At 36.9% G+C, this 58,272-nt stretch overlaps 1 protein-coding gene across 1 annotated transcript; it reads right to left on the reverse strand.

The window, feature by feature from the left end:
• Window positions 1-1,746: 1,746 nt before the first annotated feature.
• On the reverse strand, window positions 1,747-56,971 carry ZC3H6 (zinc finger CCCH-type containing 6). Its single transcript, XM_081253764.1, has 12 exons — window positions 56,537-56,971; window positions 37,405-37,585; window positions 29,974-30,096; window positions 23,972-24,248; window positions 20,924-21,057; window positions 15,350-15,466; window positions 14,608-14,721; window positions 12,093-12,200; window positions 10,834-11,087; window positions 8,249-8,760; window positions 7,697-7,930; window positions 1,747-4,904 (listed from the first exon to the last, which is right to left on the reverse strand). The coding sequence occupies exons 1-12, from the start codon at window positions 56,566-56,568 to the stop codon at window positions 3,433-3,435; spliced, it is 3,558 nt and encodes a 1,185-aa protein (XP_081109890.1). The 5' UTR covers window positions 56,569-56,971; the 3' UTR covers window positions 1,747-3,432.
• Window positions 56,972-58,272: the final 1,301 nt, after the last annotated feature.

Consider the following 58,272-nt stretch of genomic DNA (forward strand, 5'->3'; position numbering starts at 1 on the left):
TACACAAAATGTTTAAGGAAATTGCCAACTTGATGGGTTAATATTCTCTGAAACAACTTCTCAGGCAATTCTACTGTGTCTCAAATGTGTATCATCTGAAACTTCATAGAACTGGTGCACCACACAACCCATATCATGTTATTTTGGAATCTGTACAACTTAATGCAAACCCAGTGGGAACATAACGATTATGTTTGTGAAAGTCATAAAGCAATTTTATATTTACAAATACTTAAAAATGATAATTACTTCGCTCCTTACATCAAATCTGTCAACAGTCAAAATTATACCCATTTCACAGAAAATGAACTAGACATTACGATAAAACACCTATAAATCAATTCAGAACAAGAATATGAATTCATTGTCATAAACCTCTAGCCCTCATAAGTTCTCCTTTCCTCCCTCTCTCTCTTCTAATTAATTCAGCAAGTAGCTTATACAAACACTCATACAGGATTTTTTTTTTTTTTTTTTACTAATCAACTATTCTTCTACTCTTAAAGTAAATATGACTAGCAAGGAAAACTACTAAACTCCTACCGCAAGTTAAAAGACAAACAAACCTAAGCAAACATCATTTCATAATTAGGCTATGGTTGCAACCTAATTCTGGGGTTTAGTGCATACGGCTGGGTAACACAGAGGGTCTGTACAGCAACAGACCTAACTGCTGAGGCAGAGTTTGAAATCACTCCAACATTTGGTTCATTTTCAAGATTCAGAATGAGGTCCTAACTAGGAAAGCTCCAGAGACAGGAGCTGGGAGCAAACTAAACAAGACATGGGAAAGTAGCTGCTCAATCTAAATTATGATCATCTGGGTATACTAATTCAACACCCTGATATATCCCACTCTATTCAACATCAAAGGGAACAGGTATAAAACTCTCACAAACCCGTATGAATAGTTAAGTTACATCTCAACCAATGAGTCTAGCAGACTCTTTAAAGACACAGTTATTTCTGTTATCTGTAAATGTTTGGCTTCTAAGAATAGGGACATAATGTACTTTTCAGTGTAATAGTGTAAATCAAATTAGATGCATCCTAAAAACACCAATTCACCTTACAAGGAGCTTGCTTATTAATTAGAGAGAATGGCTACTTATTAAATTTTGGTAAGAAAATGGGAAAAAAGAATATTAAGATAATCCAGGTTGATAGGATATAATAGAATATTCACTAAAGTTATCTCAATTAAAAAGCATTATAAATAAAAAATCATTATTTTAAACATAAATAAAACATTTTCATAAAAAATATATTGTTAAATTTGAAGGTAAGTTCAAACTTTCTTGTAAAATAGCCTCTAGGCCACTAGCTGATGTAATAGGGGCTCAAGAATACGAAGTAAATGAACTTACTTAGTAAGTATTAATGGTTTTTAAACCTTACTTTTAAATTAATCTTTTAATATCTCTCTTAGTAAAAAGGATCTTCTGTTAAGAATCTGGAAAAAAATTTGGATTCCATTTTGATCTTTAACAATCCAAATTATCTTTTTTTGTGTGATATTTTAAATGTAAACAGCATCACTTACAATAATTATAAAATCATGAATTAAAGATTTGCTAAAATTTTCAATTTAATTACTACAATTCAGCAATTTTACTGATTTTATCCTGATAAAGGAATATTATTCTTAGAAATATAAATGTGTCTATATATTTTTTTCTGTCAGTTTTATCCATTTTATTGACTTTTCGATTAACAATAAAGTTCGTTTGGATAGTATGTCAGAAAATTCTTTCTATAATGGCTTTAAACTGCCTTTTTTAACCCAAAAACATTATCCAGAACCATTTTAGGCTACAATGTAACCAAAGTATAAACAGTAGGAACTCACATTCCCTTGAACAACTATCCTTCCACTTAGAACACAATGAACTTCTTAGGTAGGCAGGCACAATTCTTGTTCACTTAACTGCAACCCCATTTAAGCACGGAATCAGAGCAAAAAAAGTAAAAAGTGAAGAAGGGAATAGAAAGGATATACATTAGTATTAAACCATATGCTATCTGAGTGTTAGGTTCCCACATAAATATTTTGCTGTATATTTTAAAAATCACTTCTCAAGGACTGATTTCCTCTACTTCCATTATCTTTTATAATGAAATACTCCTTTTCAAGTTACTTATTAGAGTTGTTACTAGCAAATACTGTCACATACCTCTAGTTCAAGATATTACTATATACACTTAGCCTGAAACTAAGTGTACTACTTAGTTTTAGTTATAAATAATGTATGTATAAAACAGGTAGGGTTGCCATTATTTATATACTGCAATAAATATACAAGAATGAGTACAAATTATTTTTCATAAAAATACAACCTCTAATCAATTCAGGAGGTTTCCAAACTATGAAGACATTGAATACATTAAAACACCAGGCAGTCTCCTCTGTTATAGAATGCCAGTCAGGTGAGATCTGAAAGAGATTTTTTATTGGTAGCCATATACAGTTGACTATACCATCTCTGTGTTTTGTCACTATTTAAGAAAAAATATAGAACCTGGACATTTAAAACATTATCAATGAAATAATCACCACAGACTCACTGGATCTTTTAAAATTTTGTTAAAAATTGCCAAAGTCATGATGAATACAATTATTGCAGCTACATCATTTGAAAAAGTAATATAAATTATGCTGCTAAAGACAAAAAACATCGAAACGCATAAACATCGTAATGTAACACAGCAGTAACTCATAACTATTAATATGAAAAATTAAATTTAAAAAGTTATGTTAGAGAACTCGGGAAGTTTTCACTTTAGCAAAACACTCTATTTATATATCTCCAACTTCTATGATACAGTATACCATAAAATACTTTTAAAAGGTACAACATTCAAATGCTTCATTTACACAAATAATATTGCCAGTACTAATAAAAGTGATGCCCTTAAACATGAACTGCTCTGCTAATTATGATTTTAAAAATGTTTTACTTCATTTTACATTTTAGCTAGCAGTTAGCATTACGTATTAATCAGTTCTGGGTTGACAAATAGGATCCTAGTCAAAATACTGTTTCTGAAAAGTAATGTACATTATATTGCTTGAAACTAATAACCATATAAAAGTGGTAATCATTTATCTAAACACTGATTATGAAAGACAACTGGCATATATTCAGGCAGAGTGTTGAGTTCATGGTGGTTTATTTACAATAAAAGTACTTTTACTGAAGCTAACATGATATATAGGTTTCTATGTCAATTACTACAGTCTCTTAAAATTATAAAAATATTATATAAAATACCACAGGCTTTAGAGGATATAACTTCATGTGGTTCTGATACTAGCAGCTGAAAAGTGTTTATAATTTAAAAATAAATAAACTATAGAGGTAAACCAGTTACAAAACAGCAGGGGACTGCAATAGTCACAAGAGTGAAAAGAACTGCTTAATTACACAATAGCTAACAAAACGGTGAAGCAGTTGGATCAAAAGTTTTAAAAACCTCTTTCAGAGATTTGTCATCTGTTGCTCTACGAGGATCATCATCTGGGGTGGGGCTCACCTGACCCGGCTGCTTTGACTGTCTTGGATCGCTGTACTGGGGTCTAATTAAGCCTGTTAATGCCTGAATCGGAAGACTGTGCACTGCTGGGACCTGAACGGTACCGGAACTCCCAAGAATATCTGCCTGTGGGTCAGCTGGCCCATCAACAGGCACGTCCACGTTTGGAGCGATTTTCTGTGGTAGGACCGCTTCTCCGGGAGGAGGCTCGTTTTTATCACTACTTTTTAAACCACCACTTTTTTTCTGGTTCTCTGCATTTTCTGTTGCTAGCTCTGATGTAGATGATGAACTATGCTCCCTAGGGTCATACAAACTAATAGCACTAAGGACTGAACCTGGAGTTCCCAGGGGAAGGCCAGCTGAAGATGAGAGTTTAGGGGCATATGGAGGCAAAGCCCCAGGACCAGAATTGCTAGATACTGCCCCTAAGGGCTGTGATGAACCAGAGTTTGATCTGGCTAAATGAGGGGCACCCTTTGATGTATGTGAATCCTTCATAACTGCTTGATGAGACTCTGTATTATGCAGTCTGTGAAGTCTAGGATCAAAATTTTTTTGCAGCCTAGGATCTCCTAATTTACTTCCTGAACTATGTAAGTCTCCAAATTGTTCCAGGTAGCCTTCTCTGTTTGCTGTGTTAAGTTTGGCTTTGGCTGCTAGTTTTGCATCAGTGGGCACTGTGCTCTGACGAAGATCACTTTTTGTATTCCATAACCTACTGAGCCTCTGATCAGCTATAAGTGGGGGCAGAGGTAAATTGATTGAAGATACTGGGTCGGGTTTAGGTAAAGGGACTGGAAGTAAGTCTTCTGGAGCCCACACGATGTGTTTTGCAAAGTTGGGTTTGGTTAGGGTAATATCCATTTTAATGTGACTAAACTGTCTCAGTTGTGACCTTGGATCCTGGAGCGTTATACCAGGGGAAGAATCCAAAGGTATTAAGAAAGCTTTCTCTCTCAGTTCTCTTTCTGTATCTTCATCGTCATCGTCTCCTCTTTTGTGTTTGACATTAGGGCCAGCATTTCCATGATGTAAATCAAACTTTGCTCCACCAACAGAAGAACCCACATGACCACTTCCATTCCCTCTTAATTTCCTGGGATCCCACGCAAGTCTAAGATCCGGTGGGGTGGACTCAGAAGATTTTCTAATGTCTTGCCTTGAGATAGTCCTAAGTCTAGGGTCAACAACTTGGCTTCCTTTATTTTTCTCTTTAGCAAGTCTTGGATCAGTCGGAGTGCTGAGTTCTGTGGAAGGTTGTTGTTGACTCCTTAAAGTTTCTGTTTGTTTCTGCAATGTTTTCAGTATTGACTTGACACTGCTTCCTTCCTCCTCTTCACTACTGGAATACCAGTTAACAGTATCATCTAAATGCAGACAAAAACTATGGTAAAGAATGACGCATTCATATTTGGCCCTAATTAAGATGAAAAAAACACACATACTATTTCTGAAATAAGTGTAGTCTAACTTCAAGAAAATGCATCATAGAAATGACAGAGTTTCAACGCTGGAACAAGATAAGATGTGGTATAACAATTAACAATTCAGTCACTATACTTTATAAAGAAAGAAGTATGATATTAGAACATGTGTAATGTCCTTCTAGTCAGAGAACAGTCTGAACCTTTCATTCCAACTAGTCAAAGGGAGCTCAGAAATGTGTGGTAAGATAGAGCTGGGGGAGAAGGGAAAACACTCTTGAAAAGGAATACCAAAATGTTTTGGCTCTCTTTAATTCAAGCAATCCCTTAAACTCCATTGCTCTGGATTTATCAGGATAACAAGGGAGAGCTATAAAAAATAATACCTGGAAAGAAAACAAAACACTAACAATGATGGTTAAGGGAGCAAAGGGAACCGAGCAAGTATGGGCTCAGGTGGGGACTTTTCACTCATACTATATTTTTAGATGTTTGACCTGTGTGAATATATTAATTATTCAAACATTAAATTAAAAACAACAAAGAAAACTAACAGCCTAAAATTTATATACTTTAACTTTACGAGAACACTTTGGGCCTTACTCTTAAAGCCTATGTAACCCTAGTGTATCAGGCACAATATTAAGATGCTTAACCATCAGAGGTCTTCTCTCTAGTAGAGAAGGGAATAAAACCTGATGCTTCAGGAGGGCGAGTCTCCTTCCTCTCCATTAAAACACACATAGGTTATCTCTGAATTGGCCATACATATATATGTGTATATATATATATATATATAGAATATCTTGGATCAATAGAATAGCATATATATTCTCACTTTTACCTCATCTCACTGCTCACTAATGTGTTTCCACAACATCGAACTTTAGTGTTACACACTTAGTTTGAACAGAACAGTGCTGACAAAACAAGCACTCGGTAAAGCAATTATACTCCAATAAAGATGTTAAAAAAAAAATACATAGAACAGATCCTCCCCTCACAGCCCTCAGAAGGAATCCACCCTGCCGACACCTAGATCTCAGACTTCTGGCCCCCAGAACTGTGAGACAATAAATATCTGTTGTTTAAGCCCAAACCAAAACCAAAACAACAACAACAACAAAAACAAGCACTCGTATTTAGGGTGGGGATGTGGCTTAAAATAGTATATATCAATATTATATCACAATGGCAAAAAGTTTTACTCATATCTCAGTGTCTGAAAAAACTACTTCTAGACACTGGATCCTTTTTTTTTTTTTCTTTGACTCTAGAGCTAGACTTGTGATTCACTTTCAGCTGTTGTAGTTATTTTAAATATTTCTGTATAGGTGTTTCACTCCTCATAGAATTTGGTACTTGATCCAGATAGGTAAGACAATCCAAATCTGATCCAAATAGGTAAGATGCCATTTTATTTTCACTTTCATATCAATATATTTTATAAGCAGTCTTAAATTCTTTCTGGAATAAGAATGAATATAGAGCAGAAAGAAAGTAGAACAGTAGAGAAAGGTCAGTGGAAAGCAGATATTAGATAGAAAATGATAGTTAAGAGGTTTCTATCAGCATTTTATCAAAGGACAAATAAAATTTATAAAGGCAATAAAATTTCTAACAATGAACAAAAACACAAAAAACCTAGCTGTTTAAGAAGTTTTCTGTATTCCAAGAAAACAAGCCTCATAAAACATTACCAATTTTATAGTATTATAGTATAAAATTTTATATCATGTTGAAAAGTTTTAATTTTCTTATTTATGAAAACATAAAGCTTTGTTACACTTTAAAGAAAGATTACCATTAAAATGGCTGCGTATTAAAATTAGCACCTAAAAGAGTACACATAATAAATTTTACAGGAATTAACTTATTAGAAATTCCTCATTTCCCTGTCATGCTAAATAAATGAAGAGTTAATAACACCTTTTTTGAAAACGTAACAATGTTTATATAACAGCTTGTAGCTACCTAGTGTTATCTAGTTTTACATAGTTATTCATAAATTTCATGTTTTTTTGGGGGGGGCTGCACCTAGAGGTATGCGAAACTTTCCAGACCAGGGATCAAACCCGTCTCCCCTGCAGTGTAAGTGCAGAGTCTTAACCACAGGACTGCCAGGGAAGCCCTAAATTTCATGTTTAAGAGTGGCCAAACGCATCAATTTTGTAATTCATAAGAAGAACTGGGTTATTTAAAGTTCTCTGCCCTTAACTGAGTTAACTAATTGCTGTACACTTATCAATATCAAAAATACTAAGGGAAACTTAGTGTCCCTACGTAGTCTTTTGCATTAAAAATAATATTCTTTAATAACATAGCAGAACCTGAAGCATACAGCCTCTGCCCATGAAAATCTAATAATCAAATAACTTTGAGCTTGAGTTAAGGTTAAAATTCCTGAACTGGAAGGTATCTTGTTCCTGTTCTATTTCTTTTCTTAAAAGAAAAGAAAAAAGAAAAAAGGCTTAATAGCAAGTCTGCTTGCCCAGGCCTCACACTCCAGCTTCAGATCTCTTTATTGCTTCAAATCAAACCCTTTGCAATTAACTACGAATGCATCAATGGCACTGGAAACTACAATCAGTCCCAAGAAGACAGGGGCTACGAGGTAAATTGGCAATAGAACCAATAGTTCACGGGAACTCATTTTTCAAATTTTAACTCTTCAAGACCATTTCAGGAACTGAGTGATCCAAATAGGTAAGATGCTACCATACCACCTGACACACCTTCTTCCTTGCTTGGTGCCCTCTGAGGTTGGGCGCTGCCTGGTTCTTCATCTTCTTGATACTTCTGAGTAAGTCTAACAAAAAGAGCTCTCTGCACTGCAGGGAGGAGACCTGGTGCAGGCAGGGGGCCATGGCCCGTCACATTACTGCTGCTGTCGGACCCACTCCCGCGGGTAGGTGAGTCTTGAACGATAGGAGGCTGATGCTGGGCAAATTCACCATGCCACGTCCCATCTACATACATAACACAGAAAGAGACCCTGATTTAGCATAAAACTCCACTAGACAAGTACCACTGTGAGTTGTAAGAAATTGAGTTACAATAATATCACATTTGATTATCAGATTATTATGTGATTGTAAGCACTTTTCAAGGTTATCTAAAGGTCTATTGTTACAAATATTTGGTTAAATTTAAATATTTTAATGTTTCAACTTCATCACATTTTACAGTGCTTTATTTAAAACATGCATTCTTTCCATGCTTTTAAAGAAAAATAGGACTCCAGATATTTTAAATTAGAAATGAGTTATTTCAAAAGGTAAGCTTACCACCAGAGTTATTGGGTGGCTGAAAATTATGTACAGCATGCTGTGAATAGTAATTATCATAAAACTCAGCTGGGTTTTGTAAGGACTCATAACTGGTATTGAGCTGCATTTCACCAGGACTTTGCAGGTGTGATGAACCTGGAGAACAGTGATTCTCTCTAGGTACTTTCATCATGTGTTCTGGAAAGCCAGGGCAATGGTAAGCGCCACTCATATTTGGTGGTGTCAAAGGTGTTTCCGGTTGAACAAGTACTCCCGCTTGACTGTGAGGGCCTACAATTCCAGGTGGACCAGGCGGCAAAGGTGGGCTCTGCGGCATTGGTAGACCAGGAGGTCCTGCACATGGATGATGTCCAGGGGAACCTGGGTGCATCACAGGACTATTGTGTCCCTGAGACATATTAGGTCCGGGACCTGGACTTGACCCAGAACTATACATATGTTGAGTATGTGGGCTGCTTTCCTGAAATTGTGGTCCTGGTGGTGAGGCACTGTTATAAAATGCTGGTGGCCTGTAGACAAAAGAATAATATTTCTTAGTTCAAAGAAAAGAGGCAAACAAGAATGTTACATTTCTAAATAGATATTGGTTGAATGTTTTACAGTATCAGAAGAGAAAACTTTTTTTTTTTTTTTTTTTTTTTGCGGTACGCGGGCCTCTCACCGTTGTGGCCTCTCCCGTTGCGGAGCACAGGCTCCGGACGCGCAGGCTCAGCAGCCATGGCTCACGGGCCCAGCTGCCCCGCGGCATATGGGATCTTCCCGGACCGGGGCATGAACCTGTGTCCCCTGCATCGGCAGGCGGACTCTCAACCACTGCGCCACCAGGGAAGCCCAGAAAACTATATTTTTAAGAAGCAATTTATTCCATATTATCTATAAGTAGAAACACCAACATATGTATCTTGCCTTCATTTTAGCACACAGTTTTCTAAATTGCTGCTTACTATCATCTGTTCTAAAACTTAATACTGATGTTTTGAAAAATATAGACAAATACAAAGATAAATAAGATTCATCTCTAATCCTATCACCCAGAGATAAAAGTTTTGATTGGTTCTCTTCTAATCCTTTTTCTAGGCGCACACACACCTTTTTATAACAAAATTAGAATTATACTATATAAATGTACTGCTTGTATTACAATTTCTAATTGGTTATTGCTTGATATAAAAACATTTTAGTTTTTGAATGTTGCTCTTCTTTCTGGGCATCTTACTAATTTAATTACAGTTGGGCCTCCATATCGGCAGGTTCTGCACCCACAGATTCAACCAACTGCAGATCTAAAATATTCAGAAGAAAAACATTGCAAAAAGTTCCGAAAGCAAAACTTGATTTGCTGTACTCCAGCAACTATTTACACAGTATCTAATTGTATTTACAACTATTTACATAACATTTGCATTGTATTAAGTATTATAGATAATACAGAGATTATTTAAAGTATACGGGAGTATATATGAAGGTTATACGCAAATACTTCACCATTTTAATATAAAGGACTTGAGCATCTGTGGATTTTGGTATCCATGGAGTTCCTGGAACCAATCCTCCTCAGACACCCAGGAACAACTGTACAACTTCTAATAGTTTTGTCAGTGATTCCTTTGGGTTCACTAAGGGAAAATGCCCAAATAATGAGTCTGCCCCACCATTTCTAATCATATCTATTATCATATTTATTATATCTTTCTCTTTTTGCATTGACTAGGATCTAATCTATAATATTTAGCCAAGCAGTGGACAGACTTGTCTTCTTCTTGACTTTAATAGAAATACTTATTTTTTTCTTTTTTTTGCGGTACGCGGGCCTCTCACTGTTGTGGCTTCTCCCGTTGCGGAGCACAGGCTTCGGACGCGCAGGCTCAGCGGCCATGGCTCATGGGTCCAGCCGCTCTGCAGCATGTGGGATCCTCCCAGACCGGGGCACGAACCCGCGTCCCCTGCATCCGCAGGCGGACTCCCAACCACTGCGCCACCAGGGAAGCCTTAGAAATACTTTTAATGGCTCATATTAACTGTGATATTTGCTACAGATTTCTTATTCCTCAATTGCTGAGATCTCATTGCTTCCCCGAGTCTTCAGGATTAAAAGAATAATCAACAATGGGACTTACAGCCCAGGTACACAGACCCTGGTGGATGGGAAACAGGACTGGAAAATGCAAACCTGGGTGCAGCCTTATCCAGAGGTTTTCCTCTAATAGTCCAAGGAATGACTTCTCTAAAAGAATGAATATGCTGGAGACATATCACCCACTATTTGAAGATGTTATCAATGACAGTGCTGCCTCATAACAAGGTGGTAGGAATGCCAGTTCCATCCACCTGGCAGTGCCCTTCAGGATTAGTGTGTGGAGAGGGTTCTGAAGCTGTGTTAAGGATTCTGTACAGAAAAGCACTGATGGCAGGCAGCAGAGGGTGGGGCAAAAAGGAAGTGGGAAGCAGCAGTTGGGGTGCATGCCAGATATCTGCTACCTCTACTTAAGTTTAATTATATGATTGACATGGAATACAAGTTAGTTTCTTAATAAGAATTTTTAGGGGGAAAATGCAGCCATTTTTTGAAAAATTTAACTTACTTCTTCCCAATTTTATGTGCTAAATCCACAGTAGGTTTTACAACTATTTCAAAGAGAGATGGAATTTTCTTGAAATCATCAGAGAGATCTGTCTGAAAATCATCTTCGGGATCAGAAAAGGGAAAATGCTCTGGTGGGGTTGGCAGAAGCCCAACTCCTGGAGGCGGTTTGGGAAGAGGAGTTATGCCACGCTTTCTAAGTTCTTCTAACTCTCTTTCGTCTTCATTTGTAGCTTCTTCTTCAGTATTCAACACCTAAAAATAATTGGCAAGGATTACTATTTCAAAACAAGCTTTCTTCCTCACATTTAAAACTGTGAAGACTTGAGTAAATTAATTTTGTTAATAGAAAAATACAATATTAAAGTTGAAATAGATCAGAGATAGCTAACTACTTTTTTATAAAGAATATGAGGTTCAAAGAGGTAAAGGATATTTCTTAAAGTAAATTAGCTTTTTTAGAGGTCAAATTTTGTGGTTACCAAGGTAGTGGGAGGAAGAACTGGATGAAAGTACTAAAAAGGTACGAACTTCGAGCTATAAGATAAATAAGTACTAGGGATGTAAAGTACAACATGGTAAATGTAATTAACAGTGCTGTATATTATATATAAAAGCTGTTAAGAGAGTAAAGCCCAAGAGTTTTCATCACAAGGAAAAAAATCTTTTCTACTTCTTTAATTTTGTATCTATATGAGATGATGGATGTTCACTAAACTTACTGTGATCATCATTTCAAGATGTATGTAAGTCAAATCATTATGTTGAACACCTTGAATTTATACAGTGCTGTATGCCAATTATATCTCAGTAAAACTGGAAAATAAATAAACTGCATTTGAACAGAAGCTCAAATGAGAGAAATAAAATTTATGAGGGACTGGTTGAAAAAATTAAGTTTTCTAATGGCAGAACAATGATAAGAACAAAAGATTCTGGGTTTTTTTAAGGTTAAGGCAATTATATTACTTACTATCATTAATAAGTAAAGGATACTATAATAGGTGCCACTATTGAGCATTTACTATTTACTAGGAGTGGTATGAAGTGTTTCATATACATCACATAATTTAATCTTTTAAGAACAAAAGATTCTTAATTCTTAGTCCAATATTCCTGCTTTTCTAACACATTACATTAATAGAATAAAACATAAACTAACAAGTCCTTGATCTCTCAGCAGAGTTTTATAAACTATGACTTACAAAACATGATTCAAGTCAAATGAATCTGTAATCAAGGTGCAAAAATATTACTCACTTTGTCCAAAAGTTTCTTTGTTTCTTTAGTCAGATCATCATGTGAAAATTTACAATTGTCTCCTTGGTAACATTTTGCTCCACTATGATAGAACTTGCATGGAAATTCATGTAAATAAAAATATTAAGGAATAGACCACGTAAAATCAAACTCTCATATTTTTATACCAAAAAACATAACTGCTGAATCAATGACTTTATTGCTATATATTGTACTAAATTTTCTATAATCACACAATTTATTTAATTTTTAATTTTAAGATTAAATATTTTAAATACATGGCAAAACATTCAAAAAATTTTAAGTCTCCTCTACTCTATTAAAACTAGAAAACATTTTTTAAGAGCTTAACTTTTTTATTTAAAAAAAACTTGACTGCACAAACTATATTACCTGTTATTTTTTTCTGTCAGTGATAGATGTTTATATCTTCTATCATAGCAGAGTTAGTAATGTGGGTGATTAACACAGACTTCCTTAGAAAGAGCTTCGGGTCAAGATTTCACAAATCATCTCCCAAATTACCATCATATAAATTATGCCAAAAGTTCTGTGCAAAATCTAGATGCTTTCACCACTGATCAAAAGAGTCATGTTAAAGTTTCAATAGTTTGTTGAGAGTACCATGATACTGAAATGTTAAGTATAAATGTTAAGCTTGGATAATTAGCTAATTCCATTAATATTCTTTTTTCTCAATAACCATTTTTTTAATTGAAGTATAGTTAATTTACAATGTTGTGTAAGCTTCAGGTATACAGCAAAGTGATTCAGTTACACATATATGTATCTATTCTTTTTCAAGACAACAATTTTTTAAAGTAAAAATATTTATGATGGCTATAGCAAATATTATAGTGGAATTTAATTACGTAAACTCTATTACTTTACTCAATAAAATAAAATATAGAACAAATAAATTTTGTAGCAAGAGCTCATATCTATGAAGAAAATAAAGGGGTCTGATATGTCAAATATCCCCAAAATGAAAACTACAGGCTAATCTTACTTAAAATTTTGGAGACAAACTTCTAAAGAAAATATTAAATATAGGGCTTCCCTGGTGGCGCAGTGGTTGAGAGTCCATCTGCCGATGCAGGGGACACGGGTTCGTGCCCCGGTCCGGGAAGATCCCACATGCCGCGGAGCGCCTGGGCCCGTGGGCTATGGCCACTGAGCCTGCGCGTCCGGAGCCTGTGCTCCGCAATGGGAGAGGCCACAACAGTGAGAGGCCCGCGTAACGCAAAAAAAAAGAAAAATTAAATCTAAAAGTATAGTGAAAAATATACCATTTTCAGGTAGTGTATGTTCTGGAAATTTCTGGGTAGTTTTAGGAAATGTATTATTGTAATCATCACATTGATAAGGTCAAGAGAGAAAAATCATGTGATCATCTTAGCAGATACAAAAGGCAACTGATAAAATTCAAGATCTTTTTTTGATATTAAAAACTCTTAGTAAAATAAGGATACTTGAGTTTTTTAATAAATCTTAAAACTATAGCCATAAGCCAAAGCAAAAGGGCATTATCTTTGAAACATGTATTATGCTGCCACAATCACTATTATTTAACATTTTTCTGGAAGTATAGACAATACAGTTGAAATTGTCATGCCACAGATGGCATGACTATGGAGAAAAATATAAGAATAGATGGAAAACTTTAACAGTTCAGTAAGGTATCTGGTTTCTAAAGAAGTATGTCAAATCTGAAAAAAATTTTTCTTTGCTTGAATAAGACAAATTTATCATAACATTTTGATAAAGAAAAAAGGAGTATTTGCCCTAGTAAATATCAAATATAATATTACAGAGGGGAATGGTCAAAGAGCACAATGTGTAATAGTAGTATAGAAGCAGAATTATGCACAGAGGAATTTAGAATATGGTTAAGGTGACCTTTTAAATCTGTGAAGAGGGGACAATGAGCTAAACATCTGGAAAAAAATAAGGTCCTTACTGAAGGACAGTATAAATATATATATATATATTTTTTTTCTTTCTTTTTAAAGGACCATATACAGTGAAATGCCATGGGGTAGAGATAGGAATACAATTGAAATGTATAGATTTCCAAAGGGAGAAGTAGGGAAGAATATATAGTGCTTATCATTAGGTGGTAAGATTTGATAAGACTTTGGTTTTATAATTTCCAACAATGACAATTTATTACTTATGAACCTAAGTAAATAATCATTTAGTCACAGAATAAATATGTTGTGAACTACTCCTTCAGGAAGCACAGTCTCTTGAAATACTTATAAGCTGAGTATATTAAATATAAAGTACATTTATTTGATAGATTTTTTTCCAAAGGGAAGTTATTTCGTTTCCCTAAAGAAAAAAACTCAGTTTGCCCTTTTGAAGTGCAAAGCCTGATTAGACCTGGTTTATATAACGTGCTGTTTTAAATTTAAAACCAAACTAGGCTTTCTGGGTTGTACTTATGATTTTTAAAGCCTCAGGGATGCTTGAAAACTGCAATATTTTGGTTAACATGTTTTTAATAAAGGATATTATGCATGTAAATGCAGTTCTCTCCTTTGGTACAATATCCTTGTAAATAAAATTTGCAGATCTCTTTTCTCTTCTCCAACTCTGCATCATGATCAAATTTACATTGATCTCCCTGTTCACAAAAAAAGAAAAGAAGAAAGAAAGAGAAAAAAAAAGAAACCACCGAATTGAATTTTCTCCATGGTGTTTCATGGTAGAACTATGGTCATATCTCCAGTCTTTAAATAATGAGCTAATAATAATTCAAACAGTCCTTAGAATTCTTGCCCAAGACAGTGGATGTGGCTCTGTGCAGAGAGCCAGCACAGTCAGCATGACCTCAGAGGATACTGCCTGGCTCCACCAGCACTCACCATTTCTAGGTGGGCTACTCTGGGGACTTATTTAACCTCCTGGTTTGGCCATGTTAAAAATGAGGATAATAACAGTGACTACAATTCACTGCATCACTGTAAAGATTAAAACATTTAATATTAGTAATCTACTTTGAACAGTACTTGCCATACAGTCAGCATCATGGGTTTGTTAAATAAAATGTCATTTCAACAAGTTATATTACTGCCCCAGAATATAATTAAATGAGTTCTGATATACAGTATTCAATGCAAGGTACATTTTGAAGAACCAGTTTTATAACAACTATATGAGAAACGAAAAAACTAACCACTCCCTAAAATGACTTTAAATTTTAAAGATTATTTCAGAAGTTAAAATGATTTATGATACCCCTATAAATTTACCTTAATACATCTCCCTTCCAGAAAGTATTTACAGATTTGTTTTCCTTTATGTTCCACTGTGTGTTGATTAATAAATTCCTGAGTCATAACCTTCCATTTTTTCCCTGGTTTACTATACTGCAAGAAAAAAAATTATTTAAATAAAACATATGAAGTAGTAAAAAGGTATTAAAATTTATAGTCAAATGAATCTAGAAAGCAGTATACATTGATTATTAAAAGTAGTGAAGACTGGACATTCTGATGCTATTCATTTACTTGGAGAGAGATATGCTTCTAGAAAAGTGCTTATTGCTATACTAGTAGTTGCAAAGAACCCTATTTCTAATTTAATGAGGACACACAACTACGTTTTTCAAAATAAAATTATGAAAATCTTGAAAATTAACAATAGTACTTTGGCAAAGGTACAATAAAATATTTACTCTCATGTACTGTTGATAGAAGACGTAAAATATCCATACTGTTTGACACAAAATTTGTACTTTTCAGGATTATTCTGAAGGAATTATCAGGAAGGCACACAAAGATTTATTCACAAAAATAACTGCTGCAGAATTATTTACAAGTAAAACAAACAAACAAAACAAAATCTAGAAATACTGTACCCATCCAAAACTAGGAGACAAGTCAAACACATTATGATACATTTAGGTGGTAGAATATTATACTGTCATTAAAAAATCATGGGATGGAAAGACAATTTGGGGACATAAGAAAATGTTCACAATACCTTACCAAGTGAAAATGTGACCCCAGTTTATAATAATAAAGACAAAGAAAAAGACTAAAAGATAATACCCCTACCTTTGACAGTGTATGTCTCTAGATGTATCTCTAAAAAATTACAGATTGCTTGCGTGTGTGGTTATTTTGTACTTTCTATAGCAAAAAAATGGAGGATGTATTATCTTTAACTTTTAAATTAAAAAAATTAAGAAAAACTAGTATGTGGTAGAAAATCTCACAGCCCTACTTATTTTTCTTAGTTCTTCTCCTCAGTCCCCTATTCAACTTTTGCTACAAGTATAAGAGGGTTGAGTAGCAAGAGAGTATGATGCTTAGCCAAGCTAAGGACTTCCACTCATGAGCGCTATAAAACATCACTGTTTTTCAGGCTCTTAGCATGCATAGTGCCTTGAACATCGAGGAGCTTAATAACTATTGATATTTGCTCTTCTGATTTGATATCAGTTTTCCCTTTTCCCTCAATCTGTTAGAAGATGGAGAACAAAGCACAATCTACTGAAAACAGGAAACTGCCTCACAGCAAACACTTAAGGAAACAGATGGCTAAACTTAAATCTGACCCTCAGCACTCCCAACTGATGAAATATATATTTTACTAGAAGAATTCTGAAAAAAGTATAAGAATACCAGGAAAATAGATAATCTTTGAGGTTCTTTTAAAAATATATATATATACCCAAATTGCCCAAGGAAAACGCAAAGAAACTGCTTATACTCTACTCTGATAGGATCATTTAAAAAGTCTTAAATCTATGTAAATTTTACTTACAAACATTTTCTATTTCTAGGCTCACTTAGAACAAGTAGATATAAATGACCAGTTCACATATGCCTTCTGTACAAGGAATTGTGGCTGTAATAAAATAGGCAGCCAGGGCTTCCCTGGTGGCACAGTGGTTGAGAGTCTGCCCGCCGATGCAGGGGACATGGGTTCGTGTCCCGGTCCGGGAAGATTCCACATGCCGCAGAGCAGCGGGGCCCGTGAGCCATGGCCGCTGAGCCTGCGTGTCCGGAGCCTGTGCTCCGCAACGGGAGAGGCCACAACAGTGAGAGGCCCGCGTACCGCAAAAAAAGAAAAGAAAAGAAAAAAAAAAGGCAGCCAAAGAGAGTGCATTGTGCAAAGTCAATGAGCCAACTTGAGGAATATAACTCTGAAGTTAAAAAGTAAAAATATTAGGTAATCATCCTCCCCCCCAAAAAAACGCTGAAAAATGTACCAAGTTGTACCTATGTTTCTTTAATAACTCACTCTTTCTGTCTATGTTACTTTCTAATGATACACCTCGTTGTCTTAATGGAGGACCGCGGGGGGCTGTTTTTTTCCAGTTTAGTTCTGTTTAAACGAGTAGTAAGTATTGCAGTACCAATAACTATGGGAAAACTGACTATAATCAAGGTATTCTAGAAAATCTAAAGCAACTTAAACAAAATTTCAGGATAAAATAAAGTGCCTAGAAGATCTGATCTTTTAAGCTTGAGCCTACAGAAGAACCACAAATGTTCTCTATCCTTTTTTTAATTTTTAATTTACTTTTTATTTTATATAGGAGTATAGTTGATTCACAATGTTGTGTTGTCCTCTATCCTTAAGATCTTTTTTTTTTTTTTTTTTTTTTTTTTTTTTGCGGTACGCGGGCCTCTCACTGTTGTGGCCTCTCCCGTTGTGGAGCACAGGCTCCGCGGCCATGGCTCACGGGCCCAGCCGCTCCGCGGCATGTGGGATCTTCCCGGACCGGGGCACGAACCCGCGTCCCCTGCATCGGCAGGCGGACTCTCAACCACTGCGCCACCAGGAAAGCCCTATCCTTAAGATCTTTTATGAACTATAAGAGCTGGAAGAATGACAGAAGTAATCTAGTTCATCACCCTTATTGGACTAATATGAAAACTGAAGATTAGTGAAGTTAGTGACTTGCCAAAGGTTACGCGTTTCATGTTAGTAGAATCAGATAGAACTCTTTGCACTATATCACACTGTTTCAAAGAAAACACAATTCAAGAAAGAGGGAGAAGGAATTCCCTGGTGGTCCAGGGTTAGGACTCTGCGCTTCTACCGCAGGGGGCATGGGTTTGATCCCTGGTCAGGGAACTAGGATCCCGCAAGCTGTGTGGTGTGGTCAGAAAAAAAAAAAAAAAAAGAAAGAAAGAAAGAAAGAGAGAGAGAAGGAAAAGACAGAGAAAGGGAGGGAAAAACCAAACTACCCACTTGGTGATTTTAAAATTTATTTACTCTAGAGGATGTATTATATTGGTATAGGGAACAAGAGCATAAAGGATTTTTTAAATATACTAAAAGGAGGAGGAAATTAAAGGATCTACTGGGAAAAGAATATGTATTTATAAAAAAATTTAATAGCTACTATAAAGACTAAAAAATTTTAGGAGTTTTATGGCCAAAAGAAGGAATAAGTCTTTAAAATCCATCAAAAGTTTGCATGTTCTGTGACTATACTTGAGTTTTCAAGAAAATTAGTGTGGACATGCAGGTATTCCTAAATTTATCTGGCCTTTGGAGGATCTTATACTCCTTGAAAAGGCAAGGGTAAAAATGGATCTATGTTGGCCACTCCAAGTATGTTCACTCTACCCTGGATGGGCCTCCACCAAAGCACTCCTGAAAATGAGCTGCTTCCTTGGACTCTGACACGCTCCTGCTTGTTTCTGGAACCGTAAGAAGAATTCTCTCATGAGAGCCAATAAACTGACATAGTGTTGATAACATATTTTAATCTTGATAAAGGAAAAATATTCTAAATCTGATAAATGTAAAAGAAAGAATTTATTCTGATTTTCTACTACATGATAAAGACATCTTTTAGTTGCAGCCCAGATCTGCAAACATCTAAAATATTAGTGCTTGAAGAGGCCATTAGAGTTAGAGGCCATTAGAGTTACTGTACTCTAATTTTACAGATCGATCAAACTGAAGCTCAGAGATAGGCAGTAACATGATCAATGCCATACTTTCTTGGAAGCTAATTTTTTTTTCACATATAGGGTATAAGTACTGAATATAGGAGAAGGCTTATTTAGAAAACATTCATATTAATTTGGTCTAGTGAAAGCAGCACATCCTAGACATCTATACGTGTCTAGAAAGATGGACAGGCAGGTTATAGTCACTCCGAAATTCTAAGTTTGTTTCCATGGAGCGGTGAGTTAAGAGTAAATGTTAGTAGGTGTATAGGAGAAAAAGAGTTCATGGTCAAGTAAATTTTGAAAATGATGGGTTGAACAAAGTAAAACAGACTTCTTTATGCCTAACCTGCTCAGAGTGTTTAATACATTAATGTTGACTGAGAATCCCCAAGAGTAGCGTAGCATGTGCTAGGTTTCACAAATTCATTTGGGCCCAAACTTCTTTTTTCTGTTAACAACTCCCTAAGTAGTACATTAATGAGTACATATTAAGAAATCTTTGCCCATTATCTTTAAACCCATAAATGAGAAAACTGAGCATTTTCCAATTACAATATGTTACTATCCCTTTTCTTTTTTTTTTAATTTTTAAAAAAACTTTGGCCGCATTGGGTCTCTGTTGCTGTGCACAGGCTTTCTCTAGTTGTGGTGAGCGGGGGTTACTCTTCGTTGCGGTGTGCGGGCTTCTCATCGCAGTGGCTTCTCTTGTTGCGGAGCACGGGCTCTAGACGCATGGGCTTCAGTAGTTGTGGCACGTGGGCTTCAGTTGTTGTGGCACGTGGGCTCAGTAGTTGTGGCGCACGTACTTAGTTGCTCTGCGGCATGTGGGATCTTCCTGGACCAGGGCTCGAACCCGTGTCCCCTGCATTGGCAGGCGGATTCTTAGTCACTGCACCACCAGGGAAGCCCCTACTATCCCTTTTCTATCAATCAAGGTTGCAGCTACTGATAACCCACCCTTGCTCTGTACAATTCAATCAAATCTTACTGGAACAGTGGCAGAATACAGGAATTGGACCACTCTAATCCAGAAAGTCGCTACAAGGTTGAAATGTACTGTTAAATTCAACATATATTTATTCAATATCTACTATACACATAGTTCATAAATTCATCTTTCCAACCATTTATACCTCCTTTCTTCTCTTTTAATGATTTTAACTGTAATAAGTAAGTGAATTTACCACTATCTCCCCTCTTGGTCCTGCTACGTATTGAGCTATTAGCATTTTATTGCCATTTGCATCTAGGGACCATGACTCCTAGGAAAGGAAAGTACAACAGAGAACTCATAGAACAAACATGTTTGCTTCCAGACGTATCAATTTTATTTTGAGCTGCTTTGCAACTTACTGATTTTATTTCGAGGGCACCAAAGCGTGCATCTGTGTACTGCTATCAAAACTAATTAAAACAATACTTCTTTTCTGGAATTCATCTATACTCATTTGATCTGAACTGGAAATGTTTCATTTACTAGGAAAGTAGCATTAAAATCACAATGCTGGGCTTCCCTGGTGGCACAGTGGTTAAGAATCCGCCTGCCAATGCAGGGGACACGGGTTCAAGCCCTGGTCCGGGAAGATCCCACATGCCATGGAGCAACTAAGCCCGTGCACCACAACTACTGAGCCCACATGCCACAACTACTGAGCCCGCGCACCTAGAGCCCGTGCTCCTCAACAAGAGAAGCCACCGCAGTGAGAAGCCCGCTCACAGCAACGAAGAGTAGCTCCTGCTCACCGCAACTAGAGAAAGCCCACGCGCAGCAACGAAGACCCAGTGCAGCCAAAAGTAAATAAATAAAATAAATAAACTTTAAAAAATCACAATGCTTTCTTTTGCAGCCAAATAAGTTACAAAATGGAAAAGCTCCTCTCCTCATTATATATAAATTCTCAGTACCTCTTGAAAGTCATCCGTTCCTGAAAACACATTAGGCCCTTTATTGGCCCTTCCTCCACGGTCTTTGCGTTTGATTTTCTTCGGCAAGCCACGTCCACGAGCAACATTAAAACTTTTAACCCTCTGTTCAATACCTAAAAAAGTTAAAATGTACTTCAGATAGTTAAAAAAAACGGCACACTAGACAATCTACTAGTTTACAGGGAATAGCATATTTTAAATAGTCTATAATGTACAGTGTATTCTTTTTTTCCCTTTAGATTCAGTGAAAAAAATTAATTGTCTTTACATTTTGCTTCATGGGTACTGCTCCTTATTGTTTTGTTTCTTAAGGGATGTTATCAACATAAGGAAGGCAAGAAACAAGAATATATACATGGTTGGAGAGGTCAAATCTAGTTTTATTCTTCTCAATTTTGCTTAGAATAAGCAATTAACAATATTTTCTGTTTTTAAGAGAATTAAATAGTACATTCATCTCTAAGGAAGACATTGTAGGTATTAGTGATTAATTTGTGGCAAATTGAGTTTCTACTGATAATGTTGAATAGACATCACATATATCTCCAAGCAAAATTTATACTTGTCTTTTACTTTTGAAAAACTTGATATTTAAAAGTCTCTAAAGAGATACTCAAATGACTAAAATTATATATTTGAGTAGTAAGTTACAATACAAAGTGATTTCTCATTATACCAAAGTCATATTGAACTAATAAGTTTTCTAATGATATTAAACCTACAAAATAGCCAATAGATATATAGAAAAATGTTTCACTTCATTAAAGAAATAAAAGAAATTAAAAATTTAAAGATAACATAACTATTTTCACCTCAAAGAATAATGTTGGTAGGGATTTGGAGAAATTGGCATTTGCACACACTGGCAGGGGTGTTATAAATTGCTACATCACCTTTTTGGATATCAACTTTGTATATGGATCAAAAATCTTCAAATGTAGCTATGTCTTTTGACTCAATTCTACATTTCAGCATTTACTCTCAAAAAAAAAAAATGTTTGCCAAGATATGTATAGATATGCAGGGTTAATCACAGAATTTTTAAAAATGGGTGCAACTTAAATCCCAAATAATTACTAACAAACAAACCTAACAGTTTATTAGACAAATTATGGCATATCTATTTAATTGAATAGAATGTAGACATTAAAATCTACTCATTAACATAAGAATGACTGAGATACAATTCACAGTTAAGGGAAAAAACCAAGTTATAACAGTGTATAGTTTTTTGTTAAAAAATAATTGTCAAAAAATTCTAGATGGGGCTTCCCAGGTGGCGCAGTGGTTGAGAGTCCGCCTGCCGAGGCAGGGGACACGGGTTCGTGCCCCGGTCCGGGAAGATCCCACATGCCGCGGAGCGGCTGGGCCCGTGAGCCGTGGCCGCTGGGCCTGCGCGTCTGGAGCCTGTGCTCAGCAACGGGAGAGGCCACAACAGTGAGAAGCCCGCGTACGGCAAAAAAAAAAAAAATTCTAGATGAATGTATACCGGGGAATTCCCTGGCAGTCCAGTGGTTAGGACCCCGTGATTCTACTGCAGGGGGCCTGGTTGGATCCCTGGTTGGGGAACTAAGATCCCACAAGCTGTGGCACAGCCAAAAAAAAAAAAAGTATACCAAAAATATTAATAGTAATTGTCTCTGGGAGTAGGGATTCAAACTGCTTTTGTTTTATCTTTGATCTTTGCTGGGTTATCTTTTCTACACATAGAAAAAGTTTTCTACATTTGACCATATATTATTTTCATAATTCTGGGGGAAAAAATGAAAGTCAAAATAAAATGCAATACTCAATTCTTTAACAGAACAAACAGAAAGAGTTTGAAAGGAAGAACCCCAGGTGGGAAGGGATGAACAAGGCCTCTACATTCCCCTTATTCCCCAAGTGGAATGATCCCTGACACCACTATGTCTGGACTCCAGGAACAAACTTACTAATTACAATAGCATATGCATAGACAAATTCCTGTCTCTTTAGTTCAACAAAGCCTAGATCCACATTTTTCAAAGGAATTTTGCTTGGAAATCAAGAAAAAATAAAGCCATAAAAATAACCAAATTTACTCATAACTGATTCCTTTTTTCAATGATAATTAAATGATAGTTACATAGGGCTTGGGTGCTCACTACTTCACCTCAGCCTCATCTCGCTCCAGTTTTCTTGAAGCAGACATATTGACTGGACAGTTCTTAAGGCTGATTTGACCCTGATGTGACCCATAATTTCTATGGCAATCTTGTACTGGTCTCTCCAGGGACGATGTAGCTCAATATAGCAGATGAATAGGTTATCACTCTAGAAATTTCTTTAGATTATGTTCTTATTTCTGATCCTGAAGAATGTCTATTGTCCTGAGTACATTTACATAGCAAAGATGATCACTACATTTTTTTTTTTTTTTTTTTTTTTTTTTTTCTTTTTGCGGTATGCGGGCCTCTCACTGTTGTGGCCTCTCCCGTTGCGGAGCACAGGCTCCGGATGCGCAGGCCCAGCGGCCATGGCTCACGGGCCCAGCCGCTCCGCGGCATATGGGATCCTCCCAGACCGGGGCACGAACCCGTATCCCCTGCATCGGCAGGCGGACTCTCAACCACCGCGCCACCAGGGAGGCCCGATCACTACATTTTAAAGCCTAGTAAAAGAATAGCTTCCCAGGATTCTGTCCTTACAGGTCTAAAACATAAAGTAATACAGAGTAACAGAGACAGCTGAAAAAGGTAGGTTATTTCTTTCAGTATACTGATACCATATAGAAGGGAGGGGAAAAACATAACAGGAAAGTTGTTTTACATTTTTATACACTTTAAAAATATTAAGAAATCTTTTAAATTCAAATTTTAAGATATCATGCAGATTGAAATATTTGTAGATTTTTGTCCTCAAGGTCTACAAAATAAATAAAAACGAATTCAGGAAGCACAGGAATAAGCTGATCATGAGAAAGGGCAAAGAAATTTAAGATTTTACTTCATATTTACCTGTGTTAATAAGGTTCTCATATGAAAAAACAGACAATTTCAAACTTACCTTGCTGAATTCCTTTCAATCTTTGTTTTTTCCCTGGTTCTTTAGAAAATGATGATCCTAAAGTAGTATTTGAGGTTTCTTTAGCTTGCCTGTATTGTTTCAGCTGACTGGCAAAATCTTCCTCTGTTTCCTGACTGTAGTTACCAAAGTTGTCATCACTGTAGTTACCAAAGTTATCATCACTGTAGGTACTGTACTCATCATATTCTTTACTTTTAAATTTTCTGTTATGTTGACTCTTCTTTGATGCCATGTAGCTTCCTGATATATGTCCATGCTAAGTGAAAACGCACAACCATTATCAAGATTTTTCAGTTATATGTAGGAATTGATAGTAACACAGGACATCTTTTTCCCCCAGAAAGTTGGGAGAAAGAAGGGGAAAAGACAGTTATTAGTTCTGCCTCTTGGTTAGAACTTATCTGTGGCACTATTTAAAACTAAGTTCAAAAAGCTAAATGCTACTCTGATGTTATTAAACATTATGATGTTCATAGAACATTGCTGGAGAGTGTGTCTTGTTCACTTTTTGTTTTCCATGTCCATGTCTTATGTTTCTCATGCTCCATGCCTCGATATTTATACACATAAGAGTACTTTAAAATCCATACCGTCATACAGAAATTCCGTCTCCAAAAAACTGAAGAGGTCTTTTTGAAAACAGAAAAAAAAGAATAGTGAAATAGCTTGGAGCAAGGGTAGAAAATATATAGAGTCTCCTAAGATTCAAAAATTCCCAAATGACACGTTTAAGCATATTATATTTAATTAAAAAACTATATGTAAAGTCAAATTTGTAAAAAGAAAATATTTATATTTGAGGTCTAATAGAAAAAACAGAGATTTCCCTAATAGTAAAAAACATCTAATGAATAAATTGCTCATTAGAAATTATTTATTGCACTTATACATTATTAATTTTATTGCTTTTTACTAAAGCATGTAAAAACAAAAAATACATTGTTGTCCTAGAAGTTCATTTAATGATAGTATCCAAGTATAACTCTATTCACTGAAATATTTTATTACTTCTATCATATCTATTCTCAATCTTTTTATAAGAAGGCAAGAAAAAATTGCACATAATTATAGCTTGAGGATCTAGAAAAAGTCAGACCATGACTCATTTACAGTTTAGTACATTTTAAATGTGATATAAAAATACTGCCCTGGCAGAATACCAACATGAGACTGTGTTTTTAATAAAATGCAGAGAACATACAGAGTGAAGTAAGTCAGAAAGAGAAAAACAAATATCGTATATTAACTCATGTATGTGGAACCTAGAAAAATGGTACAGATGAACCAGTTTGCAGGGCAGAAATAGAGACACAGATGTAGAGAACAAACGTATGGACACCATGGGGGGAAAGCGGGGGCGGGGGCAGGTGGTGGTGGTGGTGGTGGTGGTGGTATGAACTGGGAGATTGGGATTGACATATATACGCTAATATGTATAAAACAGATAACTAATGAGAACCTGCTGTATAAAAAATAATAATAAAATAAAATTCAAAAATTCAAAAAAAATAAAAAGTAAAATTAAGAGAAATACTAAGTCCTTTTCAGCAATTATAAAATAGAGAAAAAGTGTATAACTAAAGCAATCAAGAAAATCAATTAGCTCATCAATTTGAAATTTTGAAGACATTATATTAGATTTCCAAATTTTTTTAAGCAATATTTTTAAAGTTTATAAACTGTTCTCAGTCTAGCACTTCAGAAATTCAGAAGGGGATTTACAATTATAGCCAAAAGGCAGTTTCTTACGTTTTAAAAAAAGCCACTATGAAAATAAAACAAAAAATAATTGCTTTGATTAAGTTGAAGATTAATTAATTAGTTGAGTGGTACTTACATTTCCTTTTATAAAAACTGTGATTACATTAATTCTTCAATAATATATTTCAATGCCTAATGAGCAAGGATTACTCTCTGTTAATGGGCGAGTATGAATTTTTCTCTAGAGATTAGATGCTTTTCACAAAAGCTTTAAGTCTTAATATTAATCCAATTCTCTGATTTTTCACAGCCTTTACAAAAATAATCTCCATAATTCCTACTTTTTCAAGCAGAATTATCCCTAAACTTTCAATCCATCTCTCCCTTGTTTTCCCAACTGCAAATAATCCTAATAGCCCTCTAATTATGCAAACCTCAGGGCTTCTTCTGCAGTGACAGACTCTAATGTGGCTTGCTGCAGTGCTTAGTGTTTGCATCAGGGCACCACCCATGCGGTGCAAGCTCTCCAGGAAGCGCTAAATGAATGAGGGGTTACAGAGCAGCCCCAGTTCTCTAGGACAGTATCTCCTGCTTCACATGTTCACCGTTTGGAATGAACAAAGTGTACTCACCAGCAAAGATCTAGCAAGTATTTTTAAAAGCCCTCCTGAAGATAAAAGAAATGAAAAAGACTATAAATTTTACTGAAGGATATAGTTTCTCTCATCACTTTGCTTATTGATTATTAGGCTATCTACCTGCTAGAATGTCTGTGGGGGCAGATCTGGTTTCTGTTACACAGGCTATCACTCTAAGCATGAAATAAGAGAACAGGAGACCCTGAACAAGGATGAGGAAAAAGGAGATATATTAAGTCCTCTAAGTTAATAGCTAGATGCTAATACTATATTCTATTGTCGGCCTATAACTGTAGAAGTGTCATACAGTAGATACTTGTTATCTAATTAAATGAGATTTTTAGGATATACTTTCTAACCTCAGTGAGTCAACACTAAACCATATGTGAAGGAAATGATCCTGAACTTTCTCTTCTAATGGCAGACTAGGTAATTTAATTCAGATCAGTCCTCCTCCTAAAAAAATGCAGCCGAGATAGACAAGATATTTTTTTCAGACCACTGTAGACATCAGAGAGCTAACAAATTAGTGAAGGATTCCTGAACTGTTACCCACGGAGTAGATGAAACTCCCCAGATGTGAGCAGTATTTGGAGCTGGTTTTGCTCTGAAAGCATCAGCCCAGCATGAAAACTCATCTGAAAGGTTCAGCAGCACTTCTGACCATCCTTTCAATCTTTGGGAACAAAAGGAGTCCAGAGTCTGGAAAAAGCGGAAGTCTTAGCGACCCCCACCCACCAGAACTCAGAAAGTCTGGGGTTTTTCAGATACATGCACACTGACCTGAATACTGCTCAGTGCTCCTGAGAGCATCAGGATTTTTCTAGCACAAAATAGTATTTAGATTGAAGATTCTGTTCATACAGTGCAACATATTTAAGGAAGACATAAAGTATATCATGTTGTTTTAATTTTTTTTCTGTTTAAAACACATCAAATAATGTTTGCACTTGAAGAGGTAGGTGGTATAAAATTCATATACTGAAGCCCTAACCCCCAGTACCTCAAAATATGAGTGTTTAGAGAAAGGGCCTTTAAAGAGGTGATTAAGTTAAAATGAGGATGTTAGGGTGGGCCCTGATCCAATTTGACTGCTGCCCTTATAAGAGGAAATGTGGACACACAGAGACACCAAGAGTCCACGTGCACAGAGGAATGATCATGTGAGGACAAAGCAGCATGAAGGTGACCAGGTACAAGCCAGGGAGAAAGACCTAAACAGATCCTTCCGCTGTGGCCCTCAGAGGAAACCAAACCTGCCAGCACCTCGATCTTGGACTCAGATCTAGCCTCCAGACTGTGAGAAAATAAATTTCTGTTGTTTAAGCCACCAGTCTGTGGTATGTTGTTATGGCAGCCCTAACAGACAAATACATGACGTATTCTTTATTTTCAAAGGTTTAAAATTTGTAGCATATGTCTTATAAAATATTTTTTTAAATATCAGAAAGCAAAGAATGAAACTGAAAGTTTAATTTTTCTCTTTAAAAAGCAGTAACTCAAAACCACAGTGAGATATCATTTCACACCAATTAGGAAGGCTGTTATCCAAAACAAAACAAACAAACAAAAACAGAAAATAACAAGCTTCACAAGGATGTGGAGAAATCAGAAAAATCTCATGCATTGTTGGTGGAAATGTAAAATGGTGCAGCCTTTGTGGGAAACAGTTGGTAGTTCCTCAGAAAGTTAAATGTAGAAGTAACATATCATCAAGCAATTCCACTCCTAGGTCTATACTCCAAAGAATTGAGAGCAGAGTCTCAAAGAGACACCTATACACCCACGCTCATAGCAGCATTATTCACAATACGCAAGAGGTGGAAGCAATCCAAGTATCTATTGACAAAATGTGGTATATACATATAATTGAATATTATACAGCTTTGAAAAGGAAGGAAATTCTGATATGTACTACAACACAGATGAACCTTGAAAAATTTATGGTAAGTGAAATAAGCCAGACATAAAAGGACAAATACAGCATGATTCCACCTATATGAAGTACCTAGAGCAGGCAAATTCACAGAGATGGAAAGTAGAATAGTGGTTACCAGGAGTGGAGGGAGGGGGAAATTAGGTATTATTGCTTGATAGGTACATGGCTTCTGTTTAGGAAGATGAAAAAGTCCTGGAAATGGACAGTGATGGTTGCACAACATTGTAAATAAATTTAATGTCACTGAACTGTATATCTTAAAATGGCGAAAATAGTGAATTTTTCCAAAGACATACAAATGGCCAACAGACACATGAAAAGATGCTCAGCATCACTAATCATCAGGGAAATGCAAATCAAAACCACAAGGATAGGGCTCCCCTGGTGGCGCAGTGGTTAAGAACCCGCCTGCCAATGCAGGGGACATGGGTTTGAGCCCTGGACCAGGAAGATCCCACATGCCGCGGAGCAGCTAAACCTGTGCGCCACAACTACTGAGCCTGTGCTCTAGAGCCCGTGAACTACAACTACTGAGCCCGTGCGCCACAACTACTGAAGCCCGTGTGCCTAGAGCCTGTGCTCCACAGCAAGAGAAGCCACCGTGCACCGCAACGAAGAGTAGCCCCCGCTCCCTGCAACTAGAGAAAGCCAGTGCACGGCAACAAAGACCCAATGCAACCAAAAATAATTAATTAATTTTAAAAAAACAAACCCACAAGGATATATCACCTCACACCTGGCAGAATGGCTATCGTCAAAAAGACAAGAAATAACAAGTGTTGGTGAAAATGTGGAGGAAAGGGAACACTTGTACGCTGTTGGTGGGAATGTAAATTGGTGCAGCCACTGTGGAAAACAGTACAGAGATTTCTCAAAATATTAAAAATAGAACTACCAAATATCCAGCAATTCCACTTTGGGGTATTTTCCCAGAGAAAATAAAAACACTAATTTGAAAAGATATATGCACCCCTATGTTCACTGCTGCATTGTTTATAATAGCCAAGATATGGAAGCAACCTAAGTGTCCATTAATAGATGAATGGATAAAGAAGATGCAGTACATATATATATATATATGTATATATATATATATATATGTATATATATATATATATATATATACACACACACGCAGTATATGCAGTATATATACAATGGAATATTACTCAGCCATAAAAAAGAATGAAATCTTGCCATTTGTGACAATAAGGATGGACTTAGAGGGCATTATGCAAAGTGAAATAAGGCAGATAGAGAAAGATAAATATCACTATTATTTCTCTTACATGTGGAATCTAAAAACCAAAACAAATGAGCAAACATAACAAAACAGGAACAGATTCACAGATAGAACAAACAAGTGGTTACCAGAGGGGAATGGGGATGAAATAGGTGAGGGAAATTAAGAGGTACAAACTTCCAGTTGCAAAATAAGTGAGTCACAGGGATGAAATGTACAGCATAGGGAAAACAGTTAATAATAATGTAATATCTTTGTATGGCGACAGATGGTAACCAAACATTGTGGTGATCATTTTATGTATAGAAATATTGAATCCTATGTTGTGCACCTGGAACTAACACAGTGTTGTAGGTCAATTATACTCCAATTTAAAAAAAAGAGAGAGAGAAAAAGAAATAGTTAAAATGGTAAATTTTGTGTTATGTATATTTTATGACAATAAAAATAAAGGCAATACCTGAGGAAATGGAATGTCATAATCCCTGTAGAAACCACTTCTTTTTCTGTGGGAACTTTCTGTATGTTCGACCTCTGAATCAAGGCTGTAGTCTGAACTATCATCACTGGATGGAGAATTATGCTAAAAGAAGGAAAAACCAAAAATGTTACATTTACAAAAGGAAGAAAATTTAACTAGTAACTAGATAAGCTTGTTCAGCCAGAGGTGCCAACCAATAGATTATATTATCCTAGTAGGTTCTGAAGTATTAACTGGAAAATTCTTGCTCCAAAGACCACCTCCACCCCAACTTCTCTGAAATTTTCTGAGGAATAGTACATCTTCCTCTTTTCTCAGGGATTTTAATGGCAGCATTTTCCCCATCATCCCTTTGGCCCAAGGACTTCAAATAGAAAACACTGCACCTCTATGCTCTAAAGTGATCTTAAATTTAAGTTAATCTTTATTTTTTAAATTTTTGGCTGCGCTGGGTCTTTGGTGCTGAGCGCGGGCTTTTAGCTGCTGCAAGCGGGGGCTACTCCTCGTTGCAGTGCACGGCTTCTCACTGCGGTGGCTTCTCTTGTTGTGGAGCATGGGCTCTAGGCACGCGGGCTTCAGTAGCTGTGGCACGCGGGCTCAGAAGTTGTGGCTCGCGGGCTCTAGAACACAGGCTCAGTAGTTGTGGCGCACGGGCTTAGTTACTCCGGGGCATGTGGGACCTTCCTGGACCAGGGCTCGAACCCGTGTCCCCTGCATTGGCAGGCAGATTCTTAACCACTGCACCACCAGGGAAGCCCCTAAGTTAATCTTAAAGGAAATAAAATTGGTTCCTCATCACCAAAAAGAGTCCTAGAACATGAATAGAGTATGAATTAATTTATTTTTACCTAAAACAGCTTTAGAGTTCTTAATCTATTGCGTAAGTACCCTAAATCTAAAAGATATCAAAACATTCCAAATTATAAATATAACATAAATCCAACCCACAAAATTGAACAAAGACGAAATGCAAACCACAAGTAATTGACAGTGATTGACAAATATCAAGAATAAGCTTTTTCAAGTATGAATGCAATTTCAAAAAAAAAATCACCAAATATCCTCCATCTAGCCAAAATAATTACCTTCCCAGGTTGAGCACCCTCTTTTTTTGTTTGTTTGTTTGTTTGTTTGTTTTTGCGGTACGCGGGCCTCTCACTGCTGTGGCCTCTCCCACTGCAGAGCACAGGCTCCGGACGCGCAAGCTCAGCGGCCATGGCTCACGGGCCTAGCCGCTCCGCGGCATGTGGGATCCTCCCGGACCGGGGCACGAACCCGTGTCCCCTGCATCGGCAGGCGGACTCTCAACCACTGTGCCACCAGGGAAGCCCTGAACACCCGCTTTAAAAAATTTTTTTGAAGTTCTTATCAACAAAGACACTGCCTCTGTATTTTATCATCCTTGCATTCCCAGCATCTAAGACTAGAACAAACTCAGTGAAAATGTGCTGAACTAAGTTGACCTCTTGATACTTTTACAGTAGAAGGATCTGTTTTCTTCTACTCCATTCTTAAATGCTGGTTTAAGAAGACAAACTGTGTTCCTCTACCTTGTTCTTAAATGTTCTGGGGTTTAGTTTTGGGGTGCTGTTAATTCTGCTTTTGTTGATTTGATAGGTGATATGAAGATCTTTTAATAATTATGTTATGAAATGTTTCAAGCTTAACTACCTAATCTTTTTGGTTAGGACTTGAAATAAATATTGTCCATTTAAAAGCCAAGTTTGCTCTGTTACTAACAGAAGTCAGCTCTAGCTCAAAAAAAAACCTTTCATTTGAAGAACACTAAAGGGGTAAGGTTTGCTTAAGAAGAAGTTCAAACAAAGGCACTGCTTCAGGAAGAGCCATCAGAGAAGAGAAGATTCTGTTTAAGGGAGAAGATTCTTCAGGCTAGCCCCCCAAAATGAGTCTAGAACACAGACTTTAAGAAGTCATTAGGAAGGCTATTATAAAAAAATATGTATGTGGCTCACCTACAGTAATAAGAAGTAATTATTAACCCAAAATTAGCAATTGGACTACATTAAAAATAGCTGGAAATAGTAGAGAGTAATTAAAAATTATTAAATTTTTAAGTGAAAAGGATAGTATACTTTTTTAATTTCAGAATTTTTGAGTTTCTTTTTTTTGGTTATTGTTTGGTATCTGTTTAGTGTTTGAAAGTGTTCCTTTGCTATTTTACCTATCATACACTGGTGGATTATTTCTTTCAATACACTTGGTTGGTAAGTACTAAAGTTCAAGTCTAGGGACTTCCCTGGTGGTCCAGTGGGTAAGACTCCATGCTCCCAATGCAGGGGCCCCTGGTTCGATCCCTCGTTGGGGAACTAGATCCCTCATGACGCAACTAAGAGTCCGCATGCCCCAACTAAGAAGTCCGCATGCCCCAACTAAGAAGTCTGCATGCCCCAACTAAGAGTCTGCATGCCCCAACTAAGAAGTCCACATGCCCCAACTAAGAAGTCCGCATGCCCCAACTAAGAAGTCCGCATGCCCCAACTAAAGATCCCGCATGCTGCAAAGAAGATCCTGCATGCCACAACTAAGACCCGGCCCAGCCAAATAAATAAATGTTTTAAAAATAAATAAAGTTCAAGTCTCAGTGATTATGCTTTCTATAGAACTCTTAACAAACATGACACCACAACGTGGTGAGTAAAGAGGGCAAAAGACATAGTCAAGAACTAATTAACAGGATAGCCATTTAGTGACCCCTTTAAATATTCAAACAATAACAGAAAGAATTTAGAGACTTCATTGACTTCCCCAAACCATGCCAGCCTTTTCACACTTTTTGCTTTTGTATTCTCTGTGTCTCTTTGGTCAACGAGCTAATTCCTACCTGTCCTTCAAGATTTATCACAAAAAATCTCCATGTCCAATAGTAAGAGAATGATACTAAAGTATAATACAATACGGAGCAACCAATTAAAATGGTATTTTAGAAGATTTTATAGAAACAACAAAATGTTTATCTGTACTATTAAGTGAAAATGCAAAATATAAAATCAATTAAATGGCATTTCTCTAATAATAATTGTCCACAAATTCATTATTACTCCTACCCTCAAGAGGTGGAGATTCATTCCTCTCCCTTTGAGTGTGGACTAGACGTAGAAGCTTGCTTCTAGCAAACAGAATTTGTCAGAAGTGATTAGGTTATAAAAAAGACTGTAGCTTTCATCCTGGGTGCTCTCTCTTGCTGTGGAGGAAGCCAGCCAAAGCACGAGGTCGAAGAAGTGGTATGTAAAGGAGTCCACATGGTGAGGAACGGAGGCCTGCCAAGAGCCACATGCCCGAACTTGGAAGAGGATCCTGCCTTAGTCAGGAGATGACTGCAACCTTGCAGGAAGCGCTGAGCCAGAATACCAAGTGAAGCCGTGCCCACGTTCCTGACCCACAGAAACGAGGAGACAAACTTTTGTTGTTTTAAGCTTCTAAGTTTGGGGTAGTATGTTGCGCAGCAATAGTTAACTAATACAGGTTTTGGTATCTGGAAATGCGGTGCTGCCAGTACAAATATCTAAAAGGTAGAACTGGTTTTGGAACCAGGCCGTGGATAGAAACTGGAATGATTTTAAGAGGGCGCTAGTGAAAGCCTAGATCACCCTGAATGATTGTTAGCAAAATTTTAGACTTTGGGGCGACTTAAAGGAAAGTGAGAGAGATCTTATTAAAACTGGAAAAAGGGAGATCCTTGTTATGCAGTGGCAGAAATCTAGCAACACTGTTACATTCAGCAATATGGAAAGTAGAAAATGTGTCTAATGATTAAACTAGGTGATCTAGTTAAGATTTTCAAGCAAAATGTGGAAAGTACCTATCTATGAGGGAAGATAGATGAATTAAAGGAAGAACTGTTAAAAAGGAACCAGGACTTGATGGTTTTAAAAGTTCTTAACCTCAAAATATCTAACTTTGTTTTTGCGCTTCCTTTTTTTCTTAATTAGTTTGGCCAACCCGTGCTGCAGGGGGCACAGGTTCGACCCCTGATAGGAGAATTAAGATCCTGCGTGCCGTGCGGCATGGCCAAAAAAAAAAAAACTACTGACTTTTCATTCTAATTTGTTAAATTCTGCTTATAACTTAAGCCCTTCCTTTTTGTTTCTGCCTTACTTTGCTGTTTTCTAGATTTTAATACTATAATAATTTTTCTTCTGATAATTTTTTAGCTATCTTCCATATGTCAAATTCTATTATTATTTTCATGAAATTCGGCAGATTTCGTCTGCATTCAAAGGCGTTTCTGTCTTTCGACTTTGTTATTAATGTCTAGTTTTATTGCATTGTGGTTTGAGATTGCTCTTTGTACTATTTCTACTCCATCAAATTAATTGGAGGTTTTTTTGTTGCCTATGACATGGTCTGTTTTTATGAATATTCCAAGTATACTTGAGAGGAAGATATATTCTCAGGATTCAGAGCTTACTATATATTTATAATATTTCTTTAATATCCTTACCACCTTTTCATCCATTTGATTAATCTCTTTGGGTTAAGAGAGGTATACTGGTGTATCTCCTATTATTACTGTATTCCTGTCTATTTCTTCTCATAGTTCCTATAGTTCCTGCTTTATGAAAAGTGATGTTTAAGGGGATATTAAATATTAATAACAATAAATAAATAAATCTTCACTGTGAATTATAACCTTAACATTATAAAATACCCTTCTTTGTTTCTTTCAATGCCTTTTTGACCTAAATTTGACTTTTTCATATATCAACACTGTGATTTCTGCCTTTTCTTTCTTTGCATCTGCCTGGTATAGCTTTACCCACTTTGCATTTTTTTATTTTTTAACATCTTTATTGGAGTATAATTGCTTTATCATAGTTCTACTCACTTTTTTTTTTTTTTTTTTTGCGGTATGCGGGCCTCTCACTGTTGTGGCCTCTCCTGCTGCGGAGCACAGGCTCTGGACACGCAGGCTCAGCGGCCATGGCTCACAGGCCCAGCCGCTCCGCGGCACGTGGGATCCTCCCAGACCGGGACACGAACCCGCGTCCCCTGCATTGGCAGGCGGACTCTCAACCACTGCGCCACCAGGGAAGCCCTACCCACTTTTTAAATCTTTCTCTTTTACATAGCTTAGAGTTGGATTTTGCATTGTTGGGAGGTATATCTTTTGGTATTAGAAAGATTATATTTTTGTTTCAGTTATTTCTTTCAAGTTGTCTTTTTCCAATAACCTTAGTCCCTATCCCTTCTTTGCATACTATCTGTTTACTAGTAGGACCAATATTGAAATTAGGCAGTAACCTCTTCTTCTACTTCCTCTCTTTCATTACCAGGATAATAATTTGAAGTATATTTAAAAATTCTCAGTTAATAACTAAAAAACTACCATGAAGGTTATCCTGCTTACCATATATTCTTCTGCTTTCCCTGACACTTTTTACAGCTGTCATGTTTCGATACATAATATACTGCCCCCCATCTCCATCATTTAGTCTTAGCTTTACAGACTAATATGTAGTGTATGTAGATCACTCTCACTTTTTCACCCATTTTGGTTATCTGAACGTGTGCTCTAGGAGATTCTATGAGAAGTCTTATAACATTTCCTGACTTCTATTATATACAGTTTTTCTGAGGACTTTATATTTGAAGTTCGGTATTTAGCTGGATATAAAATGCTTGGCTTGCATTTTATTCAAATATGTTACTCCATTATCTTCTGGCATAAAATGTTGATATCAAAATTTTTTCTATAAATCTGATTTTCCTTTCTTAATAAGTGGCTTGGTCTTTTTGCCTAAATGACCAAAGGATTCCCTTTTCCCCCAGTTCTGCTGATGCTGTTTGATCATAGTCTGTATTATTTTCTTAATTTTTAAAAATCATTTTGAAATGTTAGGTTAAGTTTTTCATGTTTTGTGGGCATTCTTTCCTTTCTGGAAGAATATTATTCTCCCCATTTTCCTCTTTTTTTTAATAAGAATAACTTATATGGAATGTGATCATGGTCCAATCTTGTTGCTCATGTGTCAAAGGAGGAATGAGCCAGGAAAACTTTCCTAGCTTCACTCTCTAGAGTTATTTCTTCTGTTGTTAGCACATGAAGTATTAAAAAACATGGCTGTGTATCTTCTGAGATATGCCACCCCTGCTCCCTTCCCCCATTTTCTTTCCTTGGCCCTAGTATTCTTGTCCTCTCAACTTAGATTCTACTCCTAGCAGTTTTCTCCTCAGGGTGGGACTCTGTCCTAGAAGAGATTTAGTTGATTAGTATTCATCAGGCACAGACCATTCTAGCACCATCCAATTTTACGTGGTCATCTTATACTCATGTGGGAATTGGGAGCTAGTAAAGCCCCCATCTCAGTTTCCATTGCTGTTTCTCAGTTTGGCCGACAGGCTTTCCATGTTCACTGGGGACTACTTCATTGAGATGAATACCTGTTGGTAATTTGTTTTCTGGAAGTTCTTTTTACCTTTCCTCTGCTTCATTTCACACAATTGCTGATCCTGCTCTGGTCTTGTTGCTCTCTGTGGTTTGGCCTTATCCTTTTTTATTTTTGAGGTTTGTGGAGATAACTTGTTACTTCATTTTTTGGTAGATGTTGCCAATGAATTTTTGGTTTTGCTATTCTAATTGCTCTGTTTTTATGGGGGAAATTCAGGGAGTTTCAAAAACTACGCCACCACTGCTGCCAACTTTTCTCTGAGTTCTCTGTCAGTATAGGTTTCCCTTCTTCTCAACCGCAATCCACATTATTCTGTATCCAGCACCCAGTTGCTCTCTTGATAGCATTTGTTTTTCAATTGTTTACTGCCTCTCTCCTTCCCTTTTCAGTGTAACCTCTATAACAGCAGAGACCATTTCATTCATTACTATAACCCCCAGCATATAGCACAGAGATTTCCACAGCAAGCACGCAATAATACTTACAAATGAATAAATAAATGAATGGATGGACAATGCCAGTGCTGTTAATCTACATCTGTAGAGAATGAAACTTTCTTTCCTTAAGCTTTCAGTATTCTTGCATACAATCTTCCATCAATTTAAAAGATTTATTCTGATTTGCATTAAAAGTTACTTTATTTCATTTTTTTATTGGAGTAGAGTTGCTTTACACTGTTGTGTTAGTTTCTGCTATAAAGCAAAGTGAATCAGCCATACGTATACATATGTCCCCTCTTTTTTGGATTTCCTTCCCATTTAGGTCACCACAGAGAACCTAGTAGAGTTCCCTGTGCTGTACAGTAAGGTTCTCATGAATATTTTTTAAATCTTTAAAACATTTCATATAATCTTTATGTTCAGAAAATTTCTTAAGCACATGAAAAGATCTAATCCATATATTTTATAAGAAAATAGGCAATGATTTATACTTTATAATTTTCAGTGTTTTATATTTCATAAAAATTTACCAAAAGAATAAAAAGTAGATTCTAACTAACCTTATGTTTCTCACGTTTTCTCCTTTTGGACTTTTTCTTCTCTTTTTCTTTCTTGTGTTTTTTCCTTGATTTTCTGTAGGCTTTCTCATTTTTCTGCTTTTCATCCTCTTTTGCTTCCTGTTCTTGTGCTTCTTCAAATCCTGCATCATCTATTTCACCATCTTCTAATTCACCATCTTCTCTGTAAAAGACAATGAAAATTTTAATTTTCAAATGTCAATTCTAAAGAGAATCTTACAGAAACAGTTCCAAAAGAAAAAAAAAGCATGAGCCAAGAATTTAAGTTATACTCATTTAGATCAGGGGTTGGCCAATTTTCTATAAAGGGCTAGATAGTAAACATTTTAAATTTGCACGTCACATATGGTTTCTGTTGCAAAATCTCTCTTTTTTTACAACACCCTTCAAGAATGTAAGAAGCAATTTCAGCAGCCATAGTTTGCCAACCTCTGATTTAGAGTTAAGAGCACTGACTCTCACTCAACAAACGAATGAATGCATGAATGCAATACTATCCCAAGGTAATACAGCAATAGTTACCATCTAAATACTAAGCTACCATAAAAAAGAAAGAAAGAAAGAAAGAAAGAAAGAAAGAAAGAAAGAAAGAAAGGGGCTTCCCTGGTGGCGCAGTGGTTGAGAATCTGCCTGCTAATGCAGGGGACACGGGTTCGAGCCCTGGTCTGGGAGGATCCCACATGCCGTGGAGCAACGAGGCCCGTGAGCCACAACTACTGAGCCTGCGCTCCGCAACAAGAGAGGCCGCGATAGTGAGAGGCCCGCACACCGCGATGAAGAGTGGCCCCCGCTTGCCACAACTAGAGAAAGCCCTCACACAGAAACGAAGACCCAACACAGAAAAAATAAATTAATTAATTAATAAACTCCTACCCCCAACATCTTCTTTAAAAAAAGAAAGAAAGAAAGAAAGAAGAAAGAAAGAAAAAGAGGGAGAGAGGGAGGGAGGGAGGGAGGGAGAAAGGGAGGAAGAAAGAAATTAAAACACTTTAGGAAGCAAACATTCTAACTACAGGAAGGAATTTAACTTATTAGTGGCCTGTAGACAGCTATAAATAGCTTTAAAATAAAAGCAATGTAATATATTAATTCTCACCATAAGAGTAAACTTCAATAAGAAGATAAATTTCAATAGGTAGATAAGTAATCTACCTACTGAAACCTGAACCACAAAAGCAGAATAATAAATTCCTCAACTTGAATCTGTAAAAAATATTCAGAGTAAAACCAAAAATCTATAAATCTTTATATTAATTATGACATTTTTATAGTTATAGAAGCCCAAATGTTCACTAACAGTATTTTAAATGCAAATTAACCAACTGATCTACATGGGAAGATAAATACATAAAATAATTTTAATTTTATCCTGTTCCCATACAGCTTGAAAAAATGCAAACAACTGCAAATATTACATGGTGATACAGAAAGATAAATGTCTTTTGTGACTGGAAGCAAATGAGAAGCACACAAACTATGGTGTGTGCATTTTAAAGATACTTTTAAATTACTAGAAATGTGTGATTTCTAAGAGGCAAAACTGATCATGTAGCACTCTCCTGCTAAAAATCTTCAATAATGATGTGATGTCTCAAATTTGCTTCAAACAATCCACTGAGGATGAAGGAAGTGGTCTCAACAACACTGGCCATGAGTTGGTAATTGCTGAAACTGTGGGCTGTGTATATGAGGATTCATTCTACCATTCTATCAGTATGTGTTTGAAGTTTTCCATAATAAAAAAGACAGTATCAGTGATTCCCTTCTGACCTGAGGATGATGTCAACACTCCTTGACTCCAAAAGGTCCTTTAAAATTGAGTCCCTGATTAACCAGCTAACTTCAATTCCTCAAGTCCCCAAGCCTTAAACATTGCCTTAAAAACTCTCATTGCCCTGCTCCTCTCAACGTCCACCCTCTCACCTCCTTCACCTGGCTAAGTCCAATTCAATCTTTAGGACCCGGTTTAGATGTCCCTTCCTGCAAGATGCCTCCACTGACTACTCAGGATTAGGTGAGCTGCTCCATCCTAAGCACTCCCCTAATAATTCTCATTTCTTTATCTCTGCACTCTACACGTTATGTCTGAATGACTTGCTTATTGGTTGGTGAAAGCGGGGTATGTGACTGTGTCTTTCATAGATGTATCTCCTAACCCCTAGCACGGTGCCCTGCTTTTTACTGAATGACTGAATGTAAAATATCCATAACCCTTGCAATTATAGAACAGGCACATAATATCACCCTGTATTGACTGTGAAGTCCATGTTGTTTTTCTCCAGTTTCCATCATAAAATCAGAGGTATATGTCTATTTAGGTGGACTTGAAAATTTCATGTGAGGCAGGTTCAGCATACTGGCTGTTTTAACTTAAAAAGTTTTGAGCTTTCATAACACTGTAATACCTATGGCCCAAGAAAAATGAGTGCATATATTCACCCAAGGACAAGTATAAGAAAGTTTTTTTAACAGCTTTAGTCATGATGGTAAAAAACTGTAAACAACCCAAATCTCCAGGAACAGATGAATGGATAAATAGTGTTTCATTTATATAATGGAATACTATAAAGCCAAAAAAAATTAACTACTGTATACTGCTACACATAATACGATGAATGTTATAGACATAAGCAAAAGAAGCCAGACACAAGGGACTATTGTCTGACTCCATTTATATGCACTTCAAGAACAGGCAAAACTAATCTATGGTCATATGAGTTAGAACAGCGATTACCTCTTGGAGGGCTATAGCTGACAAAAAAGGAGTACTAAGAAGCCTCCTAGTATGTTAAAATACTCTCTATAGATGGGTATGGTGATTACTACATATACACGTGTGTAAAAATTCATCAATTCTTAAAAATTCATTTAAGAATTGTGCATTTTACTGTCTATATGTAAAATCTAAATGCAAACAACAACAAAATCTACAGGTGTTCATCCTTTCTTTTACCACCATGCTCCTCCAGCTTGAGCTCCTTAAAGTATACCTTAAAACCACTAATTCATAATTAGCTTTTTGGACTAGAGCTATTTAAATAAAGTACTCAAGCTGAAAATGCTGCACACGATTATGTTCTACTTTACTTAAATTCTTTACCTGTCACATACGGGAATTTCTATTCGTTATTAAACATAAAACACTGAAAGTTTTAAAATTTTTCTTTCTTTTCCTTTAGCCTCTTTATCATTTCAACATTCATACAATAACACATTTAAGTTTGTAAATTTATGTTTGGTTACAAAAAAAGGAGAGTAGAAGGAAATGAAGAACAATGATCCACACTTCTATGAGCTGCTTCCAATGCTTTAAAACACCACCTTTGGGCACAGATGGAAAGCATGTGTGGCATAATGGAAAGAGGACACTTAGTAGGAGGAAAACTGGATTCTAATTCTAGCTCTGTCACCAAAATAAAATAAAGCTTTCTTAATCGAGCACCTACCAATGTATCAGACACTAATCCAGCTCTGTGAAAAATCAAAAATAGAAGAGATAATAGAAGTAATTAAGAGTGCTTGGCATTCTCTAGATTTTGAATTAACACTATTATGAAAGCTGTTGTGGTTACTAAACCCAAGATAATTTTTTAAAATTTAATAAATAAAAAATAAAAGTTCCTAAGTCAACCATATATGGGTGACTTTTTATTAATGTAAAAATAGGGGGCTTCCCTGGTGGCGCAGTGGTTGAGGACCTGCCTGCCAGTGCAGGGGACATGGGTTCGAGCCCTGGTCTGGGAGGATCCCACATGCCGTGGAGCAACTAGGCCCGTGAGCCACAACTACTGAGCCTGCGCGTCTGGAGCCTGTGCTCCGCAACAAGAGAGGCCGCGATAGTGAGAGGCCCGCGCACCGCGATGAATAGCAGCCCCCGCTTGCCCCAACTAGAGAAAGCCCTCGCACAGAAATGAAGACCCAACACAGCCAAAAATAAATAAATAAATATTTTAAAAAATAGAATGATTATGTCCTTTTTAGAAAGAATCATATTCATGTCACAGGCATGTACATAACCGTCCAGTTAATAAACAAAATTATTTTTAAAAGAATTTCTCTCAGGCATATCCATAAAGACAGTTAGACTAGAGGGAAGAATGGGGGATGACTGTCAATAGGTACAGAGTTTTTTTTAGGAGTGATGAAAGTGTTCTAAAATTAGATAGTGGTAGCAGTTGCATAACTCTGGAACATCCTAAAAATCAGTGAAATGTATACTTTAAAAGGTGAATTCTATCTCAATAAAGCTGTCATTTTAAAAAATAATAAAATAAAAATTTAAAAGATTTTATCTCTAGATTTAAATATCTAGACTGGAGACAACTAGAGAAAATCATAATACACTGTAGTATAAATTAAAGACTCCAAAACTGGTCAATGCCCTCACTGTTTTTATTCTGAGGTAATTAGTCACTAAATCCTTAGAAATTGATATGCCTCAATAGAGAATTCTACTTTTCTCCATTTTGATATTGTTGGCTATTAAAATAAATTAACCTGAACCATTCAGTCTTACCTCCACAGGTAGTGTCTGCTTTTTCTTTATGCTTGCCTAAAGGCTCCTGTTACAAGCTATAGATCAGAAACTGAGTTTTCTGGAAGTAACACAAAAGCCTCAGTAAAAGACTATAGGGCTTCCCTGGTGGCGCAGTGGTTGAGAGTCCGCCTGCCGATGCAGGGGACGCGGGTTTGTGCCCCGGTCCGGGAAGATCCCACATGCCGCGGAGTGGCTGCGCCCGTGAGCCATGGCTGCTGAGCCTGCACATCCGGAGCGTGTGCTCCGCAACGGGAGAGGCCACAACAGTGTGAGGCCCGAGTACCGCAAAATAAAATAAAATAAAATAAAAGACTATACAAGTGCTCCTGATGGATGATATTACAAAGATATTACTCATGAACACAAGCTTCCTGGGATAAGCTGATCATGATCACTACAAAAAAGACATTTTTCAGAGTAGGCAAGTTTATAGAAGTAGACTGATTATCCTAAAACCAAGAGAACACCAATTTTCTAGATGCTTGAAAATGATTGCTTGTAGCACTTTTCATGCTTTGTTCTAATTCATCCTGTCATTTCTCCCTTACCATGGATGATAATGTAGGGGAACTGCTCTGTACCAGTGCCCTGGCAACCCTACATGTCTCCACATAGGCCACACAGGCAAGGCTCAACCACAGGCTGACCTCAACCTTAGCAGATGCCCTGTGGTCCCCCCAAAGTATGGAAAGATAGGTGCTTCTGCAAGGCTATTTCTCACCCACCTCCTTACTTCGTGGGAGGCTGCTATAAGGCAATTTCTCACCCACCTTCCCTGCTTCCGTTGAGGACTTAGATTTTCCACCTTGTCCACTCCTAAGTGTACAGCTGCAGGCTGAGAAAACTGCGTAGCTGCAGCATGGAAACTGTTCCTCAGCAACAAGAGTGCCCTACCACTCACATAACCTACAATCCTCTGGCCTCTTTGATTTCAGTGTTATCCTGTAGGACAAGGGACACAAGAAGCTGACCCTATGCTGATACTGAATTTGTCGTCTATGTATGAAATAAACTCTCTGAATCTTACTCGCTGAACCTGTAAGCAGGTGTCACAAAAAACTTGCTTGGGTCTAGGATTTGCCCATGCCTACTCTGATTGTTTCCCTCAATCTGTATAGTTTATGTATGATCCTCTTGATTAAGCCTGAACCTAACTCCCTACCTTATACCTCCAAATCTAGGTATTTCCCCTCAAGGAAAACACTGGCTGGCCATATTGGGGTCATGAAAGAGCTACCTAACTTGAGTTTTTGTGCTTTTATGTTTATCCCAAACTGGACCTTGAACATTTACATCCTAGATGGTTTATCACCATTTGTTTCAGAGAAAGTTTGTCTTTACAAATTGCCAGTGGTAAAATCTGGATACCTACCAGCCTTCAAGTCACTTTTATCCTTATCCTTGACCCAATACACTCTTACACCCTCCGGAATGTACTGGTTTGCAGAAACTCAGCTTATCCCTTTAAAATGACTATCTACAGCCATGGCAATTTTCACTTGGTTTGTTTTACTCCCCAAGCCAGTCTTAGAACTTAGTCAAAGTCTCAACCCAAATACAGATTCCTTCAGGAATGGGATTTTGTATAAATATATGGGCAAAATTATATATTTTAACTAGCCTAATAGCCTTCATAGTCTTATGACCACCTCTTCAAATTTTGTTTAATTCTATGTATGTTATCTGTACCCCAGAGATAACTGAGAATTCCTTTGTTACTTTTGTTACAAGTAATTGCTCTTTTGTTTTTAAAACTATGTGTGACCCTTCTAATCTTTATTTCCTGAATCAACAACATGCTTTCTCATATTTACTTCATCAAAACCTAACTTGCATATATAAATAAAAAGTATATATAACAATGTAATAATTAGACATTTTCAGATATTTCCTTCCTATCTCCTTCGGGAGACCATGCTTCTCTGGGAGTGTCAGAAGGGACACTGATCTCCCTAGAGAAAAAAAAAAAACCTGTTACTCCCTTAAAGCTAGAATCCTTAGGGCTCTATATTCAACTAAGGGGGTCATATAACTTGAAAAATATACCAAAAATGTGTTATTAACATTGACTGAAAGAATAAATAATACTGTAAAGCCCTAAAAGTACAACAAACTAAAGTCATTGATCCAAGTGGTTGTAGATAACAGCATAGCCCTGGACTTCTTCCTGGCAAGCCAAGAAAAAATATACAATATGGCTGATACTTCCTGCTTCTTATGGAATAATTCCATAAGGAAAGTTGACCAACCTATACTCAAACTAAAAGACAACTTGGCTATCAAATGTGGACTCAGCAGGAGCCTTAACATCTGACCTCCTGGTCAAGTGAGGAATCTTTGGTCATCATTCTCAAGTGCCTTCCAGTTTCCCCTTTTAACAGTCATGGCTACTCTTACTTTTCTTTCAACACCTGGTCTCCAGAGTCAGATACGCTACTGCACAGCTGTTATTTCATGAGATGGTACAAAAATTTATTTTTATAACAGAAGGAAAACAAAGGGACTCAGTTAAGCCAAGGCCTTTAATCAGAGTTCCTACAAGATCGTAGTGTACATGTTAACTTGCTGTTTATGTGAGTAGGACATGGGGATACTGTTAAAGTTCTGCCAAGTTCCCAACATGCGCATACAAAAAAAGTGCTGTGTGTCCTTGAGCCTAACAGACACTTTCATATCCCTCCTCAGACATCGTCATAAAGCAATGCCTGTGCTTTTGTGACAGAAGCAGAAAAAAATCAAAAGGAAGAATTTCTATTTCCCAAATGAACCAATCAGAACTTAATACCTCGAATTCCTCCCAATATGTAATAAACATTTTATATTCCTCTTTATTCCTTCCACTTTCAGCATGGAGAGACCCACTGAAATTGTTTCTTAGCCAGCAAGCAGATGAACAGATTAATTTTGCCTTTTTTTTAAGGTTCTGATAGAGTTCTATTATTCCTTGGAAGCTATTTATAGAGACTTTTATTGAACAAACTATAAAATATGTAAATAAATCACAGTTAAAATTATAAAGATTAAAACAATGCTAAGAATAACATTAGGTTACATAGCAGCATGCCAGAAATCCCTGACTAGTTTCTAGATGTAAGCTGCAAATCTGACCCTGAGCTTTAGGAAACAAGATAAGGTATAAGACAACAGTGCTTTTAGGACAAGAACAGATCAGTTGCTCAAGAGAAGCACAATTTTGTTTCTAGGAGTGAGAAGGGAGAGAAATTTCTCCTCTGAGTCCTTATAAATATTATCAGATACAATGGGCAGTACTCGATACAATGGACACTATCTTCAATAGTGTTCATACAACAGTTTATCACTTACAGCATACCCCAATTTGAACCAAGGGCATGATGCCAAAGTTCAATTGAGAAGAAGCAATTATATGAGGAAACAAAGTAATATTGTCCAAGTACACAACTGTCTGGTGTTCTGATTTAATCCAGGGATGAAAACCACAACATCTAGAGCAGCATTTCTCAAAAACTATATGTTTATAAGAATCTTCTGTCCTCCCAGCAAAAAAAAAAAAAAAGTGCCATTCATTCATTTAACATATTTATTCACTACTGTCTAACTGGGGATACGATGGTAAACAAAAAAGACACGGCTTTCTTCTCTCATGAAGTTTTCAATCTAGTGATGGCGGAGACAGACATCAAAGAATCACACAAATAAATATAAAATAACAACCATATATGAAGGAGGTAAAAGTGCTACGAGTGTATACAATAGGGAAAAATCATCTGTCAGGGAAGTCTGGAAGGCTTTCCCTGAGGAAGTCATGAATGAACTGAGATGATGAGTTAGCCTAGGAGAACAGGGGTAGGGAAGGGCCTCTGGCAGACAGAGAAAATAGGATGAGCAAAATTTCTTTGTATGAGAAGTGAGACAGGAACGGAGGCAGGGCCAGTGTCACTGGACCACAGAGGAAAGGGGAGAAGCTGGTTCATAATTATACTGGAGTGACGGGTAGCACCAGGTCATGCAGGGCTTTGGGCATGTTTGGAGTTTATCCTAGAGAAATGAAAAAACACTGGACGTGTTTCCAGGAAAGGAGGCATTGTAATTAGATCTCCACTTTGAAATACAAATTTAACTGAGAGTGAAACACAGATCTAGAGGAGAGACAAAACAGATACAGGAAAAGTAGGATGCCACTGCAACCATCCAAAAGAAGAATGGAACAGATATGGAAATGCTGATACTAGACGCACTCCACTCGAATACAGTCACTCTGTTACTGATAGGAATGTTTTTTCTCCAACAGTGTTAAGGCAAAAAAAAAAGAAAAAAGAAAAAAAATTAGCTGAAAGCTACTAATATCAAGAAATGAATAGACTATTATCCTTCAGGCAATACTCTGTGAATATTACAAACATTCCCATGATTAATACCTTTAAAATGTCACCTCATTATTGCTGAGACCATTCCTTTGGATAGGGTCAAGATTTCCCTTAAAAATAGTAAGGATATGAATGAATAATATGTTAATCTTCTCTATCATAGCAGCACGTAATCCCAATCATTTAAGCCTCAAATTATTCAAAGAAGGCATTATAATTACCTGATGCAGTAATGAATGTATCAGTAGCATAATAAAGAAACATCTAAATTCAAGCAATGTAACTTCCTGGTGAACTTCCCAGTATAAATTTGGTGCAGAGTACACCATGAAGTTATTAAATTAAAAACCTTTTGAACAAAGAAAAGGAGTCCTTAGAGGGAGATTTATGCTTTTATTTAAACACATTTTCAGGGAATAACAAAGATTAAAAACAAATGATCTATACATTCAACTAAAGCACTTGGAAATGGGTAAACTGAAAAGAAGAGTGAAAATAATACATAAGAGGACATAAATCAACAAAATAGAGAAAAACAATAGAGAATACAAATAAAACTAAAAGTTATCTTTTAAAGAAGCATTACAAGTCCCCATTCACTACAGTACCAGGTTGTCTTAGTCCTGCAAGCATTCAAATCTAGATAGGAACAAACAAAAAGTGTAAATGATTCCATTTTAGCTGTAGTAAGTTAACTTTGTTTCCCCATAAAGGCCAAAATATTGCCTGGAACAGAACCTTTCAAAAGCTTGGGGCCATCAGAGGATTATGTATATATGACTTCGACAAATAATTTAAAAACATTCCTCAGCAATTTTTTGTCTATACTTTTTGTCATCTAATTATTTCACTATTTGTCTATCTTCAATTCCACCTAATGTGTTCATGATAAACTAATATTAATTCTGAAGTAAAATAACATCTCAATCCAAATTTGTAGTGAAAAAATAAAATTATTTTTATATCATCATATAATACGATTGCTAACAATTACTGAGCACTTACTAGGCTGCCAGGCATGTTGGGTCAGTTCATTTAACCCTCATGTTAACTCTATGAAATACAGTTGACCCTTGAACAACACGTGGGTTAGAGGTGCCGACCCTCCACATGTAATTTATAGTCGGCCCTCTATATCAGAGTTCCTCAAAATCATGGTTCCGTATCTGCAGATTCAACCAACCCAGGTTCCTGTAGTACACAGTCTTCCCTATTGGAAGAAAAAATCCAAGTGCAAGTGGACCCAGGCAGTTCAAACCAGTGTTGTTCAAGGGTCAACTGTAACTATTATTATCCCCATTAAACTGGTGAAGAAAGGAGACAAAAAGCTTAACTAACTCTGCTAGTAGACGACAGAGCTAGAACCCAGCCTAGGCCGTCTTGATTCCCAGGCCCATCTTTCTTAACCCTGTTGCTATAATAGTCACAACATGTGTTTGGTCTTAGGAAGAAAGTGCAAATAGTTAAACCCCTTAATAGTAGCTGATATAGAGATTAAGAATCGTGCCAAATGGTGGATAGCACATGAGGGTGTTTACTGTAAAAATTTTTTCAACATTTTTGTATGTTTAAAGTAATAAAATTTGGGGAAAAAGAAACTTCATCAACACATGATTTGGGTGGTATTTTAAGAGATGATACAGAGAAACTGTTGCAGTCTGGAAGTTGCATTTCTGACATGTAAAGTAAATGTGCTATACTCCAATAAAAATTAATTTAAAAAAAAGAGTAAATGTGAGTTACTTCAATTCCACAGGAGTTATTTTAATATTTGTCAGGAAACAGAGCCACCAGGGTAGACCAGTTGGACTGATGCTATAGGGTTTTCTTTTTAATGAATAGTATGTTTTTAAGTGCTCAAAGGAAAACTTTTTTATTGAACAGATTAAAAAAAGAGGTAAAAAGACTTGATCAAATCATAAGAGCCGGAAAATGGGTCTCCCTATTTCATTTCAGGGTTCCAAGCAAGCTGATAAAAAGGGGTGCAGTTCAGGTAACCGCCTACCAAATGAAATTCTCTACATCAGAGTCAGAGAGGGGAAGAAAATAGAGGAATGTTGAAAGAAACGAAAATTGCTATGTTATTACTAAGGCCTGCCATTCAATTAAAACAAGACGGGGCTAAGCATCAACATCCAGAAAAGAATGTGTAATACTTAATAAGGTAGTTGACTTTGACCCAAACCAAAATCAAAGAGCCAAAAAACCTCTCTTATTTAATGAGGACCCAGGGCTCTGGCAAAGTGAGGTCACCTGAACCTGGAAATTAAAGTAGGAGTGTTAAACAAGAAAAGTAACCAACAACAGATTTCTTAAAAGGACTATTTAATGCTTTAAATTTGTGATATGTTAAAACTGAATACTTAAAAAAAATCATAGTAGGGCAGAAGAAAAAAGGTTCTAGAGCCAGAAGGATGCGGGTTCAAATTCTGCTTCTAGGTACATGACCTTGAACAAATGATCTCAACCTCTAATATTCAGTTTCCTCAACTACAAAATGTAATGAATCAATTTACCAGCACAGAATTAAGGACTAAGTGAGATAAAGTTAGGTAATTACTTAGCACTGTACCTAGTAGACAGCCCTCAACAAGTTTCCTTTCTTCTTGTGATCTACTTGAAATACATGCATTTGAATAAAATGGGTATGCTAGACTACAGGGACTTCCACAGAAACTGGGAAAGGTTATAAATCCAAGGAGCATGGATTCTAACGGGAAATTTTTCTTGTTTTCCTTCAGAGAATAACAATGAAAAACTATCTGAAACAAGTAGAAGCAGAAAGGAATCTGGGGTAGACTAAGTTTGGAGTCTGTTCCTGAGGGTATTTCTACCTATCCTATCATTAAGCAACACCTAGCAGCGACAGTCTGTGTGAAAGCTTCCATATTTCCAAAGTCTCCTGAATGCAGCAAGACACAAGATGGAGTATAATACCTAGTATTCAGAGGGATTATGATGACAATACATATTCACGATGATCCTAAGTAACTAAGAAACAGCTAAGTCAGTAACTGTCTATTTAGTAAGACAGGAAGGCATGCCATGTATTTTTTTTGAGTTCCTTCAAAAAAATTCACAAATTTAGTTTCTGATAAAATCTTTGTTAATGCTTAATTCCCTGTCCCCATCCAATGCCAGCTAGAATAGGTACTGCTGTATATTAATTTATGAAATTAAATTTTTTAAACACATCCTTAAACTTGTATGTTTAACATCATGAAGGAAAACCATACCATTCCTCAAACTTCCTTCATGCCATGAGCAGAGACTATAACATAATTAAAACTGAATTAGCTTGCCATAGTTCTTTTTGAGACTACATTTAAAAAATTCCTTTTTTTGGCCCCGCCATGTGGCTTGCACAATCTTGGTTCCCCGACAAGGGACTGAACCCAGACCACGGCAGTGAAAGCCCAGAATCCTCACCACTAGGCCTCTCCCTAAAATTCTTTTTTATATTTCATTCACTATCTTTGCTATCTCACTAAGCTAAAATTCATTTGCTTTCATTCCCTTTCAATTTATCCTTTTGATTTAGGTCCTCTGATGTTGACCAGAGAAGCTAGAAATCCAACAGAAATGAACCTCAGCAAATAAAATACCCTTAGAATTTGAAAGCCAGAAAACAATCTTCTAGGCATCATGATATCAAAACAAAAGTTGAAGAAGTCTTGTTGAATGAATCTATAATGAGCTGGGTAAAACTGCCTGTGACCCAATAATATCCAAAAAGGATACTTGGTATATAAGTGTCCAATATCCCAAATTAACTGATAACCAGATTAACTATAATATGAGGAACTGGGGCTCCAGGATTTGGGGAGTGTGGTGGGAGTATATATATTTTTTAAATCCAAAATAGCCTTTGCCTGAAGTATCCAACTAAAGTACCTTTCTTCGTTCTGCCTTGGCCTGCTTCAAGTCAGCTCTGGTATCCCTGAATGTGACATGATCAGGGATTGTGTGGTCATTAGTTTAGTGTAACAAGGTCATATATTAAAAGGCCATATCAAGTGAATTTACTGTATCTGAATATTCAATTTCCAAGTTAAGAAGGTATTTTAGGTACAGTTTAGAACTAGAATCTCCTTGTGTGTTTTATATATTGACATGTTATGAATTAGATGAAGTATAAATGTACATTATTAATGCAAGAGAAAAATGTCACAACTGATGATTATGAAAGCTATTTTACATACAAAAGAAATTAATTTTCAAATAGTCAAACAGAAAAATAGAGAAATAATATTGCAAGAGTTACTTGATGACTTTAGAAAGAATATTATATCCTTTTTGAACTGACAAATAATTATAAAAATTTAAATAAAAAATGCAAAGTATAATAATAGAAATTATATGTCATAATTCTAACTTTGTTCAATTATTTGGCATACTAATATTCACATCATTCAACAAAATAACTTCTAAAGACTATGTTTAGTTTTTAATTATTTAATTCCATAAATCTTTCAAGAAAAAAAAATCCCATTTGGGAATTCATATCTTTGGTGGATAAATGAAAAACAAAATGTTAACTTTGCTACCTCAAAATTTCATGAGAAAAAACTCCAGTTATGTGCAACATAATCAATCATGTTTGCCCCAGAGTTAAAAAATATATAAAAAAATGTTAGAGGAAAAAAATTCCGTCAACTATCTTGAATTCCACTAATCTCAGTTGAAAATGACCCTCCATTCACGGTCATGTGCATTACAGTAATCACAGGAGCACCTAACAAGAGGCAGTGCTGAAAATTATTGTTACTGTACTGTAATGTCCTATTTTAAAAATCAGATCACTAAAATTTCTAATAATAAATTGTAATAATTTGAGGGACAATATTTCAGATTTATTCACATATTTCAAAAGTTTAATCTATGGCCTCAGCCCTAGCTTTAGTCAAATACTGCTTTTCACACTTGGACATTTGGCATTCGGAAAAAAAAAAGTATATATATATATATGTAATATATATAAAGTCAAATATGTAGGTATTTCTAACTTAGATGCGTTATTCTATTTCATTTTTATTTGCTTGCACAAAACATAATTTTAAAACAGACTCCTATGTACTCTAAGAGTGTAGAAATCAACCCACAACCTCCTTTATAGGCCAAAGAGTAGAGGTTATAAAGAACTTAACCCCACACACAAGTACCAGTGATCTAACATTTTATTGTCAGCTGCAAATATTCAAGGAAAATCCAAGCAAAGAGGTATCGGTTCTTCTGACCTCTTACGAATTTTCAATGAATTCCCTTAATAGTTTGAAACTTATGTTTTCTATAGTTAAAAATTTGTAGATTTAAGTTAGTTAATTTCATTGATTTCCTAATCCCTTTTAAAATAATGTGAAAAAAGTAATATCTTTTATAAATTCAACTTTTAATGTTTTAAGATTTAGAAAAACCCTTTGTCATATAAGATGAATTTATAGTGAACTAGGATGAAATTGCCTGTGATCAATACCTCAAAAAAAAAAGAAAAATTTTTGTGTCCCAAATCCAACCCAGCATCTGGTATCAGATTTCCTATCTTTATGACAAAATAGAGGCAACAGAGAGTACTGAAACCGAATGCCATAAGACACAGATTGTGCTTCTCAGCTGCTTAGCCACCTTGGTCAAGTTACTTACCCTCTAAATCTGTTTCCGAAACTATAATATGAAGACATTAATATCTGTTCTTTCTATATGGACCAAATGAATTCAAGTACGTTAATGATAAACAGCAACATATGTATAATATTGAGTATCATGAGTTCTAAATCTAGGTTATTTTTGTACCACTTCTATAAACAGATTATTTTTATGTGGTTTTACGTTATAATTTTAATGATAATTAACTTAGGACACCTTAAAAACTCCTCGTTTTACATGACTAAATTGGCATTCTGATATACATTCTCATGTGATGAAGATGTCTATTCTACCATAAAAGTGTGGGCTCTGGAGTCAGATTATTTGAGTTCCCACTGATTTACTCTGTGAATTTGGGAAATTTACCAATCTCTTGTTTACTGGAGTCAATGCCTTCCCTCACTAGGCAATTAGTTAATTTATTCTTCCAGTTTCATTGAGATATAATTGACATACAGCACTGTGTAAGTTTAAGGTGTACAGCATAATGATTTGACTGGTTGTTTGTAAAAGCAGACGTTGTGTAGGACATCAAAGTGAACTCTGATGTAAGAAAAGGCATCTGCAACTGTTTAAATGAAAATTATTGACTTCTTAAGGTAGGAAGGGAGATTGGAAGTAATCTAGTTCAACTACCTTATTTCACAAATAAGAAAAATAATCATGAAAAAGAAGAGAGCATTAACCAAGCTAGAGGAAAAACTAGGATCAGAACCAAGGTTTCATTCAGAAAACAGAGCTCTCTTAAATATACCACATTTCAATCCCAAACAATTCAAGAAGTAAAGGCTAGAACTTACTGGATTACTTCCCCATGCAAACTTAATGAAGGGTTAAAAATAACACTGCAGGTAGGAGTTTGCATTCTGGATTCTTACCTAGGCTCTATCTGTGGGATCTCAGAGAAATTACTGAACATTGCAATACTATATTACCTCATGGGATTAATGTGCGAATCAAAGGAAAGCCCCGTTACAGATGGAAAGTGTAATCATCTTCTTCACCCTCACCTCTTCATACTCTCCGGTGTAAGGTTTCAATTGCTATGTGGGGGAGAGAAGGGAAGGGGAAATATAAACTACTACAATTCTGACTAGCTGGAGTTTTGGTGATCTCAGTTTACATGAGGAAGGAAAGCGGGGAGAGGAGGGAAAGAAGGTGGGAAGGTTGTTCATCATGGGCAAAGAATAACTTCCTCCCAAAGGAAAGTATTACCCATACCTCCTATCAGTTAGACTCTGAGAATCACAAGCTCTCATACTGATCATGTTAAAATTATCCTTTTCCCCAGTGTAGGCCCTTAAAACTTTTTACCTTTAGCATATTTCAAAAAATATGTAACAATTACTTGGACACATATTTATCTTTCCTTCTCAACTGTAAATGTGTCCAGAGCAGGGCCTCATAGTATTTAGCCTTTAAGAGTTATCTGTGAGTTGTTTTAATTAGGTCAACATCCAGCTGAAATATAAAGCTAGGTGGCTGGAGCTGTGCCTAAGAGAACTGGCTGAAAGGGAAGAACTGAATGCAAAGAGAGACAAGAACTTTAATCTCTCTTTGACTTGCTCCAACTCCTCCACCTCTATTAATTCTAAAGATCTATGCAGAAGTCCTCTTCTAACAGTCTACAAAAATATTTAAAGGAAAGTACAAATGGGTGTTTTTTTTTTAAAGTTAACTCATTTGGCAAACACATCCTATGCAAAATGTTCACCATAGGGCTTCCCTGGTGGCGCAGTGGTTGAGAGTCCGCCTGCCGATGCAGGGGACACGGGTTCGTGCCCCGGTCCCGGAAGATCCCGCATGCCGCGGAGCGGCTGGGCCCGCGAGCCATGGCCGCGGAGCCTGTGTGTCCGGAGCCTGTGCTCCGCAACGGGAGAGGCCACAGCAGTGAGAGGCCCGCGTACAGCCAAAAAAAAAAAAAAAAAATGTTCACCATATAAAACATGTACAAGAAAATTTTTTAAAAGAAAAAATTGTGCATTCTGTGAATTTCCATTTACATGTAGAATCTCATTCTCATGTAAACCATCACAGTAATATTTTAATTTGTATAATCATAGCAGTTGTAAATAAAAATCATAGATTTAACTTTTTTCCTGTATCTTTTTTCCAATATGTTTTCAAAAATGACAAAAAAAGAATATCCTTTAGACAATGCCAAGCTCCAAATACCAGAATTCATATATCTTCTCCATCTAATTCACGGAAAGTTTTATTACAGTATAAAATAACTATAATATGAAAGCACAGAATATTTGGGGATTCCACAGATTAGTCCATTTTTTCCCAAATTTCTTAAGAATTACCCAGGGAGCCCATTAAAAATACAGATTACCACAATCCTCCCCTAGAGATTTTTTTTTCCCCCCTAGAGATTTTGATTCAGTTGCTCTGGACAGGACAAAAATCTTTATTCCTCAAAGTGATTCTGATGATTAGCTAATATTTATTTAGTACAGTGGTTCTCAATTTGATACATGTTAGAATTAACTGAGGAGCTTAAAAAAATCTTAAAGCTCAGACCAATGGAAACAATTTCAACATTTTTTAAAAAGCTCCCCAGAGAAGGTTGAGAACCAATGATTCTGTAGAACTCGAAAAATTCTTACACAACCCTCTTAACAATTAAGAAACTAAGCCTGCTCAAGTTCACAAAGCTAAGTGGTAGCAAAGTTGGAGCTAGAACCACTTCTCCTGAATCCTAGTTCACTTTGTTTTTAGATATAGTTGTTTTGTTTTTCATGTAGGTTGACTAAAAAAGGTGTGAAAAAGATAAAACTTCTTGCCTCAGAATAGTACGGCCACTTACCAAATGGATAAATTAAAACAGAGCTAATCTTTTTGCTTCAGAAATCACTAGAAAATATTTTTCTTAATCCTAATATAAAACAAAGAAAAGACTAAATACACTACTGCTTAATCCCTACTTCCTACCACCAAGCTGGTTATATATCTTACAAAGAATTATTTAAAATTTTATTTTAAATTTCTAATTCAGTATTTTAAAATTTCAAATTCTTTTTAAAGTTTGGCATCACAGTTCCTTACTAGAAAATTAATTCGATATCTGAATTGGGCAACATGGTTGCTTCCTTATGTAGAATACATAATTCTACATATTGAAGTTGCTCTGTGAACTAACAGAGGAGAACAGATTTCCTTCTTTCACACAAAAGAAAGAATTTTAGGCTGTATTTGCAAAACCCCATCATTGGTTTATCCACAGACAGTCAGAGTGGCAAACTCCGCAGGTTATTAGTTAACCCATTCCAAGAATTTCCTCATTTTAATAACAGGATAATGTAAAATAATCATGAAAAATGTGTCAAGTGCAAGCTTACATACCCATAATTTTTTTAAGAGCATTTTTGACTTTCTAAAAATTACGGCACGTTTAATTAACTTCCTTCTGGCTGTCTACATTTATTATTACTGTACCAAGATTGTTAAAATAACATTTTTATCCCTCTCAAAGTTGCCAGATATTTCGATATTTCAAATTTCAGTAATGTTTGTGATTTCTACTTTTGGATTAAAAAAAAAAAAAGTGTTTGGTATACTTTACCAAAACAGGTCACATTACTCCACAGGCAAAACTTCAGCAATTTGTATACAGCCTAGAGTACAACGTATACTTTTGATTAATGCTATTCACAAGGGAGTAACTGCCGGGTTCTGGATCTTTTAAATATTCTAAATAAGAATCAGATGCAATGGATTTTGCTCCAGCAATTTTAATGAATGAAAGCCCACCCTTTCTTTTTTAACGATTAAGATGGATATCAATATGAATTCAAAACCTAACCGAAACTTAAGGATGCTACTTGCGCTATTTAAAATAGTAAATACCCGCAAACCGTTAAACGAAGAATAGGCCTCTTAAGCCATAGTAAAGATAAAAAATCAGAATCTCAGTTAAATGTTCAAATGATACATCACAGTATTTAGAAAATCGGGCTAGACTGGACGATCCGTGGAGTTTTTACTTTAGGAGAGATCTGTGCTACACTCAGGTTTGCAAAGTCTAACTATTTTGTGTTAACATTTGAAACTTGCCATTTCGAACTGCGAGGGGTAAGCCTGTACAGAGATACACGGCCTTTAGGAGCTGCTTAAAATTTTCCTAGAAAAACACCAAAAAACCACACGTTTATTTTTAGGAGTGTACTAGGGTAGTAGTCAAATAAATCACCAGTTATTGACAATTCTTGGCGGGTCCTCGTCGGACTGGGACGCCGGGGCCCGCACCGGGAACCGCTTCCTCCGAGCGCGGACTGGACCGCAGCCCCGAGCCGGCGCGCGGGAGCCGCCCGGCGCCGCCGAGCCCGCCCGGGGGCGGGGGGCTCGCACGTGCGGCCGGGGGCGGGGCCGGCCGGGAAGGACCCCGCGCGGGGAGGCGGGCGCGGCCGGGCCGGCCTCCCCGCGGCCACGGGCCCGGGCTCTCCATCCGGGCGCACGTCATGGGACGGATGGAGCCACACAGAGACATCTAAGTCATGCAGGAGGCGCGCGGCCCCGGCCCGCTCCCGCCGCCCCAGACCCCTCCTCTCAGCCGACAGAAAGACAGACAAGAAGGGTTCCCGACCTGTCGTGCCCTGCATGTTCAGAGTCTGTCATGTTTGGTCAAGAACGGGGCGGGGCTGGAGGGCAGGTCTGCGAGGCCGGCGGCGGCGGGGCGCGGGGAGGATCCCTGCGCCGCCTGCGGGTACCTGCTCCCGGCCGCCGCCGGGAGGTGACGAAGTGGTAAAAACTCACGGTTACTAGTGAGCGACACAGACACAGACTTTCCAGTCTATTAACAACCACGCCAGAGAGGTGGGGCTCTAACTGCAAACACTGGGCCACGGCCCCGCGCTGCCGGCGCTGCCGCTTTAGTCTCTATTCGCCGCCGGTGGCTGAGGCTTGGGAGCGGGCGGGCGGCGCGCAGCGACGCGGGGATTTGGACAGTGGCCGTAACGGTGATTTCTCCTCACCAACATGGCGGCACCCGCGACAGGCGACTCGGTAAAATGGCGCCTGCCGCAACACCTAGCCCGGGACTAAAGGGCAGGAGAGATTCCTCCGCGTGCCGCGGCCCTTGCCCAGCCCGCCGGGGCCGAGCGCGCCGCCCATTGGAGGAGACGCCCCGTCAATCACCTCCGGGGGCGAGCTCTCACGCTTCCCCTGCGAAGCGGCGGAGGAGGCAGTCTCTGATGGCGGTGCCGGGCGGTGCTTGTAGTTCAGGGAGGGGTGGCGTCCCGCGGGACCTGCAGTCCTTCCGCGCCTCCAGGGCCGGTCCGCGCCGGTCCGAGGCTTTCCCTGCGAGACGCCGCCTCCCAGTGATGGGGAGTTTCAGACGTGTCCTAACAAATGGGCCCTTAAAGCCATGAGCGGTTGTGAGCCCGGGTGGGGTAATAATAACTCGCGGCTGCTGAGTCGTCATTTATTCCGTTTCTTGAGTCGTCATTAAAAGACAAAAAACAAAAAACCTTGGTTGCTTAAATATTGGGGAAATGTACTTTCTCGTTCGAGGTTGTAGCGAATGTCTCTTTTTGTAATGTTTAATACTCAGAATCACGTTGTGAGGAAAACTTGGCATGTAACTTTTTCTGATATTTAATATTAAATTTACCTACCCGGTTATTAGTTAATAATGACAGAAAAATCGTTAAAAGAATCATATAGGTTTTGAATTATTTCATAAAAACGTTGATATTTTATATGCAAAATACATACGAATATTTTATAAATAAAAACAACTAGCTATTACATTTCTTTACACTTACGGACGTGATCTTCAGAAAAAGAATTTTTAATGACAACATTTAGGCCTGTTTAGTGGCTACTTAGTTTTGAAGGAAGGTCCTTGTTTTTTATTAACATGATGGATTGATTAATCCTCTCAAATATCTGACTTCCTTTGAGTAAATGTGTTTTGCTGATGCATAAGAGCAGTGCATTTAGAAGCAATTGCAATTAGATTAAATTTTCAATTAAAAAATGTGGATATGTGTATTGAAAAAAAATCGCGCTTTTTTCTTTTTTTCTAAGTTGAATGCAGCCGTTGACAGGAGATGTACACTGATGGATAATTCTGGAGGCACTTGCCACGTTTGGACATAATACATTTCTAGGAAACTTTCAAAAGCAGCTATATGAGCGTTTGGAGTTGCATTAGAATCTCTACTTTGTCTCTATTGTAGCTATGTTACTTAGATCTTACTGTAGCTAATTAGGAGAGACATTTCTTTGCAGTTTTCCGAGGACGTTTGAGGTAAACAGTTGCTGTTCCTTCTTTGCACTTCAGTTTTTCCTCTCCCCTACAGGTGGGGGCATCAGGAT

Source organism: Mesoplodon bidens (genome assembly GCF_964165515.1).
Source record: "Mesoplodon bidens genome assembly, chromosome: 14".
NCBI lineage: Eukaryota > Metazoa > Chordata > Mammalia > Artiodactyla > Ziphiidae > Mesoplodon > Mesoplodon bidens.

What these genes read in the sequence shown, in the direction of transcription:
- ZC3H6 (XM_081253764.1), bottom strand. Translation starts at nt 56,568, where the DNA reads ATGACAGACTCTGAACATGCAGGGCACGACAG. An exon ending in ATTGAAAGGAATTCAGCAAG is followed by an intron (nt 21,058 to 23,971) that starts GTAAGTTTGAAA and finishes TAACTTTTTTAG; the next exon opens with GTATTGAACAGAGGGTTAAA. An exon ending in GCACATAAAATTGGGAAGAA is followed by an intron (nt 8,761 to 10,833) that starts GTAAGTTAAATT and finishes TTTTGTCTACAG; the next exon opens with GCCACCAGCATTTTATAACA.